General features: G+C 44.4%; 1 long non-coding RNA gene across 1 annotated transcript; it reads left to right on the top strand.

The window, feature by feature from the left end:
• The first annotated feature begins 3,378 nt into the window (after positions 1–3,378).
• On the top strand, positions 3,379–24,131 carry LOC122211084. The gene is made up of 3 exons (XR_006198484.1): positions 3,379–5,167; positions 15,774–15,925; positions 23,174–24,131. It is a non-coding gene; the product is annotated as an uncharacterized LOC122211084 (long non-coding RNA).
• The last annotated feature ends 36,817 nt before the right edge of the window (positions 24,132–60,948 follow it).

Below are 60,948 nucleotides of genomic sequence, written 5' to 3'. Positions count from 1 at the left end.
CAGAGGAGACACAGAATCTAAAGCTGGCTCCAGGCTCCGAGCTGTCAGCACAGAGCCTGACGCGGGGCTTGAACTCACGAACCGCGAGATCATGACCTGAGCTGAAGTCAGACACTTAACCGACTGAGTCACCCAGGGTCCCCCAGCTATTACTGGATTTCATGTTGAGGGCACAGTAGGTTCTACAATATTTGATGGGAAACTCAACTAAATAAACCAGTTTCTAAAATATCATCCATTAATCATTTGTAATAAAATTAACCTGAGTAGATATGCACAGTATTTTATCAAAAACAAACCAAAAAACAACAACCAGAAAAACCTTCTGATTTTCAGATCTTGAGAGGCACACAGATATTCACATGGAGAATGAAATTGGGGTGCCTGGGTGGCTGCATCGGTCGAGCGTCCGACTTTGGCTCAGGTCATGATCTCCCAGTTCATGGGTTCAAGCCCCATGTCGGGCTCTGTGCTGACAACTCAAGGCCTGGAGGCTGCCTCAAATTCTGTGTCTCCCTCTCTCTCTCTCTGCCCCTCCCCTGCTCGTCTCTGTCTCTCTCTGTCTCTCAAAAATAAATACATGTTTAAAAATTAAAAAAAAAAAGGGGGGGGAGTGCAATAATAGCTTGCTTGTTTGGAAAACTCCTTTTGGGGATCTCGTTGACCCTCATATTTTAAAAGATGTGTGGGAAATATGTTGGCAGGTGAAGCTTGTTCCCACACATTACACCAGGCCAGTCACAAATATCAGATTTAATAGAATATATCCAATTAAAAAAAAAATCTCCTTCCCTTCCTATTAAGGGACATCAGAGTAATTGAGGTTAATTTTCATATTATTAAAATTTAAATAATTTTGTAACCTCTCAGATCTTGGAAAGCTCAGAGCCAAGTTTTGATGTTTTTGATTTATTTGATGGTTACTTAAAAGGTTCTCTGTTCTCATTCTTTGTCTTTGAGAATAGAGAATTTTTGAGACTAAATTTTGAAACTACTCAAAGATAGTAAGTAGGTGTCAAAGTTATTTTCCAAATCTGAACCTTATGATGAAATCACTTTTTAGTTTGAAATTTCTCTCTTATTTTGCTGTACAAAATGTTCTGTTCTGATTCACAGATGTGGCTCCTTCAACTTTCTGAACAAGGTTCCAATGGAAAAGTCATTTCAACTTTCTGAACAAGGTTCTAATGAAAGACGAATGAACTAATAATATGTTACCTCATTTATGCAAATCTGAGACCGAGTGCACATTCTCTTTCTGTTTTTAAAAGAGGGTGTTGACTGCTCTTCCAAAAATAGAATAAAAGTTACCTTCCAGTAATGGTCTAAGCTGTTGTCTTTAACCCCTCCCAAAGGAAGAAAGTATCGGGGAACTTGGTTGAAAGAAACAATGTACGAAGACTAAGGAATAACAGTGTAGCAGGTAGAAAAATATTTTCAAGAATAGCACAAAGGTCTAAGGGGGTGGACATGGAATTACACTCTTGGAAGGTTCTTACATTATACGTGAGGTGGTGTAACACTAACACAGGCTCTGATGAATTAAGGATGCATATATAATTCTCTAGAGCAACCACAAAAACCATAAGCTAAGAGGTATAACTGGAGAGCCATTAGTGAAGATAAAATGAAATACTCAAAATACTTGATTAACCCAAAAGAGGGAGGGAGAAGAGGAACAACAAGGGGGCACAGAAAGTAAATAGCAAGAGAATGGTCTTAATAGTAACAATAGCTACATTCACACAAGGGGTCTGGACTGTTCTCCCTCTCTGGGCCACCCCCCCCCCCCCCCTTCTATATACATCTAGAATTTTAACTGTTCAGTGCTATCAGGAAACCCGTTGCTTCCAGTTGCCAAGATTTGGGAAGAAGGAGCGTTCTTACCAGGGGTTGAATTCTATCCCCTCCTCTCATCTACCCCTTTGCAGGCTGTTACTGGAGTAGGAAAGCAGAAATTGAAGTCAATTACCATTTGTCCAGCTTCCGAAATTTTCTTGAAAGTGTTGGCTATGATCTCTTTTGTTCTCTTTGTGGGTTTATTCCTTTTGATTTGTTTGTTTGTTTTATTCCTTTTTAAATTCTTTGTAGCCTTTCGAGTGTAAGCTTGGGAGGGAAGCAGAGCTAAATGTGTGTGTTTAAGATATTCACTATGTTCAACCTAAAGTCCCAAAGGTGGCACTTGTTTTCAATGTTTTATTTAAAAATTCTTTTAATGTTTGTTTTTGAGAGAGAGACAGCATAAGCGGGGAAGGCGCAGAGAGAGAGAGAGGGGGACATAGAATCCGAAGCAGGCTCCAGGCCCTGAGCTGTCAGCACAGAGCCCGTCGTGGGGCTCCAACCCATGAACCGTGAGATTATGACCTGAGCCGAAGTCTGATGCTTAACTGACTGAGTCACCCAGGTGCCCCCCAAAGGTGGTATTTTTAATCAGAGTTGACATGTAAAGTGCATCTTAGGCTGAGATTAAATTGGGGAGTAAGAGCAGATGTGCTGGGGTGTATGCACTCAGAGCTGGAAGGATTTAAGAGTCTGTTACAACACTTGCCATCTGAAGTGGTGAGAATTCAAATTTGTATTAGTGTAAAGGATTGAAAACAGACTGTAATCATTATATGGGATTATTTTGGCTGGCACCATAGGCAGATGGATATCCTGCCTCTTCTTGATTAACACCAGTGGCCGGCAACCTGCTTTACTGGAAGCCGCTCCAGTTAGAATGTTTTCTCCCTCTGAGCCAGTATCAGTTTGTAGTAATTTTCAACATTTGAGCCAAGTATTTGGGATAACAGAAGTTGGTCCTTTGGGTTCAACTTACTTTTAAAAACATTTATTCTAAAACAGTAATTCCTTGTCATCTAAAACAGTTCTGTTTGAATACTAAACATTTTAGATCCCATTCTGACCTAGAAAGGTGAAGCAAACATGTCGTGTCGTCTGACCCTCCCCCCAGGCAGCCTCGTCATCAGGAGGAGCTGCCTGGAGACAGGTTGCAGAAGGAAGTGTCACAGAACCACTTGAAAACAAGGCATTTGCAGGTGTTAGAGCTGGCCCTCCGAGGGCCTGCCTTACAGAGAGAGCGGTCGTGCCCTTAGTCACTGCACATGGAATGGTCTTGACTGGGGCTCTGCAGGGATGTTGCCTTGGTGATGCTCCGGGACCCTCTGCACAGGCACAGCTGACTGAACCCGCAGGCAGCAAATAGGGAGATGGCGGTGGGGGGTGGGCAGCCCAGTCCTGGGGTCCAGCAGGACCGTCCTGGCTGACCCAGACCTGTCTTTTGAGACGATGGGATGCAGGATGGATAGAAGTAACAGGCAGCGAGATGATTCGGACAGAAGAGTCAGCTAGAGAAAGAAAGGAGAAGAAGAGCAGACAGGTGAGTTGGGTGACAGCTGGGTGGGAGCAGCAGGGAGGAGGACGGGGCCGGTCGTCCTCCTGGTAGAAAACCGGCGTCCTGGGGACCTGCGGCGCTGCGCCGGCCAGGCCCTCCCTGCGAGCTGGCCCACTGGCTTGCTGGCTGGGCTTCTGCCTCCTTTGCATCCCAGAGTGTACTTCCTCTTCCTGTTCCATAGTGTACTTCCTGTTCTCATCCTGGAGTGTACTTCCTGTTCGCATCTCAGAGTGTACTTCCTGTTTGCATCTCAGAGTGTACTTCCTATTCTCGTCCCAGGGTGTACTTCCTGTTCGCATCTCAGAGTGTACTTCCTGTTCTCGTCCCAGGGTGTACTTCCTGTTCGCATCTCAGAGTGTACTTCCTGTTCTCGTCCCAGGGTGTACTTCCTGTTCGCATCTTAGAGTGTACTTCCTGTTCTCATCCCGGAGTGTATTTCCTGTTTGCATCCCAGGCCATGGGTTTTCTTCCACTTAACTTGGGAGCTATTCTGCAGCCCTCACTGTCAGGGCACCTCCCTTTTCTCCTCTATGTCCTCACCATTCTACAAGCTGCAATCCTACCTGTTGCGGTTGTCATTGATCACAACTGTGCACTCATTTTTCTCCTTCCCTTTCCAACCATCGCCACTGTCATTGCTCTCCTCCAAGTTTCTCCTTTCAAGCATTTCCCCCAAATGTGGACAGACAGCCACGAAAACATCTACAGAGTGGGCTCCTTGGGGCTCCATTGACATTTGAGATGAAAGCAACCCATCAGGATCTGGGGTAAAAAGTTGCAGCTTCCTCAGTGAGGTCATCTCCTTAGTGAGGGGGGGGGGGGGGGCACATTTTCAGGGGATGTAGAGTTTCAGTGACATTGAAGGGGGCAGCAATAGAAAACCTGTAAAAGCGTTTAAACTGTAAGGAAGAGGAAACCCGCACCTCTGTAGGGGTTACATCTGTGCTGGGACCCACCCGGAAGACCCGTCAGGGCAGAATTGTTAGGCCATTCCTGCAGGATGGTGGTGGCGGAGGGTGTGGCTCTCGCCCAGGGCTGCGGGTGCTGCCAGAAACGCACGAGATTGTGTAGAATCGGCTGGCAGAGGGTTGGGATCCATAGAAAAATCAGTGGTGTGAGGGTGGGAGGGGGAAGCGGCACATGGGGAAATGGAACGCATTTCAAATGTGGCCCCGTAGCGGGGACTGTGGCCCAGAATTACAGGTTTTTGTCTGGCACCTTGTTGCTGAAGAGAACAGTGGGGAGGCAGCTGAGAAGTCTAGGTGTGATATGTAGATGGCCGGACCAGAGTCTAGGGCGTTGTCAGAAGGCTTATGCCCAACTCCATTTCAAAGCTGTGAGGTGCTTGGGAAGCAATGAGAGTGTGCATGCACTTCAAATCCGTGGTTTTCCAGAACTGGTAGTGTGGAAAAGCCATGGGTTAAAGAAAATAAAAGGTTATGGACCAGAGCTTTTAAAAAACCTGGGTCATTGTCTTAGGAGACCTTTGGAGCCCTACCTCTTTGACACTAAGAGCCCTTTGCGTATGTCAAGCTCACCTTTTCCCACCCATTTCTCTGCATCTCACATTCTGGACTTTTTTGTATCTTAGGGCCTGCCCATCATGCTGAGTCCCAGTGCTGATGGACACCTGGGCATCTTCCCTAACAGTGGATGGATGAGGCTTAGCTGTTAGGATGTTGTGAACCTGTGTATATCAGGGGAAATTACCCACAGAGAAAAGTCAGCCATCTGTCCCTCTGAAGAGGATTGAACTCTGGGAAAGTAAAGTATGTAAGTATCTATTTCTGGAATCCCAGGAAGAGGATTATATTTAGAATATATTTTAGAATATATTTCTGGAAATATATTCTAAAAGGTCAGAAATCCGTTGTTAGCGTTTAGGGATATCAGTCAGTGTTAACCTAAGTCAGAAAGACTGACCCAGGGCCTTTAACATGAAAATCTCACCTTCTGTTCCTTTCAGAGGTAGACACTATTCTCCCAGCCCCCTCCTCGTTTGAAGAGAATACGTGAAATGGGCTGAGGGCAGGCTGAGGCTATACAAAGCCCCTAGTGGATTCTCTAGTCTGGCTTCCCTTATCTTGGCAACCAAGAAGGCCACATGTTCCAGCCTTTAGAAATAAGAGAGAAAAATAGGAGTCTGGAAAAGGACACAGGGGGACAGGTGACCTTCAGGGAGATTGCCATGTGTATGAAAAGACGCTGTCCCATAGGCCCAGTGAGAGGGTCCCTCAACTGGTTCCCTTTCTTAAAGCCAAGTCAGATGAAGTTCCAAAAGTTGTGTGTGCTGGGAGAACCATTTTATTTCCCGTTTGGATACTCCCTGAACTGCTGCGCTTACTGATTTGCCCCTTTGCTACTGGACCTGAGAAGAGGGCTTGATGAGAGATGGGGGGACAGTTTAGCTCGGTAGGAAGAGGTAAGGGAGGCAGGTGAGATAGAAATCGCAGGTTTGCTGGTGATTGCCTCAGCGTTGGAAAAGTAGGTAGATCAAAAAGTAGGTGGAACTTTTTTTGCGTGGTGCCACCAGGCAGGGACAGCTGAAAGACACATCATCTCTCGCCAGCGGCCACTTTATACATATGGGAGCTGCTCAGGATTCAGCTGTCAGTAGATCTTGTTGGGGACCCATCCTTATCACGTCTATGGAAAATGAGCTAATTTCAGGCAATTGTAATCCATAAAAACACAGCAGGTGTCTCTTCCTCACCATGTTCTTGCTTATATAACGGATCAGCTGTTAGAACGAACTCGGCACACTCAACATGAGCAGAGTCATGTAAGGAGACGTCATTTTTCATGCTCGTCCTCCTCATTCACCTCCTCATGCAGGGGTGAGTGTGTGTGATGCAGCAGAAACTGCCTCCCCGCCCCTCCAGCATCCACAGCTGTGTGTTCAGCAGGGCAGCGTGGGTGGGGGGGGCGGGGGAGAGGGAGCAGAGAGGGCCGTTTTAATGGACTCTGAGACTGATGTGTTGACCAGCTTGTTTCAATAGTTAAAAGTGACGAAAAAGCAAAGAATCATACTGAAATCCCAGTAAAGGAGCTGATTAGAGAGACGGGGAATTTGATGGAACAAATTAATAGAAGAATAGTTTCTGGAAAAATGTCATCTATATATGCATTTTGGTGGGATTCGTTCATCAAACCAGTTACTTGTTTTATCTATCTATCCATCCATCCATCCATCCATCCATCCATCCCACCTATCTATCCAATGTTCTCCACACTAGACTGTAAGCATCCTGAGATTAAAGACCAAGTCTGTTTTATTCACTACAATATATCTAAATCTCAGCCAGTACCTGTACTAGGTGAAACTTGATAAATATTTGCTGTATAAATGTTACGGAATTCTCCTCTGGATCTTTCCTGTCCCTACTTTTGATTACTACAAATTGTGAAAATAGGTAGGTAGTTTTGCTAACCTCACTGGATATAACAAAAATGGAAACTAAAACGTATCGCACTCCCCTGTGCTGGGCACTGCGATAGGTGTTTTATGTGAAGTGGTCCGCCTGTATCCCACAAGAATGCCGAGGCAAGTGTTAATCTTTCTTTACAGACAAGAAAACCATAGCTAAGAAAGGTAAGGATGTAGCAAGTCACAAGGACAAAGCCACAATTTAAACTCCAGTCAGTGGGTTCTTAACACTTACCCTGTAAAGGATCTTTGTATCTGGAGTATATATCAATCACTTTCTCATACGTGTTGTTTTTATTTTAATCAGACTCATTACGTTTTCCGTGGAAAACATTATTATGTTTACAGACTTTTGGATTATTTTAGATGAAGTAGAAAATCAAATATACTCCTTTCCCTCTTAAAAGTAGAGTAAGATTTCTTCTTCCCCTGAAATGTTAACTGCCGTGGGAATTAACTTTCATATTAATTACCTCTTGCTGCAGCAATATTACCGCGAAGGCAGCAGGCTGAAATAACACATTTATTACGTGACAGTTTCTGTGGGTCAGGAGTCTGGGCACGGCTTAGCTGGGTCTTCTGCTTTAGAGTTTTACAAAGCTGCAGTTAGGTGTTGGTCAGGGTGGTGGTCTCGTCTGAAGTCTGGGGCAGTATCCACTTTCAAACTCACATGGTTTTGGGAAAAGTCCAGTTCCTTGCATGCTGCTGGCTTGAGGGCTTCGATTTTTCACTGCCTTTTGGCCGGAGGCCACCCTCAGCTCCTTGACAGGGGGCCCTCTCCAACTGATCGTACACAATATGACAGCTTGTTTCTGCAAAGCCATCAAGGTTTCTTCTGGGGATGAGCATTACAATCCTACGTAACACAATCACATACATGTAATCATACACACCCTGTCACCTTTGCCACATTCTGTTGGTTAGAAGGAAGTCACAGGTGCTATCTACACTCAAGAGTATGAACACCGCCAGGACGTGGGAGTCAGGGAGGCCACCCTGGAGCCCTGCTTTCCCACCACAGACAACTAAAAAAGCGGACAAAACATAAGAAACGGCTCTTTCAGGCGGTGGGCGACACCCAGTGCAGGTGTATGATCCCTGGGATAAAGAAACAAGGTACTGCCTGGAGGCTGTTGCCGGGACCCAGCAGGTAGACTAGTGATTCTGCTCAGCTGAAGGCAAAGGTCAGCATCTGCAGGGACCAAAGCGGCTAGGATTTGTGGGCAAAGTGCTGGAGAGGAGGGACTTACATAGAGCAAACTCTGAGAATCTAAAGAGGGATTCCTTCGAGTCTTTGGCGGATACTGGTTTGTACGGTCACAGGGTCCCTGTCCATAGGGCTGAAAAACAAGAAGTCCAGAAGTTCCCAGAGCTCACGCAGGGAGAGTCTGTGTTCCCTCTTGCAGGGGGGAGAGAGCTCTGATACATGAACAATCAGGATCTTCAGCAGTGTGACAAATTAGCTGTGGGGATAAATTAGCTCTAGACTGAAGGCTGCTCTAGCTAGCAAGGCTTAAAAGCAAGCTTTCAAACTTCCTCAGGAACCTGTGTGCCAACTTCTTTTAAAAGAATGCAGTGAAATTCAGCATACAGCAACATGAAAGTCACAACATCTGGCATCCGATTAAAAAAATCACAAAACCTGCAAAGACAAAAACTATGACCCACAGTCAAGGGGGGAAAAAAACCCATTCAATGGAAACAAACCCAGAAATGATAAAATGAGAGTATTAGCAGATAAGGATGTGAAAACAGCGATTGCAATATGTTCTAAGGCTCAAGAATGTAGACGAAGACATGAATGTGACGAGGAGAGAAATCAAAGGTGTTAAGAAAGACCTAAAAGGGGCTCCTGGGTGACTCGGTCGGCTGAGCATCCAACTTTGGCTCAAGTCATGATCTCGCAGTTTGTGGGTTCGAGCCCCGCGTGGGGCTCTGTGCTGACACAGAATCCAAAGCAGGCTTGGAGTCGGGAGCCTGCTTTGGATTCTGTGTCTCCTTCTCCCTCTGCCCCTCCCCTGCTCATGCTCTGTCTCTCTCTCACACAAAAATAAATAAACATTGGGGGGAAAAAGAAAGACACAAAAGGAACTTCTGGAGAAAAAAAGATAATATCAGAAATAGAAGACACACTTGACTGGATTAACAACATGCTAGATACCTCAGAAGAAAATCACAGGGGTCCTGAGTACACAGCGATGGAAACTCTCCAAAATGAAACACACAGAGAGAAAAAACTGAAAAAAGTCTGGGGGAGTTATGGGATAATATCAAGTGTTCCAACATACATGCAGTTAAAATAGGAGAAGGACCATCAGATAAGAAATAATGGCTACGCGTTTTCCACACTTGATGAAAACCATAAACCATAGACCTAAGAAGCTCAATGGTCCTCGACAGAAAAAAAATATTTAAAAACACAAATCGCCCTAAATCTACTACAGAAATTGAATTTGTAGGTGAAAACATTCCAACAGAGAACAGAAAACTCCACTCCAGTGAAGGCACCTTCAGCTGCCTTCACTGGTGAAATATACCAACATTTAAGGGGAAAAAAAAATCATCTTCATACCAATTCCTCCAGACAAAACAAGAGGAGGGAATATTTGCCAACTCATTTTCAGAGGCCAGAATGACCATGATACCGCAACCAGAAAAGAAATTACAAGGAAAAAGAAAAGAAAAGATACCTATAGCCTAATATCCTTCATATACATGGATGTAAAAATCTTAACAAAATTTTAGCAAAGTGAATCCAACAGTATATAAAAAGGATATTATGTCACATTCAAGTGAGGTTTATTGCAGAAATTCAAAGTGGATTTAACATTCAAAAATCAATCGGTGGATTTCATCCAATTTATAGCCTAAAAGATTAAAAGAGGAAATACATGAATGAAAAACCCTATTTTCGGGGTGCCTGGGTGGCTCAGTCGGTTAAGCGGCTGACTTCGGCTCAGGTCATGATCTCACGGTCTGCGAGTTTGAGCCCCGCGTCGGGCTCTGTGCTTACAGCTCAGAGCCTGGAGCCTGTTTCAGATTCTGTGTCTCCCTCTCTCTGACCCTCCTCCCCCATTCATGCTCTGTCTCAAAAATAAATAAACGTTAAAAAAATTTTTTTTAAAAAACCATATTTTCATTGTATGCAAAAAAACCCCATTTCAATATATGCCAAGAAAGAATTTGACAAAATTCAATGCCCATACACATAAAAATTCCTGGTGAACTAGGCATAAATGGAAACTTCCTCAATTTGGTAAGGAATACTTGTTAAACACTTACCATGGCCATTATACTAAGTGATGACAAACAGTGCTTTTCCCTTAAGATTCGGAAGAAGGTAATGATGTCTGTTCTATTCAACATTGTAACAGTCCCCGTCCACACAATATGACAAGGAAAAAGAAAGTGTGTAGATTGGAAAGCACAATGTAAAACCTTATTTATTCACAGATGACATCATCATTGCGTAGAAAATGTGAAGAAATGTATAAAAAAACCCTAGAATTAATCAATGAGACTAGTAAAATTGCAGAATGCAAGGTCAATACAGAAATGCATTTTTCTATGCTAGCAACCAACAACGGAAAATTGAAAATAGTATAAAAATACATTAAAAACTCAACAAAATGTGTGTAATATTGTACACTGGAAATTAAGGAACACTGCAAAGACAAATGAAAGAAGACAAAATTAATGAAATTAATGAGTCACCATGATCATGGAGAGGGAGTCGGAGATCAGTTCTCCCCAACTGATGTGAAATTTCAATACAATCCCAACAGAAGTGCCATCAAGCTTTGTTGTAGACATTGGCAAGCTGACTTTAACATGCACATGTAAAGGACCTGGAAGAGCTGGAACAGTTTTGAAAGAAAGAACCAAGTTGGAAGACTTGACAGTGATTGATTTAAACACAGTAACCGAGTCAGTGTTGTATGGGCGTGAAAATCACCATCCAAACTGGTAGGACGGAATAAAGTCCAGAAATAGAGCCTGACTAAATACGACTGTGGGCACAATAAACGGAACCCTCTCTAAAATGGAGCTGGGAGGCCAAAAGGAGGAGCCTAGAAGGGGGAGCCATATCACCTAATATCAACGATGGGAAGAATGGTCAGTTACAGACTCCAAGAGAATAGTCAACGGGAAAGAATCACCAATTATAGGTCCCAACAGGGGAACATGCACACCGCAACTCCTATAAGGAATCAACTACCCCAGTAACTCAGCCGATGAGAAACGGTCATCACCCTAAGGGATTTTCTTTCAGAACAAGCCTTCCCAACCCTCTCCTTCTTCCCTGTTAAAATAATGTCCCTCTCCTTTGTTGGACTTGCCCCTGGTTTTGCTGTAGCTTGCGGGTTCCAGATTGCGATTCTCTGCTGTTCTTGAATAAACTCATTTTTGTTGGTGAAATAACAGACGGTTTTATGTTTTTATTTTATTTTATTTTAAATTTTTTTTAACATTTATTTATTTTTGAGACAGAGAGAGACAGAGCATGAACAGGGGAGGGACAGAGAGAGAGGGAGACACAGAATCTGAAACAGGCTCCAGGCTCTGAGCTGTCAGCACAGAGCCCGACGCGGGGCTCGAACTCACAGACTGTGAGATCATGACCTGAGCCGAAGTCAGATGCTTAACCGACCAAGCCACCCAGGCGCCCCAGACGGTTTTATTTTTAAGATAAGCCGAACAAATGAGGCCTAACTGGGGAGGTTTAAAACAAAAACAAGATGCGACAAAAAATATCACATGTGATAGAACATGGTATGCGAGAATCGTGAAGTGAATTTGCCTTCTAAGGTCCTTGCTTCACTTGGGAGGAGGAGAAAGATACTGCTTAACTTTTGGGTTTTAGAAGTTAAATATTCCTGGTGAAATATTAGGGGAACTCTTAAAAATAAACCCAAGCCATGGCTGTAGAGGTGAGAGGGAAATAAGCTGAAACCCCGCCTCCGCCACGCACAAGTTTTGTGACTTAGTCTCCACGCGTGTCATGATGCCTACCGCATTGTGGAAGGGGCTCAGTGAGACCAACCAGTGAGGAGGGTTCAGCCCAGAACCTGGCTCACGCTCACTGCCCAGGAAATGATGGTCCTCCAGCCGGTTTCCTGGTTTTAGCTGGAGATCTCTCTACACAGGCCCAAGCTACTTTCTGAGTTACCAGGGTGCTCGGGATTCTTTGGTAGATGAAATCAGAGCGCTGGTTCTCCCAGCCTTGTGGAGGTTACTGTCGCAGGGTGTGTGTGTGTGTGTGTGTGTGTGTGTGTGTGTGTGACATGCGCTCGCTTTCCTGTTCCTCCGGTGGGTCTGTCGCATCTGGCAGGCACCAAACTGCACCGGTTCTCCATGAAGTAGTAGCATTGCTACGTTCCATTCCCAGCGCCTAAATGTCTCCCCCACGTGGTAGTGGCTTGATAAATACCGCGGGCTGTGCTTCTCTGTAAATCAATCCTCTCTCAGGATTTTCAAGGATTTGAAAAGAAGAAGAAAACAAAAGTGAGGTGCACCAGGCAGTTGGTTTCTATTTAAATAGGTTTTTTTTTTTTTTTTTTTTTTTTTTTTCAACGTTTTTTATTTATTTTTGGGACAGAGAGAGACAGAGCATGAACGGGGGAGGGGCAGAGAGAGAGGGAGACACAGAATCGGAAACAGGCTCCAGGCTCCGAGCCATCATCAGCCCAGAGCCTGATGCGGGGCTCGAACTCACGGACCGCGAGATCATGACCTGGCTGAAGTCGGACGCTTAACCGACTGCGCCACCCAGGCGCCCCTTAAATAGGTTTTAAAAAGGAAAATCTGACTAGTCTTTAAATAGAGGCGGTGCAAGTTGCCTTGAGTTGCTTAGTCACCTCACACCGTTCTATGTATACAGCACACGCACAGGGACCATGTGGGACCTACAGTGCCTTTAGGATGCAGAAAAGTCGCAGGGATTCTGAGTTTAGTCAGTGAAGAGCCTGAGTGATGCACAAGATTGTTTAAAAATCAACATATAATGAAACCTTGTTTTCTTTAAGTTTTGTTGGGAAATAATTTCATGTTTACAAAAAGTCGCAGGAACAAAACTAATGTAAACAACTTTATAGATAGCTTCACCTTTAGCTAATATTTTATCCCATTTGCCTTATCATTATTTGCTTGTGCTTTGTCTCTATTTGCAAATGCACACACACACACACACACACACACACACACACACAAACACAAACTTACACATTTATTTTTCTGAACCATTTAATGGCAAGTTACAGACATGACTCATTTGCTGTAAATATGAAAATGCATATTTTCTAAGAAGAGGTTTTTTTTTTCTTATATAACCACAGTACAATTATCAGCTAAGTGTGCATTTACTTTTATCTGATTTACCATCCATATTTCAGCAGTTTTGGTTGACTTAATGTCCTTTATAATAGCTTTTTCCCTTTAGTACCAGATCTTGATTAGAGTCAGAAATTGAATTTCATGGTCATGTCAATTTGTAATAAAAAACACACAACAACAACAACAACAACAACAACAACAACTATGGCGAGAACTGGATGACTACTTTTTTTTTTTTTTTTTTAATTTGAAAGTTGAATCCATGATCCTCAGGGATTTGGGGCAGAGAGTTGTGTCTAAAATTTGCTGTCTTGGCATAAGAAAGGATTAGAATACAAGGAAACAAGTTTGTAGGTGATGGAGAAACGCTGAGGAGAGTTGTTCCCTCTGGTGGTCAGAACAGTCGTGTTTCTAAAGGGCTTGATGGACTTTAAAATATAGGGTCCTAGACACTATCCTCCGAAACGCAAGAGTTAATAGATTTGGTCTTGAGCCCAGGAAACTGTGGGGCTTCTTTGTTTGTTTTGTTTTTGTTTTGTAGTTGTTTTTTGGGGTTCCTAGGTGATTATGACCTGCCAGCAGGCTCTAGAACACAACCACAGAGGGAAGCCTGACTCTCGCTGTGGGGCATGAGGATCGCAACCGACAGGGGATCACTGGCTCTGAACAAATTCACTTCCACTTTTTTTTTTTTTTAATAATTTATTGTCAAGTTAGTTAACATACAGTGTATGCAGTGCAGTCATGGCTTTGGGAGTAGATTCCCGTGATTCCTCACTTCTGTACAACACCCAGTGCTCATCCCAACGGGTGCCCTCCTCGATGCCCATCACCACCACCCCCAATACCTACCCCGATCAACTCTCAGTTTGTTCTCTGTATTTAAGAGTCTCTTATGGTTTGCCTCCCTCCCTCTCTGTTTGTCACTGTTTTGTTTTGTTTTTCCCCTTCCCTTCCCCCATGGTCTTCTGTTAAGTTTCTCAAATTCCACATATGAGTGAAAACGTGTGATGTCTTTTCCTGACTGATTTATTTCACTTAGTATAATACCCTCCGGTTCCATCCATGTTGTTGCAAATGGCAAGATTTCATTCTTTTACATCGCTGAGTAGTATTCCATTGTGTGTATAAAGTCTGCTAACGGGGCCAGCTCTGTACCCACACAGACGTACTGCGGGTGGGTTTGTAGCGTGACCTTTGAGCGAGCAATGAAGCGTGCTAGCTGCTCAAGGTGGTTCTGAGGATCAGAGAAAATAGAAGATGCAAAACGCCCGGCACAGAATAGATACTCAATACGTGCTGGGTGAATTGGATTTTTAATACGGGGCATTTAAAAGAGAAATACTGTGCGCACGGCATCTTGGATGGTGACACATGGCCTCAGAGTTCATCATCTCCTTGACATCAATCACATGATTGATGTCTTAGCCCTCAATGAACATCTTAGCCCTCAATGAAACTGCATACAGAAGGAAAGGCTCGGAAACAAAATAAGTTGAGTTAGGAGAAGAAATCAGACTAAACTCATGACTATCTGATTCTAAAACTTACATGGAAATGCAAAGAGCGGCCAAAATAATTTTGTGAAGGAACACAAATTTGGAGACTTACAGTACCTGAGTTAAAGACTTAACTGTAGAGCGACCAAGTCAGGGTGGGAGTGGCATAAGCGTAAACATAAAAATCAATGGGATTAGAAATCTCTCTTCTTAGCGAAAGCCCAGAAATAGACCCCAAATATAGAACAGTTGTCTTGTCAAAGTGCCAAGGCACTTCAGTGGAGAAAGGATAGACTTTCCAACAAATGTTACCAGAGCAACTGAATATCCATATGCAAATAAATAAACTTCCATTTCTACCTTGTACTATGAAAAAGGATGAACCCACACTGGATCATATAACTAAATAAGAAAACCTAAAACCAACAAATTTCTAAATGAATATTTAAAATCTGGGTTTTCTCTGACAGTGGACACTGTGGGTTCCTCATTTGTATTCCTTGCTGCTTCTCACAGTAGTTCAGAGGGAGCTAGACCCAGAGCCCAAGTACCTGAATTGGTTCCTAGCTTTCCCCCTGGAGCCTTAGAAGGTGGTTAATGAGTAGAAAAAGAAGGACCCTTAACATCCAGAATCTTGGCATGAGAAGGAGACATGGCTGAGAAGCACATTGATACGTATGGTCTTGATGTGGTCTTGGCCCCACATAGTGTCGTGATCAGTATTTTTTCCATCCTCGAATGCAGAATATTGCAAAGGAAATTTATTAATGTCATCATTAAATATTGAGGTCAATTCATGATTCTAAAATTCTGTGCTAATTTAATGTAATCTAATTTGCCAAAAATTAATTTTTCCCATTTCTACAAATACTGTTTTATCTTTTCCTTTATGGTGTATTTGAGCTTTAACATTTAACATTAAGCTTTTCTTGAACTTGTGGTTCTATCTTTCACAAGTGGATTAAAATAAGTAATATCTCAATGGCCATTGGCATTTTCATGCATATAGAATCCCATTTCGACATTATTTGTTGACCCTACAATCATGATTAATGTCATTTATCACCAGATATTTTAATTCATATATATCTATATTTTTCTTTTTTCTTTTTTTCCCCAGAGAAACAGTGGGCACAAGCCCCTCCAAGAGGGGATCTATTAAGCCGAAGAGCCTTCTATCCTTGGGTGGGTTTGCCCAGAGGAGCCCCAGTCAGTTGGTATCTGTTGAGTCGAGGGATGGAGACTGATCTCAAGGGAGTGAATCCAGCCTTGGTAAGCTCAAGATATCTTTAGAGAGCAACTTCCCTGTGTGTGTACCACTCTAGGCAATGGGTACACCATATTTAAGTAGCTTAGAGTTCAGTGAGATGAGAATGGGCATTAGGTGAAGCTTACCCACTTTGCTAAGTGCTGGAGGAGAGCGGAGAGGGGCCTTCCCTCACACTTCTCCCATTTCCTGATGTGCCCATGTGTGTAAAGAGAGCCTTAGCAGTGTAAAGCATCTGTCCCAGATCCCTCACTCACTTCGTCCAGGAGAGGTAGTGATTTAGCTAATGGTGAATTTGAGAGGAGAAACCTAGCCGGTGGATCTCAGATCCTTCCTCCCCATTTAAGCTACCTGCAGGAAAGTCTGCCTCTGTTGGGTGCCCATCAGCGCCACGGATGGTGAGTGAGTTTACCAAGATTTGGGGTTTGGTGTTGCGAAACTGACTTGCTTTGCCCTCCAACAGCAGCTGTATTAGTGATAAAAATGTCACTTGGCCTTATTCTCAGTGGGTTCAGGATCAAGTAGGGAACAAGAGGCATCATTCATCAGAGTCCTCAAAGATAATTTACAGTAAGAACAGATCGAATGGGTGTACAGAGATGAGGCCCCTAACCTAGCCTGGGGGTCTGGGGAAAACTTTGAGAAGGAAGTGGCCCAGAAAACTGAATGTTGAATAGTTAGTTCATTGGCCAACAAGAAAGGAGAGTGTGTGAAGACCGTGGTCTGAGATGGCGTTATTGGGTAGAAGCCTGGGGTCAAGAAGCAGCATTGTTTGTGTGACAAACAATGCAAGGTCTCTAGAGAGTGGGGTGGGACAGGGAGATGTGTGACTGAGGCCACATGACGTGGAGTGGGATTTGTTTTCCAATGCAACTGTTGCCACCATTTGAGACTCACGGTCTCCCAAATCCCAATGGCTTAAATAACTGGATGGATATGTGTTGACAGTAAGATGTGTGAAACAGGCTTGAGGACTGTCACAAACATTCCCACTCTCAGTCAACAGGCCATGTGGCTGTAACTATAGGGCTGTCTGAGTTACATTAGTGCTGAGAGGCTGCACAATGAGAAAGGTGAGGTAGCCAGCCCGTGTGATATTGGCATGGTCATATCGAGAAACAATGGAAAAGCAGAGAACATCTAGTGATGTGTGAGCAGCACCTAAAAGTAGGTCATGTGAAAAGACATCAAGGAGACGGGTAAGTTGGCCCCATCCTGTGTTGTCAAGTGATAGATTTTTGTCTCCTTATCAAGCAGGAACTTCCTATTAGAATTGTAGAGAATAAAAGGTTGTTGAGAGGTAGAAATTCTAAAATTAGCTATTATGCAATGAGTCCTACTTTGCAGGAGGCACTGGGCTAAGTGCTTTAAATGCTTCATCTCATTTAAAGCTTAGAACAGCCCTATTGTGACGATATGATTGTCACCTTCCTTTCAGGGATGAGGAAGTGGCACTGAGTGCAGTTAAGTGACTTCCCAAAGCTAATGGGATTTGAACTCAGCTTTAACAATGGCTTGGTTGAAGCCAAGAAAATCAGGGCTGGCCACATCTCAAAGATGTTCTGAAGTCAAAACAAGCCTCTGATTTTATCAGATGAGCAACTTTCCAATATTATAATGCAGTAGAACCCTATCTAAAATGAGTGGAGGGGTACTTGGGTGGCTCAGTTCGTTGAGTGTCAGACTCTAGATTTTGGCTCAGGTCATGATCCCAGGGTTCTGGGATCGAGCCTGGTGTAGGGCTCCACACTGAGCATGGAGTCTGCTTGAGGTTCTCTCTCTCTCTCTCTCTCTCTCTGTCTCTCTCCCCCCCTCTCTAAAATAAAAGTTAAAAAATAATGAAATGAGTGGAATCCCAGTATTTATCACAGACAAAAGTGGATTTGCTCTGTATTAAAGTAGAGATGTATCGGTACAACTTCTTCCCTGGACCACCCAAGCTGGCTGAATCTCCTGCAACTTCAAAATTTCTTGGGACTCCATAGGCAGATTGAAAAGCTTTTGGATGAGATGATTTTGAATGATCCTGTGGTCAGGGGATGACAAGTAGTGTGGTGGGGCTCAGGCATAAGAAAGCTGGAAAGCAGGTGCCTCGGTCAGACCCAACAGCTCATGCTGGGGAAGGCTGCTGTTTTAAATCAAACTTTTGGCTTTTAGGTAATTGTGAATTCATATGCAATTGTAAGAAAGACTATAGAGAGACCCTATGTATCTTTTGCCCAGTTCTCCCCACGGGCAACGTCTTGCAAATTTACAGTTCAAAATCAAAACCAGGAGGTTGACATTGATCAAGAACATTTCTGTCATGAAAGAATCTCCATTAATTTTTAATCTCCTTTAATACCCATACCCATTTCTATCCACTCCCTCCTTAATTCCTGGCAGCCATGAATCTGCCCTCCATTCCTATTATTTTGCATTTCAAGAATGTTGTATAAGTGGAATCATATAGTAGGTAATCTGTCAAACTTGGCTTTTTCCACTCACCACAATTTTCTGTACATCCAGTCAGTCAATCCCCAAACACCAAGCCAACTCTGGTTGGCATTTCCTTGTTACTTCTCACCCCAAACAAAGTTGACTCTGTGGCCCCAGCTAATCGAATTTTTCTATTGTCTTCTTTCTTGTTCTTTAATCTTTATCCTATAAAAGCTTTCTGCCTTCCACCTCGTTTATAGTTCTCCAAAAGGAGACTGTTCACTTTCGTGAAGCGTTACAGTTTTTTGCATCACCTAAATTGTCTTCTTTGATAAATTTTAAAAAATATTTTATTTTATTTTATTTTTTTGAGATAGAGAGCACATGAGTGGGGGAAAGGGGCAGAAGGAGGGAGAGAGAGAGAGAGAAAGAGAAGGAGAGGGAGAATCTTAGTTCACTTCGTGAAGTGTTACAGTTTTTTGTGTCACCTAAATTGTTTTCTTTGATAAATTTTAAAAAATTATTTTATTTTATTTTTGTTTATTTTACTTTTTGAGGTAGGGAGAGAACACATGAGTGGGGGAGAGGGTCAGAAGGAGAGAGAGAGAGAGGGAGAGAGGGAATCTTAAGCAGGTTCCATGCTCAGCATGGAGCTCCATGTGGGGCTCGATCCCATGACTCTGGGATCATGATGTGAGCCAAAACCGAGAGTTGGATGCTCAACTGACTGAGCCACTGGGAGCCCCATCTTCTCTGATAATTTTTCAAAGAATCATTTGATACAAAACAGTTTTTAATTTTAGTGAAGTCCAATTTATCTATTTTGTCATTTATTGCTTGCACTTTTGGTATTCTATCTAAAAAACCATTGCCAAATCCAAGGTTGTGAAGAGTTACCTTGAGGCTTTCTCCTAAGACTGTCATGATTTTAACTCTTATATTTAGATCTTTGGTCCATTTTGAGTTAATTTTTATACATGATGCGACCTAGGTCCCATTTTATTCTTTGGTATGTAGATATCCAGTTGTCTCATCACTATTTGTGGAAAAGACTATTCTTTTCCCATTGGATGGTCTTTGCACTCTTGTTTAAAATCAGTTGATCATAGATGTATGTTTTTATTTTTGGACTCTCAATTCTATCCCACGGATCTATATGTTTATTCATATGTCAATTCCACACTGTTTTGATTTTTATTGGTATGTAATAAGTTTTGAAAACGGGAAGTGTGAGAAGTCCAGTGTTGTTCTTTTCTCAAGATTCTTTTGATTATTTGGGTTCTTCATAATCTTGTATGAATTTTAGGATCAGCTTTTCCATTTTTACAAAAAAAAATGCCATTGGGGTTTTAATAGAGATTGTATTGAATCTGCAGATCTATTTTGGGGAATATTGCCATTTTAATAATATTTATTCTTTCAACTCATGAACATGAGCTGTCTTTCCATTTATTTAGATTTTATTCAATTTATTTCAGTAGTTTTTCAGTGTATGAGTTTTGCATTTTTTTTTTTTTTGGTTAAATTTATTCCTAGGTATTTTCTTCTTTTTGATGATACTATAAATACAATTACTTTCTTAATTTTCCTTTTGGATTGTTCACTGCACATATGTAGAAAGACAATTTATTTTCATGTGTTGATTTTGTAATCCATAACTTCACTGAATTCATTTATTAGCTCTAATAATTTTTTATGTATTCTAAAGTATTTTTTATATACAAGATCATTTCATCTATGAATAAAGATGGTTTTACTTCTTTCTTTCCACTCTGGATACCTTACATTTCTTTTTCTTGCCTAATTGCTCTGGCTAGAACTTCTACTACAATGTTGAATAGAAGTGGTGAAAGGGAACATCCTTGTTCTGTTCCTGACCTTAAGAGGAAAGCTTTCAGTCTTCACCATTGAATATGATGTTACCTGTGGATTTGACTTAAATCATCTTTCCTATTGCTAGTTTTCTAGAGCTTTTATTATTAGCAAAGGCTGTTGAATTAATCAGATTCTTTTCTCTGATCATGTGTTTTCTTCCCCTTCATTCCATTAATGTGGTATGTTACATTTACTGATTTTCATGTGTTGAACCACCCTTGCATTCTGGGGATAAATCTCACTTAGTCATGTTGTATAATCCTTTAAATACAGTGCTGGATTTAGTTTGCTAGTGTTGCATTGTGGATTGTTACATCCATATTCGTAGGAGGAATTGGTCTTGAGTTTTCTTGTGGTGTCTTTGCCTTTGATATAAAGGTGGTACTGGCTTCATAGAGTAGGTGAAGACATGTTCCTTCCTATTCTGTTTTTTTAGAAGAGTTTGGGGATTAGTGAGAATTCTCCTTTAAAGGTTTTGTAGAATTTACAAGTGAAGCCATTTGATCCTATACTTTGTTGAGAAGTTTTTGACTAATTCATCCTCTTTACTTGTTGTAGGTCTAATAAGAGTTTTTATTTCTTCTTGTGTCAGTTTTGGTAATTTATGTATTTCTAGGAATTTGTTCCTTTCATCTGGTTATTCCATTTGTTGATGTACCATAGTACACAGTACTATGTACTATTATTCATAGTATTCTTTAATAATCCTTTTTATACCTGTAATGTCAGTAATAATGCCTTTAATTTCTGATTTTAGTAATATGTGTCTTCTCTTTTTTCTTAGTCAGTTTAGCTAAAGGTTTGTCAGTTTGTTGGTCCTCTCGATGAACCAACTCTTGGTTTCATCAATACTGTATGTCATTGATTACTGCTCTCATCTTCATGATTTGTTTCTTTCTTCTGGCTCTGCTTTTAGTTTGCTCTGTTTGCCTAGGTACCTTAAGGTGTAAAGTTAGGTTATAGTCCGAGATCTTTCTTCTTCTTCTTCTTTAATTAAAAAGTATTTTTTAACATTTATTTTAAAGAGACAGAGTGTGAGAAGGAGAGGGGCAGAGAGAGAGGGAGACACTTCAGAGAATCTGAAGCAGGCTCCAGGCTCTGAGCTGTCTGCACAGAGCCCAATGCAGAGCTTGAACCCACAAACCGTGAGATCATGACCTAAGCTGAAGTCGGACACTTAACTGACTGAGCCACCCAGGTGTCCTGATCTTTCTTCCTTTTAATGTGTAGGTTTACAGCTATAATTTTGCCTGTGAGCATTTCTTTTTCTGCATCCCATGGTGTTTATGTAGTGTTTTCATTTTCAATCATCTCTAACTATTTTCTTATTTCCGTTGTGATTTCGTCTTTGAGCTATTGATTATTTAGGAGTGTGTTGTTAAATATCTACATATTTGTGAAATTTCCAGTTTTCCTATAGTTATTGATTTCTAGGCTTATTCCATCGTGGTTGGAGAACATACTTTGTATGACTGCAATCTTTAAAAACTTATTGAGATTTGTTTTGTGGGTTAGTATATGGTTTATCCTGGAGAACGTTCCATGTGCACTGGAAAAGAATGTTTATCCTGCTGATGGGCCATTTTAAAACTGTCTGTTACATCTTATTGATTTATAGTGTTGTTTAAGTACTCAATAGCCTTATTGACCTTCTATTTAGATGTTCTATACATTTATTGACGTGGGGTATTAAAGTCTTCCACAGTTATTTTAGAGTTATCTATTTCTCCTATCAATTCTGTCAATGTTTCCTTCATGTATTTTGGGGCGATGCCGATTGAGGTGTATATATTTAACATTATCAATATATAATGTTCTTTGTCACTTTTCCCCACAGTTTTTGATTAAAAGTCTATTTTGTCTGATATTACGTACAGCTACCTCAGCTGCCTTTTGGTTTCTGTTTACATGGTAAAAAATAGTACTATTTGCATGGGAAAAAGTTCCCCATCTTTTGACTTTCAACCTGTTTGTGTCTTTGGATCTAAAGTAAATCTCTATTAGATGGCATAAATATGGATTATGATTTTTTATCCATCCTGCCAATATCTTTCTTTTAACTGCAGAGTTTAAATCATTTACATTTAAAGGAGTTATTGATAAGGAAGGACTTAATTCTGACATTGTATGGTTTGTTTTCTTTTTCTTTTTTAAGTTTATTGATTTATTTTGAGAGAGAGCTAGAGAGAGAGAGAGAGCGTGGGTGAGGGGCAGAGAGAGAGAGGGAGAGAGAGAATCCCAAGCAGGCTCCATGCTGTCAGCACAGAGCCTGATATGGGGCTCAATCCCACAAATAGTGAGATCATGACCTGAACTGAAATCAAGAGTAGGATGCTTAACTGACTGAACCACTCAGGCGCCCATGTGGTTTGTTTCCTGTATATCTTATATCTTTTTAAAAAATTTTTTTTAATGTTTATTTATTTTTTTGAGACAGAGAGAGACAGAGCATGAACAGGGGAGGGGCAGAGAGAGAGGGAGACTCAGAATCGGAAGCAGGCTCCAGGCTCTGAGCTGTCAGCACAGAGCCCGACGCGGGGCTCAAACTCACGGACTGTGAGATCATGACCTGAGCCGAAGTCAGACGCTTAACCGACCGAGCCACCCAGGCGCCCTGTATGTCTTATATCTTTTATGTTCTTCAATTTCTCCATATGGCCTTTTGTGTTGAATTAATTTTTTAATACCATACCCTTTTGATTCCCTCCTCGTTTGCTTGATTGTATATCTTAAGTTTGTTTTCAGTAGTTGCTCTGGGGATTACAAGTAATATCTTCAATTTATAGCAATCTCGTTTGCATTGATACCAACTTATCTTTAATAGTAAAAAAAAGAATCTTCCCTTCTACGGCTTCATCCGCCTCACCTTTAGGTTATCGCCAATTATATCTTTATATATTATGTGCTAATTAATATGTAATTTCTAATTATTCTTTTACGAAATTTTTTAACTCCTATAGGGAACAAGAAGAGAAACAAAGAGCCTCACATTTTGAAAATAACACATAACGGGGTCCTACACTCAAGAGTTCAAGGTGTAGTCTTGGCCGATGTTGAGGTTGTTCTCTGCACCGCACTGGTCTGAACGCATCTCCAGAGAGAACAAACGAACAGGCTTCATGAACGGGGCTGCAGGATGCCTCACTCAACACCGTCCAGCGGAGAGTGGCTCCACCAGCTGACCAGACACAGCCCATGTTTTCAGTCTGCCGACGGAAATACTGCACATTCCAATCTCAGGGAGCGCTTGCTGCTAGGTTTTCCTCACTCCCTCCCAGTTCCATGCCAGGATGATAAATTCTGCACAGGTCATGGAAAAATTATTGAGTTATACTACAGTGTAGAGAAGAAAGCGTGCTGGTTCAGTATCTTGGATGTCTGAGTCCTGGATACTCAGCTTTCTAAATTGGTGACTTGCCATTTTGCTTACACGCTACTCTCTGTTAAGCCAAGCATCCAAAGACTGATTGGCTTTCCGTATTTTGGTAAAATCGTGGTCTGAAAAGTTGAGGAGTGGATCTTGGAACATTGGTACCCAAGAGAGGTGCACCTATGAGAGCCCCATCTGCCTTGATAAGCATCACGTAAAGCTGAGACATGTGTGATAAACCTTCACATTATATCCGTAGCCCTGATTTCCAAGCATATTAAAATTCACTTGACATTCCGAGTGCAAACTAACACAAGCATTGAGCTCTGAGAGATATGTCAGGCATAGCTAAGCCTCAGAGGTATATTTAATAGGCATATGATTAATGTCTGGTGAAGATTTACTCAAGTTAAGTTTTATTTTGAGGTGAAAACATGACACTGAGATGGAAATAAATCAAATAATTAAGAACAGAGTTGCTGTTATCACCACGTAATCTGGCAATAAATCAGTGGAACAGAATATTTATTTGAAAAAATGTGAGTCAGATTTTTGAGGTGTTATATATTAATTCAATTCGCATTCACTAACAATTATTAAAAACTACTATGGGCAAGACTGGCCTAAGCAGTTGTTGTGCATAGGGATGTGTGTGTGTGTGTGTGTGTGTGTGTGTGTGTGTTAGGGGGTGAATAAAAGAATGTGTGAGAGATGCTACTTTCTGTCTTCAAAGAGCTTATGATATAGAAAGAGAGAGGAGCATGCTTTAATCTAAGGCAAATGTGATGAATACTATAAGAAAAATTGAAACTGTTTCAGGTGGGTGCCAGAAATGATATACTACGTTGGTTTGAAGAAGCTGGGAAAAGCATTACAGAGAGAATGATGAGATTTGAAGTCTGTAGACTTTTTCTAAGACCTCAGCTCATTGTCACCCGGTTTCCTACTGCACTCTTCCAAACGTAACTGCTCGCAATGACTTTACCAACGACACCCTTGTTGCTAAATGGAACAGGTACTTGTCCTTATCTAAACAAAGTTCACACCACTTGTGGTTCTTACCTTCCCTGCTTTCTTTGAAGATGATCCATTTTCAGCTTTAAAAAAAAATGATTTTATTTTATTTTTTTAAGTTTACTTATTTTGAGAGAGAGAGAGCAAGGAAGGGGTAGAGAGAGAGGGAGAGAGAGAGAATCCCAAGCAGGTTCTATGCTGTCAGCACAGAGCCCGGAATGGGGCTCAATCCCACGAACCGTGAGATCATGACCCGAGCCAAAGTCAAGAGTCTGACGCTTAATTGACTGAGTCAGCCAGGTGCCCCCATTTTCAGTTTTAACTCTCATCCCAGCAGGATGAGACCGTGCCCACCTGCTCAGGAGAGAGGGAGCCACTGTGCTCGGGTGCAGAAGCTAGCATCGTCACCTTGTACAACCACTCTTGGGATCATCTTGGGATGCAACTGTTAAAAATGGCACCTCCACAAAATGCATCAGAGATGGGCATTCCAGAGAAGAGTAGGCCTGACTTATTGGGCTGGGGCCCCCTGGAGCCCACAGAAGACACTCCAGACAGGGCCGGCACAGCAACAGAGGGGAGGCCATCGTCAGTGCGTGGTGACAAGTTAGCAAACTGTGGTCTCAGCCTCCATTTGCAGCTGTACACAGCTCCCTTCACGTGGGCCACAGCGCGGGAGCCACTGATTGTTCTTTCTCACTGCCCCTCTCCCCCGTCATAGGAACAATCTGAAATGGTGGTGGTGGCCAAGCTCTTCTCATCAGAGTTCCGTAAACTCACGTGGGGGTTTTCTGGCGTTCCCTGCCTTACATACGTTTCCGTTAGGAGTGCAGGTGACATCAGAAACAGTACCTTGGTCAACACTGGGACGCTCTGAACGCGGATATATCGCAAAGCGAGGCAGAAAAATCAGCTGATTTGGAAATCCGTCAGCTTGTAGTGGAGACTGACACTCAGATATCAGTGCTGTGGATGGACTAAAGGTCTGAAAAGAGGGAACATTTGCAATACTATTGTATGACATTCATTCACTCATTCATGAACACAGTTATTGAGCGCCCGCTAACACGTCAGACTTGGAGAGACGATCGAATCACAATCTGAAGAGGGAACTCTGTTGTCACGGTTCGGTCTTGTTTAACCGCGCTGAGGGAAGCCCAGTACGAGGTACATCTCTGAATTAGGAGGTAGGATACGTTGGGTGTGCTCCGGGGGAAGGTATGAGTTGTCTTGCCGATCCCATGCATTAGACAGTCCTTCTTGGACTGAAGGTTCTTGCTGTGTCATTAGAAGTACCCTGGGCAAATCATTTGACATTCCCAGGACTCACCTTTCTCCAACGAGAATCTTTGGTTTAGATTTGCGTTGCTAACGGTTGAGCTCTGTGAGGACAGAACGGGGAGCAGGGTGAAGGTCTGCACCATTTCGGCCATTTGGCACAAATGCAGGGTGCAGATTCTGCATTTTTAAAAGAACTTGATTCTGGGGGCGCCTGGGTGGCTCAGTCGGTTAAGCATCTGAATCCTGATTTTGGCTCAGGTCACGGCCTCGCGGCGCGTGAGTTCGAGCCCCACATCAGGGTCTGAGCTGACGGTGGAGCCTGCTTGGGATTCTCTCTCTCCTTCTCTCTCTGCCCCTCCCCCCTCTCTTAGAATAAATAAATAAACTTTAAAAAATAATAATAATAGAAGGACTTGACTCTGTTCTGTTTCGAGACCTTCTACTGACGGCAGAAAGTTGAATTCAGGTCGAACCAGTTGCTTGACGCTTTTCTGGGTCAGTTCAGGGTTTCCTCTCCTCCTGGAGCTGCTGTCACTTAGACGTCTCTTCCTACCTGTGCTGCCATCTGCTGAAACGAGCCTGCAGCCCTCCGGTCTCTGCCCAGCACCTCACCCAGTCACTCTGTGTCCCCTTTGTCCTGATAAGAGGGCCACCTCGGCAGCCACCCTCGCTAAGTCACTGTGATGGAGTCTCATTTTGGTGTTCATTTTTTTCTTCATTGCTTGGCACACAGCACGCGTCGAGAAGTATTTGTTGGATACATGAACCTTCCCTCTAGGGCGTCAGAGAGGGGTTCGTGAGAAGCTTGGGTGATTTCCCGTCACTCCGGGACGTTGGCCGTGAGGATAGGGACCTCTCTGGCCTCCGCTGTTCCGTTCCTCTCTGATCCTTCATTCTCACCTCGCGGGAGCTTCAGTAAGTCTGTGCAGCCTACGTCTGTTCCTGTGCCCCATCTTTTTAAGGCAATTCACCCCATGTGGTGAAGATGTAGAATTTGCGGATCTGAATCAGGGATCCTCAGTGTTTTGTGGTTTCATAGACCCCGTTAAGAGTATCATGAATTTCCGAGCACCTGCGTGGCTCAGTCGGTGAAGCGACCGACTTCGGCTTGGTTCATGATCTCACAGTTCATGGGTTCGAGCCCCGCGTGGGGCTCGGCGCCGACAGCTCAGAGCCTGGAGCCTGCTTCCGATCCTGTGTCTCCCTCTCTCTGCGCCTCCCCTGCTTGTGCTCTGTCTCTCTCTGACTCTCAAAAAATAAAGGTTAATAAAAAATTATTTTAAAAATAGAATGTACTAAAAACTGCAATACATTAGAATCACTGAGCAGAAAGTAACAGGAAAGACTTCTAGATGCCTTCATTTCTTTGTTTTGTTTTGTTTTTTTTAATTTATTTTGAGAGAGAGAGAGAGAGAGAGAGAGAGCACACGCAAGCAGGGGAGGGGCAGAGAGAGAGGGGAACAGAATCCCAAGCAGGCTCCACGCGGTCAGCACAGAGCCTGATGTGGGGCTCGAACCCACAAACCATGAGATCGTGATCCGAGCTGAAGTCAAGAGTCAGATGCTTACCTGACGGAGCCACCCAGGCGCCCCTAGACGCCTTCATTTCAGTGGTTAAGAAACCGAGACCCAAAGCGAATAGAAGACTTTCCGGGGACGTCAGTGAGGTGCAGGTGAAGGACGCTGTGCTCCAGCTCCTGTTATGAGTCCCATGTGCCGAAGGTGCCATTTGGGCGGCACAGCACCGTCCGGGCTGGAAGGCCCGGCGCTTCCTGTCACAAACTAGGTCGCTCAGACTCACCTACTTAAGTCATTGGTTTTAGGACCAGAACTATTTCTTTTCCTCCCTCCCTCCCCTCCTCCCTTCTTTCTGTCTTTCTCTTTTTCTGTTTTCTTTCTGTTTCCTCTCCCCTCCTCCCTCCCTCCCCCTTCCTTCCTTCCCTTTCTTTTTCTTGCTTGCTTTTTTGTTTTCTTGATTCCTTTCGGTTTCTCTCCCTTTCGTTGCCTCTTTCTCTCTCGCTTTCCTGCTTTCCTTTTTCTTTCTTTCCTTCGTTCAGTTAGTTCTCCATAAGCGGAATGTAATTCCGGGTTTGGGGCCATTTCCCACCGTTGTCGGTGAGACCGTCCAGGAGCAGTCCCTGAGACCGAATTTGGGGTGAAAGACAGTTGTCACAGAGCCGCAGCTCTGAAAGGAAGGGGGGGAGGCCGCCTGGGCGGTGACGGAAGGTGAGCTGTGAAGGCCCCTCACAGTCCTGCCTCCCCACCGGGCGGCCGGAGCGAGCAGCGCCCCAGAGGCCTGGGCCTCGGGTACCACAACCCCAGAGGCCTCTCTTGCTGAGGGGAAACCGAAGAGGTAAATGAGTCGGACAGACGAGAGCCCCTGTGGCTGCGGTTGGCCTTGGAGCACGGTTGCCAGTGCTCGCCTTCCTCCTCTGTTACGCGTCCTAGGTGCTCCCTGCACTCAGGGGCCGCCAGGCCTCAGCTATGGGCCTGGTTACCTGGCCCAGAGGCTTCCCTGGGGGACACGGTCCTTCCCAGGCTTGGGGTGCTTTCCCTGGCCGTTGTAGTCACAGCCGGGCAAGAGACGTTGGAACATCTCTGTGGGGAGAGCTTGGGTCCCTCCAGGGCCCAGGATCAGCCACTGCCCCCAGGGAACAAGCATTTCTTTGTAGAAGTTGGCCAATCTCCTCATATTTGCCACTGAGCTGTGAGGTGGGGCGCCTGAAGGGGTTTGGTGTCAGAATCTCTGGACCATCTGAGGACAAGTCAAGGCCCACAGACCAGTCAGCATCAGAAACCTCTCCTACCCAGTTCCGTGTGGAAAATTACAAAAGGAATGGGGTGGGGAAGGCCCTGGCTTCTGTCATAGGGTGGTTGTGGGACCTGACCTGGTCCCCAGGGGGTGGCGATGTCATGCGTTAATTCCAGCAAGCAGTCTCTGTCTCGGGTTAAGTTACTCCGGCCCCCTCAAAACGGCTGCCATCTTGGAGGGGTGTGCTTGGGCCACACGGTGGGCGCCCTCAACAGCCTCAGAAACCATCCCTGATTCCTGCCTCAGGACACATAATAAGTTGTTCCGGAGAAGGTGAGATGGTGGCTGTCACCTCAGGAAAGAAGCTGGAGGAGGTAGGAAAAAGTGGTGGCTAGACTTTATGTGTTTGAGGGCGGCTATCAGTGGGGAGCCCCTGAAGACGGGTGACCACGGCAGACTGGCCATTTCAGGAAGAGACGATGCCGTTCGGGGTTCAGTCTGATTAAAACGAGGTCATACGACACAGGATGAAGAACCTGCCTCTGCCTTCTCAGGAATGTACTTCTTCTACGGGAGGTACAGGCCCCGTGCAGGAAGGAGGAGAAGGCTAGAGAAGAGGGGACCGACACTCACAACTCAGGCGGGGGGGCGGTAATTAGTGATCCTGTCTCGGAAGGGCAACACAGCAGTAAGTTTCCAGATCCTGAAAAATACTTACGCCCTTTGACTGTCACTCCATTTATAGTCTATTTTAAGGAAATCAAAAGTGATGCTCACGGAGATTCATCATAGCTATTCATGGACTAGCTCTTCGCATATATTGAAAAAATCAAATAATAGGAAAATTGATATGTCGTTTAAGAGACATCTCTATGCCAGGATACTACACAGTCACTGGGAATTTGCTGAAGAATTCTTGATATAAAGCAACGTTTGATGACACTTTAAGGGGAAAAAAAGAAATACATATATATTGTACACATATATGTATATGTATATAAATATATGTATGTAATATATAAATATATACACATATAAGTATATACATACCCTGTAATTTCACATTGAAATATACACATTATAATGTCAAGTGTGTGAATTTATTTATATATGCCTATATACATGGATTTATAGAAAAAAAAGGTCCAGATTTGAAATTTGGAGCTGCTGTGATCACAATGTACTTTTACTTCTACAACCGAAAAGGAGGGAGAAAGACAACTTCCAAATTTTTGTCTAACTCTAAGAAGATCTATACATTTTTTTCATAACTCTAAGAAAATCTATCCATTCTGTCCAATTATTATCCAGTTATTTGGGCCAATTAAAACAAGGCCAATAATGTCAAAGTTGAATTAGCTACCACATGTCGGATAAGTAGCTGTCCGTGTTCATAACGCCTGTATGATAAATACAATTTCTCACAAACAAGTACAACAGGTGTATGGTCTCTGAGGTCAGGGCATCCTCAAGGTTATAGAACCTCCACCTTAATTGTTTTTGGGACTTGTGGCCTTTGGTTTGTTAAAAGGTAAACTGAGTCATATCAGACATAATACAAATTTATTTGAGGGGCGCCTGGGTGGCTCAGTCAGCTGAAGGCTAGACTTCAGCTCAGGTCATGATGTCACGGTCCATGAGTTCAAGCCCCTCACGGGGCTCGCCACTAACAGCACGAGAGTTTTCTTTGGATCCTCTGTCTGCCCCCCCTCTCCGCCCCTCCCCTGCTTGGGCTCTCTCAAAAATAAATAAAACACTAAAAAAAAGTGTTTATTTGAGCAAAAATCTACTGGCATCAGGCAGAACCAAGCCAGAAGTGGTTAGGAGGGCTCCATCAACAGGTGCAGGGGAAAGACTTCTGTAGAGAAGGAGCAAAGAAAGGATGTTATTGACTGGCTGCTGCTGAAAGCCTAGCTGGTTGTGACCGGCCGTCCTTGGGTTTTGACTTTGTAACCTGGAAGCATTTACAGGCTTAGGTTCTGGTTTGCTTACCAAAGGTTGCCAAGGCATGAGAACCACCTCAGCCTAAGGGCCTCCTTGTTTAACCATTTGAACAGGGTTTTTTTTTTTGCTTTGTTTTGTTTTTTAACATTTATTTATTATTGAGAGACAGAGAGACACGGAGCGTGAGCAGGGGAGGGGTAGAGAGAGGGGGAGACACAGAATCCAAAACAGGCTCCAGGCTCCGAGCGGTCAGCACAGAGCCCGACGCAGGGCCCGAACTCACAAACTGCGAGATCGTGACCTGAGCCGGAGTCGGCCGCTTAAACGACTGAGCCACCCAGGCGCCCCTCCCCCCATTTGAACAGGTTTTAATGATGATTTTAACTAAGGCTGAACAAGAATGCCACACCATCTGCTCTTTATGTGTTTCTACATTTCCTCCCAATTTTCTGGATCAGGGACTTCTCTCGAATCCATGCCTACCCCTCCGCCCTGCTTGGCTCCTTCTCCACTTTAGTTTCCAGAGGGTGGTTCTGGGCATGCCAGTCCTGGCTTAGGCTCTCCTGGGCCCCCGCTCCACTGGGGTCCGGTCCCGAAGCTGATGTGGCTGGAGATCGGCCTCCTCTCCCAGCTCGGCCCCCAGAGCTTCCTCCCGGGGCCTCTTGTTCCTCTCCTGTTGACAACTCATTATCCTGGTCTTGGTATTAGATTCCTCAGAGCCGACTGATTTCCTCAGAGGTGGCTTCCCGGTCCCCAGTCTAAATAGGGGAACACATTCCCCTCTGTTCTCGCTCGCAGCTGTCTCCACTTTCCCTCCGTGACTTGACGACAATTTATAATCATGTTTTTGTTTTGGGCATTTTGCTTGCCTCTCCCCACGGCTGGGAGCTCACTGCCCTGCACCCAGCCCCCACACAGCACTTGGTAAACAGTAGTTGCTTAGTTTGTGCGTGAACCATCTATACGACAAATGGAATAATGCACCGTAGGAAGAAGCCTATCAAGGAAGAGATGATAGTATGGTTCAGCAGCCTTTATCTCTGACAGGTTGGATTATGGGTGGTTTTCATTTCCTGTGTAAATATCGATGTCCTATCCAATTTTTCTGTAATGAGAATTAATCACTCTTGTAATTAAAAAAAGGAAAGCCAACCAGGAAAGGGCATCCACCGCTGAAGTGTCAGTAGAAGGGAGAGGGATTCCGGGGCCCCAACCCCTGCTGAACTTCGGGAAAATCTTAGCGGGGGGGGGGGGTCCCTGAAGCAGGGGGGTGCTTCAGGGTGTCCGTGAGCCATGGAAGGGGGGCGCCGCGCCGGGATGCTGCTATGGCCCCAAGGACCCTTGGGCTTGAACAGGACAGGCGGTGCTCACCCACAGAACGGGAGGCAGACAGGCGAGCCGTGGAAAAGACGGGACACTCTGGGGTTGAATCGGCCTCTTTTTTAAGTAGTCAAGAGGGAGGGAATGAGTCACTTTCTTCCTTCTTCAGGCAGGCGGTCCGGCAGGCGTGAGCTGGGTTAGTAGGATGCCTCCTATAAAGGATGATGATTTGCGTTGTGGTTCGTGGGGCAAAACCCTCTCTCCAGCTGAGTTTTCCATGCAGAAGACGGTGTGAATGAATGCCTATTTGATGACCTTGCTATGAAGACAAAATGAGATCGTGCATTTGAGTCAAGGGCTTAACGCAACAGGTCCTGACACATGGTTTGTGCCCAATTGCTTACTTCAGTAATTGGGCAACAAGTGGGTGGGGTCAGTGCCTCACAAGAGAGAGGATTTCGAGATTGGACGGCCCTCTGCCGCTATCAAGCATAATTCGGTTTTGAATCACATTTGGGGGCCGTTGTCTGGAAGCACTCACTGGTCTGTAATTGTCTATGCTAGACTTTCTCATGACCTAAGTTTTTTTTTTGTTTGTTTGTTTTTTTAATTTTTTTTTTCAACGTTTTTTATTTATTTTTGGGACAGAGAGAGACAGAGCACGAACGGGGGAGGGGCAGAGAGAGAGGGAGACACAGAATCGGAAACAGGCTCCAGGCTATGAGCTGTCAGCACAGAGCCCGACGCGGGGCTCGAACTCACGGACCGCGAGATCGTGACCTGGCTGAAGTCGGACGCTTAACCGACTGCGCCACCCAGGCGCCCCATGACCTAAGTTTTCAAGCTGAGTGCTTGTTTTCCAGTCACCTGCCAACGTCCGCTTTTTCAACGCCACTCAGCAATTCCCGTCGCCTCGCTAATTTAGGTGAATAAAACACAGGTGGATTCTCTTAAAAATTTCCATCGGTGCAAACGTGTTTCTGGAGTTGAAGGTCAGGGCCTCGGTTTGGTCACTGATTTGCGGGTGGACGTCATGAAATGTCATTTCCAGTAGCAGGTTTGTTTTTTTCTAGAACTTTCGACCCTCAAGCGGAGTCCTTGCTCTTCCTTTCAGGGAAGGAGACAATGAAAGTGACAGTTTGTACTCTTGCTGGCGTTCATGTGCACAGCTGGACAAATTGAAAGCAGAGCGGAAAGCGGCACCTCCTTGGACTGTCAAAGGCGCATCGATGATTGACATCATCTGAATTGTCAAGCCAGTCGTCACGATGCAGGAAGAAACCTGGGAGCAGCACAGAAGGAAAAGGGCGGCAAACAGAAGAGTGTGGGGTGGCTGGGTCGTGTCCCTGCCTCCTTCTGATTTTCAGGGGAGAGACCCAAGGACAGGCGAAAGTAGGGGGAGAAGACGACAGGGTCTTGGCCGAAGCCTTTGGCTCTGGCTTGAGATTCTTGGAAATGCTCTGACGGCTCCTTGCTCGTCAGTTTCGCAAATAAGCAACCAGCTCAGAAAGACCAATTATTTATGCTGGTAAATGATAGAGATAAATTAAGGTGAGTCAGTGAGTACGCATTACATTTTAGTGATAATTTCTAGCATAAACGTAAAATAGAGCATACTGTGCCCAGGCTTGGCACCTGGGGCGTCCCCAGGAACATCACAGCCATCTCACCTGCTCCCGTAAATGTGCTTGGAGACCCCGGGCCAACAGGGGAGAAGGTTGGAGGTGTTCTGCAGGTGTCACTGTAATTAACAGGTTAGGTAAAGTTGGGGTGGTGGACGATGAGATAGGGGGAACAGACCCCAAAAGCCAGGCAATGGAGTCTAAATAGACCTTCAAAAAAACCAAGGAAACATGTATAGAAAATTCAGCTTTGGGAGCCCAAAGAGAGAATCAGGAAGGAGACACAGGGTACCTGGGATCAGGCATCACCTCTGGGGTTTGCTATGGGCCCCCGGCAGGGGCGGGTAAGTGGGATGACTGTGCCCAAAAGGCCAGGGTGGAGGTCAAGGGTCCTTCCAGGTCACGGTAGCTGGAAGGCAAAATGTCCACATGCTCAGGATTCGGGTCTTTGTGTCCAGCCGAGTAGATATGCTCCCGTTGCTTTGTGCTGCGATTTCCTCACTGTTTACCATATGGGGGGAGGGGGGCACATTCAGGAGCATTTGTGGGCACCAACCAGGTGCCCCGACACCCAGTGACTCATGGCCCTGCGGTGGCTAGCATCCGACTTCGCATCCGGGAACCGCTTCCCCCCACCCGCACCCTCACGGCACGTCCTCACACTTCCTGTCCTTTGCCAAAGTGGTGCCGTAGGAGCCTGGGTGGTGGAGCCGGTCAGCGGGGGCACGAGCCTGGCTCTGCCATTCCTAGCTCTGTGACCCAGGGCAAATGGCTTAACCTCTCTGTGCTGCGGTTTCCGCTTCCATAAAACGGTGATAACGAGTACCCCACCTCCCAGGGCTGTCGTTAGGAATACGTGCGATAATATTTACGTGACCTTCAGACAGAGCTTGTAGAAGTGTTCAGTAAACCCCGGCCGTCAGGGCTTGAAAGCCCTGCAGGGTGTTTGGGATTCTTTGTAACCAAACACACACAACATCGGTAACAGCGGAGACCGCCGGCTCGCAGGGTGCGTCAGAGTCCCCAGCTGAAACTCTGAGGACTTTCACCAGGAGATGAAGTTTTGCCCTTTGTTCACCCAGAATTTCCATCAGCCGTTTGATTCCAGCCCCTGCTTCCAAGCCTGTCTGCCGCTAAGCCATCTGGAATTGGGAACTGGTCTCCGTGATCTCCAGGAGGGATCCCTCCTGGGATAGTTTATTCTGATCACACTGGCTTGTTTTGATTCCCCGCTGCTCTGCTCGGTAGCACTTACTGAACTTTCTCGCCCTTTTTTGTTCTTCTTCCTATCCGGCTCAGTTCAAGGAGCCCCTTTGGGACCAGGCAGGGCAGTTCACAAAGGCACATGACAGAAGTGCATGAGCGAGTGGCCGAGAGGTGAAATGGTCCCCCCCGTTCACTTTGGGAAGCCCTGAGGGTCCAAGTGGAGCCTGCTGAGTGAGGATCTGGACGGCAGTGTTGTTTCTGCGGAGAGGAGGCTTGGCAGGTGCCCCGACGTGCAGGCCCAGCCCATGACGTGCCACACTGTCACTTTGGCCACGCTGAGGACTGCCTTAGCCTCTCAGCCCATCTCCGCACGTCTCCTCTCCCGTCCCCCGCCTTGATGTGAGGAGGAGGGATGGGGAGGGCTGGCACCTTGTTGGTGAGGCTCCTAGCCTGGAAGTCTCTGGAATTTGCCTGGTAGAATGTGAGGTAAAGGTCATTTGATGAGTTTGTAGAAAAGCTTTTCAGCCCAGGAACGGTTGTGGCCTCACCTCGGACAAATGCTGCAAGGTCAAGGCAATCATTTTATTTTACTTTGGTTCCGTCCAGACTCCGAGGGAGCCACCGGAAGGCTGTGCTCGCTGCGCAGTACTCCAGCCGGCAGGTGGGCCAAGTCGGGCTCGCCTTGGCACAGCACCTCCTTCCAGAGCATCGATGGGACCGCTTTCTCTGTGGAGAGATGCCGCTTTGAGGTCATAATTGTTCTAATATTTATTTTCTCGAAAGCATAGAGGAGGCCGATATCAGGAACCACCAAGAGGTGCTTCCTCAACGTGTTTTCGGTAATTGGTCAGGTGGGCTTGCTAACCTTGTTCCTGGAGGATCACCTGACCTACCTCACTCGTCTGTGAAACAAGAGACCTTGAGGAGTCCACTGTCAAGGCAGCCAAGCAGAAGGCACTGGCGTTTTCAGCCTTCCTAATAATGTAGCTACCGTGCTGGGAACCAACACAACCCCTTACCTGCATGCGGCCCGGTGTCTCTCTGTTTTTGAACCATAAATGCTTTTGTTTATCAAAACTGGATATCCACAAACATATATTTATATATATTTTAAAAACATAAATAATAATAAGAAGAAGAACACATGGCTACCTACCTCCTCCCCGCCCCATCCATCAGCTTAAGGAAAAGTTCATTACCAAGCCCTTCAGAGATCCCTGGGCCTCTCTGCAACCCCGCCTCCTCCCTAGCCTTCGAGGTAGCCACCACCTTGAATTTTGTGTTTAGCAGACCTTGCTTTTCTTTATGGTTTCCTCCAGATGCTTCCCTAATCAATATATTCAGTTGGGCATGCTTTTACAGTTTCTATAAATGGAATCACATCGTAAGCATTCATCGGCAACATATATTTCAAATATCAAGATTATTTTCCAAAGATCCAGCCACACTGACAATTTTCACTGAGTTCCTTCTTTCTTAACCTCTACCATGGGATGAGCCACTGGACAGGTAATTTACTGACCTTTTTTCTGGTGGATGGTTATTGAGTTTGGCTCCATTTTCTTGTCTGCCTCCAGTGTGACCATGGACACACTTCCGGAACTCCTGGGCACAGGGAATGGTTTCTCTAGGGTGCCAGTTCTTCAACTCTTTCTGTGCCCAGACCACTTTATGCTCTTTTTTTCTTTCTTTCTTTCTTTTTTTTTTTTTTTGCATTGAGAAATCTTTTATTTAGACTTTATCCACTTAGGAACCTATAGACTTGATCTAGGCATACTCCATGCAAGGTAAGAGTAACTGCATGCTCTTTTCGGGGCCGATCAGGTTGAAAAGTGCATGTCTTGGGACCCCAGGTTACTATTTATTTTATTAAAAAAAATTTTAATGTTTATTTTTGAGACAGAGGGAAACAGAGTGTGAGTGGGGGAGGGGCAGAGAGAGAGAGAGAGAGAGACAGAGACAGAGAGAATCCCAAGCAGGCTCTGTGCTGTCAGTGCAGAGCCCAATGCAGGACTTGATCTCATAACCCTGAGATCATGTCCTGAGCTGAAATCAAGAGTCAGTTTCTTAACCGACCAAGCCACCCAGGCACCCCACATCTTTCTTAAAAAAATTTTTTTTTAAATTTTAATGTTTATTTATTTTTGAGAGAGAGAGAGAAACAGAGCACAAGCAAGGGAGGGGCAGAGAGAGAGGGAGAGAGAGAGAGAATCCCAAGCAGGCTCCCTGCCCAGCTCTGAGCCCAATGTGGGGTTCCATCCCACGAACCATGAGATCATGACCTGAGCCAACATTGAGTCTGACGCTCAACTGACTGAGCCACCCAGGCGCCCCATAAGAGGTCATTTTTAAAAGGAACCTTTTGCATTCTGATTGCATTGATGTACAATGTACATCAAAGTACATTGTATTTATGTGGATCTTATACCCATGATTTTCATGAATTGGTCATTTGGAAAATATTAGTTCCCCGAGTTATGCAGATCTTCGAATGTTGACACATTTCATTAACAATACCCAAAAAATTAATTTATATCACTCCTAACCTCATTAGAAAAGTCTTCAAATATTGGGGCTCATGGTAGCAGAAGCAAATTTCTACAGTTCTAATTTTTGCTTGAAAGCTCAAATTTGATTATTTGTAAAAAATATTGTCAGTTCCTTTTATTTTTTAAGTGACAGGCTCACTGGGTGATTTTCAAAAAGATGCCAACGTGCTTTTAAGTAAAATTGGTATCCCCTGAAAAACAAAGCTCGTTCTTCAAAGAATTTTCCTTTTTTTTAAAAGGAAAAAAGAATTAAAAAAAAAGAATTTTCCTTAAGGAAACCATCACACGCAGCACAAGTGGTTTATGCTTCCCGGTTAGTCACACGGACTATTACAAAGACATGCACTGCAAGGCTTAGAGGTAGTAAAATGAGTAGCTTTTACCCCTCCGTCAGTGAGGCGAAACGCTCGTGAAACTGACTCGTGACTTGTTAGGGGCAAGCACTGGGTGATGATGAACAAGGGCGCAGTGACCACGAGTGTGGTTGGGGCCATCACCTTGATTTGGGCTAAGCACCGGTCTTTACCCCGCCGTTGCCTCAGTGCAAATGTCAACGCAGTGAAAAAGGCAAATCCAGGTCTTAAAATGATTACAAAAATAATTCTGACCCGGAGGACCCCTTGAACGTGTCTTTAGGGACCCCAGCGTCTGCCAGAGCGCACTTTGAGAACCACAGCTCTAGGCACAAACAGAATTGGAATCGCTGGACTGTGTGGTGTGTTTACGCTCAACTTCAGAACCAGAGCCAAATTGTTTTCCAGAACGGATGTGGCAGCGTAAGCTTCCACCAGCGGCGTCCGAATCCTGGTTTGTTTAATCCCTCCCTAAACGTGATGCGGTCATAGATTCCTCTTCTTGAATTTGTGCCATTCTAGTGAGTCTATACTGAGGAATAAATTTGTATGGATTTACTGTGTAGTGATAACATTTTAAAACTTGATTGAAATGTGTTAAAGAAGACTTCAGCTAATGGAGGTAACATGTTGATTGCCTACTTGCGTTCTTGTATAGGAATAACGCCTGCTGGAAGGGTCAGAAGTTTACACAAATTCTATTATTTAATCTTCTCAACAATTTTATGAGGTAGTTACTACCTTTGCTTCCATTTCATAGCCAAGAACTGAAGCTTAGTGAAGTGAAGACACTTGCTCAAGGTCTCGTGATGTGAAAGAATGCAGTGGTCCAGGACAGAGCTGGTGGTAGACCAGCCATTTAGATGCTTTCAGCCTGGCTTTGAAATTTCAGGGCTACCTTGTCCCGATTACTTACAGTGATTCCCTAAGAAAGGACAGGGGAGGGGCGCCTGGGTGGCTCAGTTAAGCGTCTGCCTTCAGCTCAGGTCATGATCTCTCTGTTGGTGAGTTCAAGCCCCACATCAGGCTCTGTGCTGACAGCTGGATCCTGGAGCCTGCTTCAGATTCTGTGTCTCCCCCTCTCTCTGCCCCTCTCATGCTCTGCCTCTCAATGATAAATAAACGATAAAAAAAAAAAAAAAAGGACAAGGGAGAAGTGCATGTTTATGTTCATTAAAGGAATTATAGGCTTCAGAAGCTCACAATATACTCATTAAGCTGACCTCATAGATGATATCCAGCTGTAAGGCTTTTTTGTTTCCTAAGACTTAAAGAAATCATATGAAAGCTACATAAACCCTCTTGTACAAAACGCCTGTTCGTAGTGAACAACATGGTATTAATTCTGTATAGTAACTACACTTATTGAGGTGATCGCAAAGTGTGCAAAGCTTGAAGCACCGTGTTGAACACATGAAACTAATATATTACGTGTCAATTATGCTTCAATAAAGAAAAAAGCCTGTCCAGAGTGAAGACACCATTTTCACCACTTGTAGCTTAGAGCTTGTGCCTTCAGTCCCCTTGAGAGCTCCCAGCAAGTGAGTAGGAGCGGAAGTTAAATCATTACCTGTGTGCCCAGTCAATGAATGTGTCCCAGGGCGGATCAAATGGTCCCTAGTGGAAACCGTCTACATGCTCCTGAGACCCGACATCGTCCAAGAGCCCCTCTTCCCTCATCGCAAATCTTGGCTGTCCCGTCGAGGAAGCGGAATATCAGGAAATATCGACTTGCGGGACTGCTTTAAGCAAGGAGGGGTCCTGCCCATGTTTGCCTTAAATGGGGCAGACACGGAGCCAGAGAAACGAGGGAGCCTCAGAGACGTGGAAACGTGTTCAACAGCAAATGGGAAAAATTGTATAGTCGTCTTCTCACATTTGAAACTTGAGATCACATCCTCCAATCCCCTGTCCTGTTCTCATTTCCAAGACCTTTCCAGAGGAAGATTTGTCAGGGTCTAAAAGCCATGTGAAGTGTTCCAAGCCATGGTGCAGGAACAGTGAAGTGGACATTTGTCTAGTTACGCGGTCCTTCATGTTGCTGTTTGAAAACCAACGGTTTTGTTTCTGTTTCTCTTTTTCTCTCCTTTTTTTTTTTTTTTTTTTTTGGTGTGCTTTCACACTCTCAGCCTCCCACTTTAAAAAGACATCTGGTGAACTGCCCATTATTTAAATCATCCTTCCCATGGCAAAGTCCCGTGCCTTCAGTGATTCCATTTTCGGAGGAAATAAGACAAAACGTCAATTTCTTATTTTCACGTAGTGTCTTGACGCATTAATAAAACAATCCAGAATGACTAATCATAATATTTTCGAGATATAAATTATATGTCTCCCGGCTGTAGTCATTAATGCCAAGTGAAAATGAGACTAAATGGAGATATTAGCCATAATGCCATTGCAGAGTTCCTCAGGGATATACATTACACTTTAATAAAGCAATAACGTAGGAGAATTTTGTTGCTGCAGTGAATTTTGGCATAGCATTATTGCTTCAGAGAAAATTCAATCTTATTTCCTATTCACACATCTGAAAATATGTTTAGACTTATTACTTTTATTCTCAAATTTGGCTATCAACTTTTAATTATTACCGTCATTAGCCTTCTTGATATACTTGTGCTTCATATATACTTTGGTGTTTCCGTCCCTGAACTCCACAGTCCTTGGGAGTCACTTTTGTCTTTAATTTCTAAACAAAATAATTGAGTCTTTATCTTCTATGACTACAGCAAGTTTGGTCCCATCCTGAAGAGTGTCTCTGAAGGTCCCACGTTGTGGTGAGGGTTTTTCCCCGGTTGTTACCTCTCCCCTCTTATTTCCAGTGACTTCTAGCTGCTTGCCGTCCATATCTGGCCACACACGATGTCACTATCTCTGTGAATCTCTCCATCCATTTAATCCTCACTCCAAGTGCTGAACTGGTCCCATCCCCCTTAGTCCACAAAACAGAGTGAGTGAGAACCAGGCTGGTGTGGAAGCTGAGAGTTGGCACAGCGGGAGTTCAATCCAGAGCGGGAGATGGTTTATAACTCTCTGTCCTCGTAGTCATGGCCCACACCCTCAGAATCCTTCCCTATCCCTCCGCCATTGCCCCCTCAAATGCCTTCTCAGGGTAGTGTGTTTCCTAATCATGCCTTCCTTCCCCACAGAACATGGGGAGGCCAGCTACCTGATAACACCTGTCAGTGGGAACCCCACCATTCATCCCTACAGAGATGAATTCCTCCACGAGAGAGGTTAACTTCTTCCATATTTAAGCGTATTTAACTTCTTCCATATTTAATGAACATAATTGGAAGCGGCTGCTTTTGGATTACTTCGCCAAACTTTAAGATCCGCTTATACCTGTACCAGCAAAATTGATCGTAAAAGTAGTCCCTCCAAGGATAAAGATAAAGTCTTCCGATGGGTAGATTTCAGCTATTGGCCTGAATGCATGAATGACTGGAGTTTTGAAAACGGCACACATTTATCAAAGGATAAATAGTTAACACTGAAGTTAATTCGGATAGTAATGTGGTAGGGTCCCCTCCCTAAGGAGAGGAGAAACAGAGGGGAAAAAAAAAACCCCTTCAAGGTAACCTGGCTATGGGCCCACGTGACAACATCCCTCATGACCTTGTAAACTAAGACCACTTAATTAGACTACAGGTTTGTGCGTGTTACCATATACGGGAGACAAAGAAATAGAACGTCTAAAAAAACTACATCATGGGACGTTCGGGGCTCCGTTCTTCCTGTAGGAACCCACTGAGCAGTGCCGGCAGGATTAAAATTGTTTTCTGGAACAAAAAGCCTCGGTGTGACTACTCTGTGGGAGAATTCTGCTACGTTATTTGGGGGCTCACGTCTGGGACGCGGGGACGGTGCGTTTCCACCTCCTTTGCCACTGGGGATGTGAACCGCCAGGAGAGGTGGCTCACCTGGCACCAGTGGACCCCTTGATCCGCAGGAGACCAGCCCTCCTGGAGCCAGGGTGAGGAACGCTTGTGTGCCAATGGAACCCATGAGGCCCAGGAACCGGCTGGCTCAGGGAGCGCCCTGTCAGACTGGTAAGAACCAGGGTTTGTTTTGGCCGACCTGCCCCTAAGAGGCAGAGGGAAGCCTGATCACCTCCCAGAGTTGCCCTAGTAGGTCCACTAGGGACGAGGAACGAAGCCGCAACTCTAAGGCGCTGGGTGCTGGGCCGCGGGTTGGAGTCGCCGTGTGACTGTGTGTGGGGACTTGTCTCTTGTTCATTTCCTGGGTCAATGACTATGATCATTAGCGCCAACTGTCTCTGGTTGGTCTACCTCAGAACGGGGACTTTAAGGAGTATTCCCAAGCAGCTGCCAAAACTCCTTTCGTTTCGGGGAAGCTCCCTGTCTTCTCAGGACTGACACGGACTGGGGGGGGGGGGGAACAAAACAAAACAGAACAGAACAAAGGAAACCTGGAGTCTGCTCCTCTATCTGATCTGGTAAGATTTAAAACAAGGAATTCTCTTTCTCTGCCTTCTGCTGGCACCTCGCCTTTTCTGCCTGCCCTTCCCCGCTTCCTGTTTCTGCCCCACTTGGGGGGCGGCCTACTCAACTGGCTTCCTAATGCCTCAGGCACCGTCAGCTCCTCCTCCCACCCTAGATGTCGAGGAGCGAAGACCCCCGATGTCAGATTTCCCCACCAACGTTCCAGGTAAAAATTAACCACGGGGAGCAAAGTGTCTTCCGTGGACCCAAGTAAAACGTATTCAGTGTTTAAGCTAATTTAAGTTTGCTGGTTTGAGACAGGCAATGTTTATCAACATTAAAAAAAAAAATATTCTACCTAGATTTGCTGAAGGTCAAATAAGCTCATGTCATCTCTGTTCCAATTTGTTAACAAAAAGATGACTTAAAGTGATGGTTAACTTTGTCTCATAGTTTTCCTGGGTAGTTGTTAAGATAGCTTTCAAAGTCCTCGGTAACCTAAAACGTTAAAGTTTTGCTTGCATGATAAATTGAGATGGAATGTATTGGATGTCATGCAAGACGAGAGAAAAAAAATTCTGATGTAACATAGAGTTCACAGTTGGTTACTACTCACTTTTCACTGGAAACCAATGTTTCTAAGAGTTAAAATTCGGCTAAATGTAGTTCAGACGGATAAAAATAAGAAAAGCAACTCTGTGTGTAGAAAAGTAGGAGATATAAAAAAATACATAAGAAATTGATTTTTTTTTTCTGAAGGTAAAAGAAAGTAATTTTGTCCTAAATGAGACCGGTTATTTGGAAAGAAAGGGGGCTTGGGACAAAATCTAAATGCAAAGAAAAGTTGTAGAAGGTTTGTGAAGGAAAATGTTTAAAAAGAAATTTTACGTGTGGTCAAGACGGATTAAGGTTAAAATAAATGGATTTTTAAAGTACACTGAATTCCTCCTCCTTTGATCCAAAGCCTGGGAACATGATGGCAACACCCTTGGTGCCGGCCGCCAAATCCTCCTGCGTTGTTCCTGTTCAGAGAGGAACGAATGCCTCTGCCACTGAGGGAGGGAGGATATATGAAGGGCTTTTACTAAGATACGTGGGAGCCATTTTACTAAACTTAGCCCACTGTGTGCCGAACATGGATGTCTACATGGCCGGGACATATTTATGTGGGCCTTGTTGAAAAAGGCAGGGGAATAGACCTTGACTTTGGCCCTTTATCCCCCTCCCTCAATGGCCAATGATCAATATGTAAGTTACTGTTGGGCCAAAATAAAATTAGTGTATCCTAGGACACCCAGGGGGGTCTTGCTTGGTCACAGTCCATTCCCCCAAGGTCCTCAAGGTGGGAAACGAAAGAGTAGGAAAAAACAGGAAAGACCAGGCCAGCTCTCAGAGGTCGGGTCAAGCTTGGGTGAGAATGACTACTCCCAGCACCTCGAGAGACCGACAGGGCTTCTGACTGCCAGTTGCATAGCGTAGGAGATAAGGTTTTCTCTTGAGACCAGAGCTACCTTTTCTGTCCTCTTTTCCACTCCAGGCCAAGTATCCAAACACAGCATGATCAGAGGCATCTCCGGAAAACTAACTAAAGTTTTCTCTCAGCCCCTGGGCTGTATATAAGGAAACCTAATTTTTTCTCATTCTTTCCTGATAATGCCAGAGAGCCCTACTCCCTTGCTAGAAAGGGACATAGTAACTAAATTAGAGGCCATGGTGCTGCTAACTCCAGGACAGATAAACAATTATGTGAGTTTTTAAAAATTCCTAGATATTGTAGGCTGTAGGTACCAGCGTTCAGGAAAATAGTTTGCCTGCTATATCGGTTGTTAAAGGAGACTCAATCCCACCTACTCTCCCCTAGCGCCCCCCCCCCCCCAAATAATCGGGGTTCTAAACACTGTCTTCAGCCCTTGGAATGGTTACAAACAGAGCAAGGCAGTTACTATTACCAAGCTCACAGAGCTAAAAGATCATTAAAACACAGCATCAGGCCTTTCTCATTTAGGGAGCGACAAAACTTCCCAAATGGCCCGAAGACATTTACGAGACAAAGATTTTGTCAAGGACGGTTCTGCGAGTAGTGTCAGCCTGTGAAGCACGTCTTAGAAACAATCCTTTCAACCACAGACTTGCTCTCCCAGGCCATCAGGGAACTGGAGGCTGTCCAAGAAAGACTGACAACTAGGTGTCACTCATATGCCAAGGTCAAAGAAATTCCAGCGTCTATTGGTATGAGTCAGTACTTGTACTAATTGGGGGAAAGCCTTCCCCTACAAAACAGAAAAGGCACAAAAAGTAATAAAAATTCTGCTTTATAAAATAATGCCCAGATTTGGCTTACCTAAAAAGTTGCAAATGAATAACGGTGCATGGCTCTTGGAAAAGTTTTACACCTCCAAATAAAGCAGATTGTCTGCTTTACTCGGCAAAACTCCAAATAACACCGCACAAGCATTAGATGCATAAGACTTTTTTTTAAAAATTAATTTAGGGCCAAACTCTTGGAAATAGAGCCACCATTGATTACTTACTGCTCTCCTGCTTCTCCATCACCTGGGTTATGAGAGATTCCCTGACACGTGTTGTTTACAAAGTCAACGTCTCTCGAGGCGCCTGGGTGGCTCAGTCGGTTGAGCGGCCGACTTCAGCTCAGGTCACAATCTCGCGGTCCGTGAGTTCGAGCCCCGCGTCGGGCTCTGGGCTGATGGCTCAGAGCCTGGAGCCTGCTTCCGATTCTGTGTCTCCCTCTCTCTCTGCCCCTCCTCTGTTCATGCTCTGTCTCTCTCTGTCTCAAAAATAAATAAAACGTTAAAAAAAAAAAAAAAAGTCAACGTCTCTCCTAGATTGTTTGACAGGTTTGAAAACTGTGGATATTATCTTAAGATGCCATCTTGTTGGTCAGTATAATCTTTACTTTGTGTTTTTCTCTGTGTGTCTGCTGATGTTTATGCCACCTCCTGCTTGCTGCCAGCCTTCCTGTAGAAACATGCTGCGGGCCACTCGACCGACCCGTGGGTAGACTCTAACTGCCGTACCCCTACACCGCCCCTTGTCAGCTTGAAGAAGCCACAACGGTCATCGTCCCTGTTCCCTGACGGCAGTTATAGGCCCTGTTCCTGGGGAGGAATAAACAGGGAAAGGGTTAACATGAGGCAGGGAGAGATAAGGGACCTTCTGGAAGGCTGACCGCAGCTGCAGGCAGGAGGCTGAAGAAGCAGATGGGCTTGTCCCCTTACAGGATCCTTGATGGGCACCCTCTCCCAATGTCAAGGGCATAAGGCGGGGGGATCTAAATGCAATAGACAACCTAACCCTAAGACAACAGATGCGGGCCCTGGGCTAAAGGAGTGAAATGTTCAACCTCTAAAACCCCTCTGGAGGGGCCCGTTCACTGTCATTTTGTCCACCCCTCCTGCCGTAAAGGTAGCCGAAGGGGGTCCCTGAATTCACCACTGCAGAGTGAAGCCGGCATCTCGACACTGGGAGTGCATTCCTGACTCGTTGACGCTGTGCCAGCTGACCATACAGAAGATTCTGCAACTCCAGAGGCTCCGGGAGACTGCAGCCCTGCTTTAGTCACTCCGGAAGCTGCCTGATCTACGCACGGCAGAAGGCTGAGGGACCGACAGTCTGGTGAGACAGATGACCGTCTTATTTTCTATATGTTTCCTTACTTGTGATGCACTGTCACCCTTGTTTCTCACTATCACTGTGATTCTTGCTCTACTCTTTGTCACAAGATTGGCCTAGGCCGCCCCGGCCGGCTGCAAATGTGGGGAGATGTTTCTGTGAACACGCACCTTCCTCTTGTGGACGGGATACTTCGTTGGTGCCAACGTGGGAAAACAACGGCCATAGGAGACTAGAAAATTAGATCCCCACAAACCTTAGAGTAAAACAAACTACCCCAGTCCTACTACCGGGGTTTGGCTTCTCAAAAGCTCAAATAATTGGGAAGAACTTTCTTACCTAGTGGGGGAAAAGTTCATCGTCGTCTCTGTTAAAAACTTAACATTCCTAGGCCAACTGAACTGCCAGGAAAACCCAATGGTGGGGGACCCTAGATCACCTTGAGCCAGATCCCCATCCATTTTCTAACTTTTCTCATCTCTGAGAGGCCTGGGACAGTGTCAACACAGCCATCAAATGGCGGGCTCCATGTGGACTGTACTAGATATGTGGAAGGACAGCTCTACAGTACTTTCCTTGGTCTGGTCACGGTCACGTGTGCTGGGAACTCTTCGTCCATCTTTCTTCCTGCTCCCACTTGCCAGAGGGAAACATTTGGAAGTCCAAGTATATGGGGAGAGGGAGACGCAAAGAAAGCAGCATGCCTTACAAATTGGCAATTAAAAAGATGATAAATGGCCTCCCGAGCGAGCGTATAATCCAATATTATGGCCCTGCCACCCGGGCAGAAGACAGGTCCTGGGGCCACCGCACCCCCATTTACATGCTAAAGTACATCATCAGACCACAAGCACTTGTAAACATTACAACCAATAAAACTGCCAGAGTTCTTAACTTACTAGCCAAGCGACAAACCAATGTGCACAATGCCATCTATCAAAATGGCTTGGACTTAGATTACCTGCTTGCTTCCGAGGGAGGTGTTTGTGGAAAATTTAACCTGAGAAACTGGTGCCCACAGACAGATGATGAGGGGAAAGCCGTAGAGGAGATGACAGACGGAATGAGGAAGGTTGCTTGTGTCCCCGTCCAGACCTGGGCCGGTTGGAACCCCGGGGAGTTATTTGAAGGATGGTTTCCAGCTCTCGGGGGATTCAAAACCCTCAAGGGAGAATTCCTGGAGGAAGATGGCGACGTAGGAGGACGCTGGGCTCACCGCGTCCTGATGATCGCTTAGATTCCACCCACATTTGCCTAATTTACACAGAAAACCGCCAGAAGACTAGCAGAATGGACTCTCGGGAGCCAGACGCAGACGAGAGGCCCACGGAAGAGGGTAGGAAGGGCGGAGAGGCGGTGCGCACTCCACGGACTGGCGGGAGGGACCCAGGGCGGTGGAGGGGCGGCCAGCCCACCTGGCAAGGCAGAGCCCCCAAGTCTGGCTGGCAAAAGTGGAGGGGCCAGACGGAGTGTGTCCTGACAGCCAGCGGGACTTAACATCTGGAAGGTTATAAGTCAACAGCTCTGTTCAGAAAGCAAGAGGGCTAGAGGACAACAGGAGGGAGAGTTGTTGAGCCCTGGAGGACAGAGCTCAGCCTGGCAGGGAACAAAGGCGCTGGGAAGCGCCATCTCCCTCGCCCATCCCCCAGCGGAAATCCCAAAGGGAACCAGTGCCCCTCACGGAACTTGCTTGCACCGTGCAAACACCTAACGCTGTGCTTCTGCGGATCCATCTCTCCGACGGGTCTGCCTCCTCCTGGTGCCGCAGGGCCCCTCCCGAACCGGATCACCGAAGGCAAAGCGAGCTGAGGCTGCCCCTCCTGCCCCGGTGCACCTTGCGGATCCACCCCGGCTAATACGCCAGATCCCATCGAATCAGCACCACAAGCCTGGCAGTGTGCTAGTAGCCCAGACAGGGGCCACACCACAGTAAGTCCTGCCCCTAGGAGAGGGGAAGAGAAGGCACACACCAGTCTGACTGTGGCCCCAGCGGTGGGCTGGGGGCAGACATCAGGTCTGACTGCAGCCCCGCGCACCAACCCAAGTTACTCCAGACAGCACAGGGGAAGTGCCTGCAGTTCTGCGCCACTCCAGGGACTATCCAATATGACAAAACGGAAGAATTCTCCTCAAAAGAAACTCCAGGAAGTAGCGACAGCTAACAAACTGATCAAAAACGATTTAAGCAATATAGCAGAAAATGAATTTAAAATAATAGTCATAAAATTAATCGCTGGGCTTGAAAAAAGTAGAGAGGACAGCAGAGAATCTATTACTACAGAGATCAAGGGACTAAGAAACAGTCAGGAGGAGCTAAAAAAGGCTATAAATGAGCTGCAAAATTAAATGGAGGCGACCACAGTTTGGATTGAAGAGGCAGAGGAGAGAATAGGTGAATTAGAAGATAAAATTATGGAAAAAGAAGAAGCTGAGAAAAAGAGAGATAAAAAAGTCCAGAAGTATAAGGGGAGACTGAGAGAACTAAGTGACATAATTAAACGAAATTATATACGCATAATTGGGATTCCAGAGGAGGAAGAGAGAGGGAAAGGTGATGAAGACGTACTTGAAGAAATCATAGCTGAGAACTTCCCTGAACTGGGGAAGGAAAAGGGCATTGAAATCCAAGAGGCACAGAGAACTCCCTTCAGACGTAACTTGAATCGATCTTCTGCACGACATATCATAGTGAAACTGGCAAAATACAAGGATAAAGAGAGAATTCTGAAAGCAGCTAGGGATAAACATACTCTAACATTTAAAGGGAGACCGATAAGACTCATGACGAATCTGTCTACTGAAACTTGGCAGGCCAGAAAAGAATGGCAAGAAATCTTCAATGTGATGAACAGAAAAAAAATTGCAGCTGAGAATCCTTTATCCAGCAAGTCTGTCATTTAGAATAGAAGGAGAGATAAGGGTCTTCCCAAATAAACAAAAACTGAAGGAATTCATCACCACTAAACCAGCCCTACAAGAGATCCAAGGGGGATCCCGTGAGACAAAGTACCAGAGACATCGCTGCAAGCATGAAACCTACGGACATCACAATGACTCGAAACCCATATCTTTCTATAATAACACTGAATGCAAATGGACTAAATGCGCCAACCAAAAGACATAGGGTATCAGAATGGACAAAAAAAACAAGACCCATCTATTTGCTGTCTACAAGAGACTCATTTTAGACCTGAGGACACTTCAGATTGAAAGTGAGGGGATGGAGAACTATCTATCATGCTACTAGAAGTCAAAAGAAAGCTGGAGTAGCCATACTTATATCAGACAAACTAGACTTTAAATTAAAGGCTGTAACAAGAGATGAGGAAGGGCATTATATAATAATCACAGGGTCTATCCGTCAGGAAGAGCTAACAATTATAAATGTCTATGCGCCGAATACCGGAGCCCCCAAATATATAAAACAATTATAAACATAAGCAACCTTATTGATAAGAATGTGGTAATTGCAGGGGACTTTAATACTCCACTTACAACAATGGATAGATCATCTAGACACAGGATCAATAAAGAAAGAAGGGCCCTGAATGATACACTGGATCAGATGGACTTGACAGATATATTTAGAACTCTGCATCTCAAAGCAACAGAGTATAATTTCTTCTCGAGTGCACATGGAACCTTCTCCAAGATAGACCACATACTGGGTCACAAAACAGCCCTTCATAAGTATACAAGAATTGAGATCATACCACGCATACTTTCAGACCACAATCCTATGAAGCTTGAAAATAACCACAGGAAAAATCTGAAAAACCTCCAAAAGCATGGAGGTTAAAGAACACCCTACTAAAGCATGAATGGGTCAACCAGGCAATTAGAGAAGAAATTAAAAAATATATGGAAACAAATGAAAATGAAAATACAACAATCCAAACACTTTGGGATGCAGCGAAGGCAGTCCTGAGAGGAAAATACGTTGCAATCCAGGCCTACCTCAAGAAACAAGAAAAATCCCAAATACAAAATCTAACAGCACACCTAAAGGAAAGAGAAGCAGAGCAGCAAAGACACCCCAAACCCAGCAGAAGAAGAGAAATAATAAAGATCAGAGCAGAAATAAACAATATAGAATTTAAAAAAACTGTAGAGCAGATCAATGAAACCAAGAGTTGGTTTTTTGAAAAAATAAACAAAATTGATAAACCTCTAGCCAGGCTTCTCAAAAAGAAAAGGGAGATGACCCAAGTAGATAAAATCATGAATGAAAATGGAATTATTACAACCAATCCCTCAGAGATACAAGAATTCTCAGGGAATACTATGAAAAATTATATGCCAAAAACTGGACAACCTGGAAGAAACGGACAAATTCCTAAACACCCACACACTTCCAGAACTCAAACAGGAAGAAATAGAAAGCTTGAACAGAAATTGAATCAGTCATCAAAAATCTCCCAACAAATAAGAGTCCAGGACCAGATGGCTTCCCTGGGGAATTCTACCAGACATTTAAAGCAGAGATAATACTTATCCTTCTCAAGCTATTCCAAAAAATAGAAAGGGAAGGAAAACTTCCAGACTCATTCTATGAAGCCAGCATTACTTTGATTCTTAAACCAGACAGAGACCCAGTAAAAAAAGAGAACTACAGGCCAATATCCCTGATGAATATGGATGCAAAAATTCTCAATAAGATACTAGCAAATTGAATTCAACAGCGTATAAAAAGAATTATTCACTATGATCAAGTGGGATTCATTCCTGGGCTGCAGGGCTGGTTCAACATTCGCAAATCAATCAACGTGATACATCACATTAATAAAAGAAAAGATAAGAACCATATGATCCTGTCAATCGATGCAGAAAAGGCATTTGACAAAATCCATCAAGGTTTCTTAATAAAAACCCTCGAGAAAGTCGGGATAGAAGGAACATAGTTAAACATCATAAAAGCCATTTATGAAAAGCCCACAGTTAATATCATCCTCAATGGGGAAAAACTGAGAGCTTTCTCCCTGAGATCAGGAACATGACAGGGATGTCCACTCTCACCGCTGTTGTTTAACATAGTGTTGGAAGTTCTAGCATCAGCAATCAGACAACAAAATGAAATCAAAGGCATCAAAATTGGCAAAGATGAAGTTAAGCTTTCACTGTTTGCAGATGACATGATATTATACATGGAAAACCCAATAGACTCCACCGAAAATCTGCTAGAGGTGATACATGAATTCAGCAAAGTCGCAGGATACAAAATCAATGTACAGAAATCAGTTGCATTCTTATACACTAACAATGAAGCAACAGAAAGACAAATAAAGAAACTGACACCATTCACGATTGCACCAAGAAGCATAAAATACCTAGGAATAAACCTAACCAAAGATGTAAAAGATCTGTATGCTGAAAACTATAGAAAGCTTATGAAGGAAATTGAAGAAGATATAAAGAAATGGAGCAACATTCCGTGCTCATGGATTGGAAGAATAAATATAATTAAAATGCCCAAAGCTATCTACACATTCAATGCAATCCCAATCAAAATTGCACCAGCATTTTTCTCGAAGCTAGAACAAGCAATCTTAAAATTTCTATGGAACCACAAAAGACCCCGAATAGCCAAAGTAATTTTGAAGAAGAAGACCAAAGCAGGAGGTATCACAATCGCAGACTTTAGCCTCTACTACAAATCTGTCATCATCAAGACAGCATGGTATTGGCACAAAAACAGACACATAGACCAATGAAATAGAATAGAAACCCCAGAACTAGACCCACAAATGTATGGCCAACTAATCTTTAACAAAGCAGGAAAGAATATCCAATGGAAAAAAGACAGTCTCTTTAACAAATGGTGCTGGGAGAACTGGACAGCAACATGCAGAAGGATGAAACTAGACCACTTTCTTACATCACTCACAAAAGCAAACTCAAAATGGATAAAGGACCTGAATGTGAGACAAGAAACCATCAAAACCCTAAGGGAGAAAGCAGGGAAAAACCTCTCTGACCTCAGCCACAGCAATTTCTTACTTGACACATCCCCAAAGGCAAGGGAATTAAAAGCAAAAATGAACTACTGGGACCTTATGAAGATAAAAAGCTTCTGCACTGCAAAGGAAACAATCAACAAAACTAAAAGGCAACGAATGGAATGGGAAAAGATATTTGCAAATGACATATCAGACAAAGGGCTAGTATCCAAAATCTAGAAAGAACTCACTAAACTCCACACCTGAAAAACAAATAATCCAGTGAAGAAATGGGCAGAAAACATGAATAGACACTTCTCTAAAGAAGACATCCGGATGGCCAACAGGCACATGAAAAGATGCTCAAATCGCTCCTCATCAGGGAAATATAAATCAAAACCACACTCAGATATCACCTCACGCCAGTCAGAGTGGCCAAAATGAACAAATCAGGAGATTATAGATGCTGGAGGGGATGTGGAGAAACGGGAACCCTCTTGCACTGTTGGTGGGAATGCAAACTGGTGCAGCCGCTCTGGAAAACAGTGTGGAGGTTCCTCAAAAAATTAAAAATAGACCTACCCTATGACCCAGCAGTAGCACTCCTAGGAATTTACCCAAGGGATACAGGAATACTGATGCGTGGGGGCACTTGTACCCCAATGTTTATAGCAGCACTCTCAACAATAGCTAAATTATGGAAAGAGCCTAAATGTCCATCAACTGACAAATGGATAAAGAAATTGTGGTTTATATACACAATGGAATACTACGTGGTAATGAGAAAGAATGAAATCTGGCCTTTTGTAGCAACATGGATGGAACTGGAGAGTGCGATGCTAAGTGAAATAAGTCATACAGAGAAAGACAGATTCCATATGTTTTCACTCCTATGCGGATCCTGAGAAACTTAACAGAAGACCATGTGGGAGGGAAAGAAAAAAAGAAAAGGTTAGAGAGGGAGGGAGCCAAAACATAAGAGACTCCTAAAAACTGAGAACAAACTGATGGTTTATGGGGGTGGGTGATGGGCATTGAGGAGGGCACCTGTTCGGATGAGCACTGGGTGCTTTATGGAAACCAATTTGACAATAAATTTCATATTAAAAAAAACCCTCAAGGGAATTATTCTCCTGATTTTGGGAGGGTGCTTAATCTTACCCTGCTTTGCTCCCTTGGTTATACGGTTTGTCTCTAGTCTCACTGAGGCCATGATTTAAAAAGGACGGGGGTGTCTGGGTGGCTCAGTTGGTTGAGTGTCCGCCTTCGGCTCAGGTCATGATCTCGTGGTTTGTGAGTTCGAGCCCCGCATCAGGCTCTGTGCTCATAGCTCAGAGCCTGGAGCTGCTTCAGATTCTGTGTCTCCCTCTCTCTCTGCCCCTCCCCCCTCATGCTCTGTCTCTCTCTGTCAAAAAATAAATAAACATTAAAAATTAAAAAAAAAAAAGGATGGCCACTCACATAATAATGTTATAAAAATATAAACCTCTAAACCGAGATGGTGCTCTTTGACCCAAAATAGAGGGGTGCGAGCATCAAAGGGGGGAGAATGTGGTAGGGTCCTCTCCCTAAGGAGAGAAAAAAGAGAAAACAACAAAAAACGTCAGGGTAACCTGGCTATGCTCCTACATGACAACGACCCTCATGACCTTGTAAACTAAGACCACTTAATCAGACTACATGTTTGTGTGTGTTACATGTGTTATGGGACACAAAGAAATAGAAAATGTATAAAAAAGCTATGCCACGGGACGTTTGGTGCTCAGTTCTTCCAGTACAAACCCAACTGAGCTGTGCCGGCACAAATAAAGTTGCTTCCTGGATAAGAAGCCTCAGTGTCATGACTCTGTATGAGAATTCTGCCACAGTAATGATTTTGATATGATTTGATTTTTTTAATTGAAGCATAACTGAGGCACTATGTTACGTTAGTTTCAGGTGTACAACATAACGATTCGACATCTCTATGTGTGATGGTATGCTCACCGTCTACACGATACATCACTATTTAAAAAACAATTTTTTTTAAATGTTCACTTATTTATTTTGAGAGAGAGAAAGTGCAAGCAGGGGTGGGGCAGAGAGAGAGAGGGAGAGAGAGAGAGAAGCCCAAGCAGGCTCCGTGCTACCGGCCCAGAGCCTGATGTGGGGTTGAACTCACGAACCATGAGATCATGACCTGGGCCGAAGTCAATCACTTAACTTGCTGAGCCCCCCAGGTGCCCCAAACATACATCATTATTTTAACGCCATTGACTCTATTCCCTGTGCTGAACCTTTCATCCCCATGATTAATTCCATAACTGGAAGCCTGTCCCTCTCACTCCCCTTCACCCATTGTGTCCGTCCCTCCAACAGCCTTCCCTCTGGCAACCAACAGTTAGTTCTATTTATTGATCTATTTCTATTTTGTCTTTGGTTTTAGATTCCACATATAAGTACATCATATGGTATTTGTCCTTCTCTGTCTGAGCATAATGCCCTCCAGGTCTATCCACATTTTCACAAGTGGCAGGTTCTGATTCTCTTTTATGGCAGAGTAACATTCCATTGTATCTATGGACATCACATCTTCTTTGTCCATTCATTTTTTTTTTGGAATAAATAAAAGGTTTTATTTGTCTCACATAACGTTCAGAGGTGCAGTCCAGGGCAGGTGAGAGGACTCAAACTCCCCCTGGTCTCCTGCCCCCAACGCCTTCTCATGCATTCCCAATTGTGTTGTCTTATGGTTGAAGGTGGCTGGAAATCTCTACCCACACCCCCAGGGGGAAAAACCAAAAATGGAAAGGGAGGAAGGAAGGAGGTAGCACCAGCAGAATTCTTATTCTTGAGCCAGTTTCAATAGTTCTGATTATATTTTATATCATATTACCCATTGCTGTGTGACAAATCACTCCAAAATGAAGTGGCTGAAAACAACAACCACATATCATTGCTCGTGGGTCTGTGGGTTAGTTTGGAAGTTCTGCTGACCTGGCCCAGGCCTGGCCGATCTCAGTTGCGCCTACTCATGTACCTGCATCAGCCAGTGGGTTGGGATCATGGCCAATCTTGGATGACTTGGGATGGCCCCACTTACAGGTCTGACATTGTCAGGCTGTCAGTTGGCAGGGTGGGGGATATGTCCTATCACTTAGCTCACCAACCTGGGTTTGTTCATCTGATGGCTGGGCAGGCTCCCCAGAGAGGAGGTGGAAAACTTCAAGGACTCTTAAAACTTAGGGCAGAACTGGCACAATGTCACTCCTTCTATTGCCCCAAAGTCATGAGCTCAGCTCAGAGTCGACATGGAGAAAACAGATTTTTTTTCTTAATGTTTTAGATTTTTTTAAATTGCGCTATAATGGGCATAAAATATTATATCAATTTCAGGTGTAGGGTAGTAATGATTTAACAATTACAACAAACACACAAGATATGGATCAGAAAGCCAGGTACAGTTGACATTCATTAGAAATACTTCACATGTTATTATTTTAATATGTGGTGGTAAGAGCGTAGAGTGGCTGGGTTTAAATCCAGACTCTACCACTGATTAACTTCACAAGTTTGGAAAATTGATTTAATTTCTCTGAGCTTCAGCTCCTTCATCAGAAAATGATGATGATGATGATGACGACGACAATATCTGTCTCATGTCTGTTGGGCGGCTGAAATGAGATCGTCTAAGGAAAGCCTATAGCACAGCACCTGGTATGTAGCTCTTATCATAATGCATCTGGAGACTTGTTAATCCCACATTTCGGAACATCTGGTCCTTGACTTCCTTTAGGAATACATTTCAGTTGAAAGCCACGTGCTTCTTTATATCACCAAAGCTTTGCAAATTTAACCAAAGTGTTAATCTTTCATTTGATAAGCGAGTTTTTCCTTGACTTGATGACTTCTTGAGCCCCTTTCAATAATTCTGTTTCCTTGTCTTTACGGGGCACGTGGTGACTTTGTTTAGGGGAGGAATGTAAGCCATGGTCAATGCCAATCTTATTTTATCTGTTTATCTAAAGCCTCTATTTTCTTGCTTTAAACTATGAATCATCTCACTACTAGACCTCATAAGAAAGTTGACTTTCTTTTGGAGGCTGTTTCTTTTCTTTTCTTCTTCTTTTTTTAAAAATCTTTATTTATTTTTAAGAGAGAGAGAGACACACACACACAGACAGAGTGAGAGTGGGGGAGGGGCAGAGAGAGAGGGAGGCACAGAATCTGAAGCAGGAACGCAGGGCTCAAACCCATGAACCCTTAAATCGAGAGTTGGATGCTTAACTGACTGAGCCACCCAGGCGCCCCAGAGGCTATTTCTTAAGGAAACCAAATCTCTCATCACAAAAGTTGCTAAATCTGTGGTTGCAAAGAAAAATGGGCCAACATTGAGGTGTACTTATTGGTCCAGTCCACACTCCCCACCTGCGGAGTGAATCCTACTGCCTCATGGCAATGTAAATCCATGCTTCAAGAAAGATGACAATTCTATGTTTTTGGATACACAAGAAATTGTGTTAGTAGTTACAGCTACAAACCTTGTAAAGTGGAAGATTGTTAGTGGGTGCTTTTTTTTGCATATAAAATTTACATGAGAATAAAAGCAGTATAATTTGCTACTTTCTCTGGCCACTTAGCATGTTCTTAGAATCCTTGAGGAAGAATATATATATATATATATACACACACACACACACACACACACACAGAAAGAGAGAGGAAAAGTGGGCGGGAGTTACTATTTTAAGGAATTGGCTCATATGACTGTGGGGGCTGGCAAGTTCAAAATCCATAGGCTGGCTAGAGATTCAGGTAAGAGTCACTGTTACAGTGGTGAGTCCAAAGGCTAGAAACTCAGATGGAATTTCTATGCTGAAGTCTGGAGATAGAAGTTTCTTTTCCTTGGGGAATCCCAGTCTTTTCTCTTAAAACCTTCAACTGATTAGATAAGACCCAGTCACATTATGGAGGGTAATCTGCTTTACTTAACATCTACTGATTTAAATGTTAATCACCTTTAGAGCAACAGCTAGGTTGGTATTTGACAAAACAGCTGGGCACTCTAGCCTGGCCAAGTTGACACATCCAATTAACCATCACAATGACCTTGGTGCTTTCTATCTCAAGTGGGTTTGGCTCAAGATCTGGTGACCCAAAGAAGCAGGGGCCATTGGGGTTTTTTCTTGGTGAGGACAGCAACATGGGAAATGCCCACTCCCGAGAATGGCAGTGGGGAATCCAGCAGAGGTCCAGAGCCTGGTGTTGGGGATGGCAACTGGGAAGGCAGTGGCAGTGGGGAGGTCTCCACAGGGACAGTTTGTGGCATAACTTTTGGGCTGTTTGCTTGGCTGTGTCACTTCAGCCACTGGTTCTCTAGCGCCCAAGAGATACTTTGAACCACTCAATATCATTTGTTAAATTCCTTCCGGATTAGTCAAAGTTCATTTCTATCATTTCCAACTCATTCAGGAGGTCATAAGACAGTGAGCCTGACAATTGTTCATGATGTATGGAACTTGCTTCTTTGGGAATCCGAGGCACCAGAAAAGGGAGGCATCTCTGGGGTGGGGCAAGAACGCGTACATAGAAAGAGAACAAGGGTGGACTGATGGAGGTACAGCTGGGCGGAGCTGTGCAGAGGGGCTGAATGACACCATGGGGCAGAGAGCCCAGGCAACGAGGACTGATTTATGAGTGAAATATAAAGGCGGGGTCTAATCTGTGCTTAGCCTAACACATGAGAATTATATGTCCTCTTGATTCGGGACAGACTGCCTCCTACACTGAGTGTAAGCTTTGCACCCATTTCAGCAGCAAGAGGGAAAAGGAAATTCCAGCATGTGGCACCTGCCCAACACAAATGCCGTTTTGGGCTGAAGAATCCAGTGAGAGAGAGAACTCCTTTAAAATAGGTTAACTGGGTATTTTCATTGCCCTTGAGGCAAAGAAGATTATGCTTTCTCCTGATCTTCAAATACTCAGGTGGCCCTGATGCACTATGACCTTTTCCATCTTTTGCGAGTTTATCGGAGTTTGCAAGGTTGATTCTTTCTTCAGATGCCACAGAGAGGACAATGGGAGGCAAAGAATAATTGTAATGCTTTCAATGACTCTGCTCTTTGTGTTTATTTGCGTGTAACTTGCAAAAACATTTTACCTGATTCCCCCCCTCCCCCATTTTCTGCAGAAGACTTTATTTTCCACCTGTGGAGGCACCAACGAGAGAAAGTGCCAGATGTCCAAGCCTACATGATGGTGCACTCAATAGTAATGCATTTAAATGAAAACATGGTGACCCTGAACTCAGAACTGATATTGGCCTAAGAAGAATATAGACACACTACGTCTCACGAAAAAAATAAACGGTGATGACCAGATAAATCAAACTTTGACAAATGAGAAAAATAGCACTTAAAGACAATATCTCAGCAAGGAATCTTTGCAAATGGGTAATGGGCCCAGAGGAAACCATTTGGGTCTGTCACTCTGAAAACAGGGACAGTAGTAGAACAGCCCTACCGGCGTTTTGGGTCCCGCGAGGTGAGGGGGTGCCGCTGTGGTGGCCTCATCTATGCGGGTAAGGGCAGGCAGGCAGCAGTGGTTTTATCAAAAAGTGGTAAGGAAAGGACTAGGAGGGAGGGAGTGGGATGCATTCTAGCAGAAGGGTTGGGATATGGACATTGCTGGGCAAAGAAGGAGGCAGAGTTGGGCAGGGTTTCATAGCCTGGATTAGGTCAAAGGGCTCGCAGCCTGGAAGTTGTAATGAGTAATAAAGCAGGTGTAGTGGAAATAATGGAGAAAACACCGCAGGTGAAGTCGACCCGGTCAGAGGGAGGTATGTGCCAACTTACGGCCTCAAGGTGGAACAGTCCTACGTGGTGACAGTTGTTAGGCATCTTCATGGACACGATGAGGAAAGAGGGAAAGGGCAAAGGGCATGGAAGTAGGGGACCAGGGTACCGAGAAGCCAGCTTGTTGGGTGGAGGTCGGTGGGACCAGAAGGTGGTGTAGATTAACGGCAGGAACCTGAAAGGAATGAGGCCTTTCACTTGAGGTTGGGGAGGTAGAACTGGAATAGGACTGGGGGCAGGAAGGAGCCAGGCATGCCCCTGACCGGAGGCTCATGGGACAGTGGAGTAGTAGCAGGAATGATTCAAGAAGCTTCTAGCGGGCGTGAAGCTTAGGAAGATTGAGTCTCCATAGGGATCAGGAGTGGATAGGAGAATTTGGAGGACAGATTTATTGGAGTTTGTTTGCCTGGAGCAGGGGCTCAGTTAAAAGATCTTGGAGAAGGGGAGCGGGGGGAGTTTGAATTAAGAGTATAAAAGTCAGGAATTCTGAGACCTGTGGCAAATCCTATGCTCAGTAAATCCCACCTATATCACGTGGTGGTGGTGAATTTTATGTTAGCTTAGCTAGGCTATGGCACCCAGTTCTGGTCAAACATCAGCTTAGATGTTACTGTGAACGTCCTTTTTGGATAAATTAACATTTAATGTTTTATTCATTTTTGAGACAGAGAGAGACAGAGCATGAGCAGGGGAGGGGCAGAGAAAGAGGGAGACACAGAATCCAAAGCAGGCTCCAGGCTCCGAGCTGTCAGGACAGAGCCAGACACGGGGCTCAAACTCACGAACCGTGAGATCATGACCTGAGCTGAAGTTGGACGCCCAACCGACTGAGCCACCCAGGGGCCCCTGGATAAATTGACATTTAAACCAGTAGATTTTGTGTATAGCAGATTGCCCTCCATAATGTGGGTGGGTCTCATCCAAGCAGTGGAAGGCCTTAGGTGGAAAGACCAAGGTTCCCAAGGAAGTGGGAATTCTGCCCCCAGGCTGCCTTTGGACTCAAGGTGCAACGTCAATTCCTCTCTGGTTTCCAGCTTGCTGATCAATCCTGCAGATTTCAGACTTAGACTCTATGATTGTCTGAGACAATTCTTTAAAACCTCTTCCCCGCCCCCCCCACCCCCTGTTGGTTCTGTTTCTCTGGAAAACCCTAATACACATGCTTACTATTTTCCAGTCATTTTTCTAAGTGCTTTTCATCTGTTAACTCATCTTTCTTTCCTAAGGATATGAAACCTTCTGGAATCAGGGGTGACAGAGGACACAGGCCTCCTTGGAAGGAGCTAGCAGCATTTTGGTCTGATTCTGGCCTTACATGTTTAGGCCCTCAGATTGATTAGAAGTCTCCAAGGCCCTGGGCAGGAATTAGATTGTGCATCGAATGATATACATCTCCCCCCCCCCGCCCCCGCCCCCAAACAACTGGGAATCTGTCACTATGATTAACAGTTTATGCATAAAGAAACCAAGGCTCAAAGTTTTAACATGGATAAATTCTGGTTTAGGCAAAAGATAGACTTAACCACCCTTTGCACCATCTTTCCTGCCATGCTTCTACTTTTCTTTCCTTTTTTTTTTTTTTTAAAGATTATTTATGTATTTTGAGAGAGAAAGAGCATGAGCAGGGGAGGGACAGAGAGAGAGGGAGAGAATCTCAAGCAGGCTCCGTGCTATGAGCACAGAGCCAGATGTGGGGCTCGAACCCATGAGCTGTGAGATCATGATCTGAGCCAAAATCAAGACGCTTAACTGACTGAGCCGTCCAGGTGGCCCCTACTTTTCTTTTCTTGTGGCAAAGACATGTAATATAAAATTTACCATTTCAACCATTTTAAAGTGTACATCTCTCCATTTCTAGGGTGATAGTGAATTCTTCCCTTTGGAAATATGAAAATGTCTCCTAACATTAAAAGAAGTTTAATAACATAAAAGACGATTTGGAAGTCCAGGCAACAATTGTGTCAGAAATCACTAACTCGGGGTGCCTGGGTGGCTCAGTCGGTTGGGCGTCCGACTTCGGCTCAGGTCATGATCTCGCAGTCTGTGGGTTGGAGCCCCATGTCGGGCTCTCTGTTGACAGTTCAGAGCCTGGAGCCTGCTTCAGATTCTGTGTCTCCCCCTCTCTCTCTGCCCCTCCCCGGCTCGCACTCTGTCTCTCTTTCTCTCAAAAATAAATAAACATTAAACGAAATTAAAAACAGAAAGAAATCACTAACTCTAGGGACTATTATTAAGTTGTTAATGTGTGTGTGGAGATCTAACTTTTGCAGGTGAACCTGTGACTATATTTACATTGTCCCTGCATCCATAACTCTAATAAAGAGTTGGTGTCCTCATGGCAAGAAAATGAGGTGGACAATAAGCCATTGCTCTTCTGGAAGGAACTGTTAATTCATCAGCACATATATTATTTGGAAATACTTATAAGACACAAATTCACGTCGAAACACAGTGGGTGAGTGTTGCCTTCTCATTAA

Source organism: Panthera leo, chromosome F2, assembly GCF_018350215.1.
Source record: "Panthera leo isolate Ple1 chromosome F2, P.leo_Ple1_pat1.1, whole genome shotgun sequence".
NCBI lineage: Eukaryota > Metazoa > Chordata > Mammalia > Carnivora > Felidae > Panthera > Panthera leo.
This window is presented reverse-complemented; position numbering and strand designations above follow the sequence as displayed.